The sequence below is a fragment of the Bidens hawaiensis genome, unplaced genomic scaffold (genome assembly GCF_021521415.1).
Source record: "Bidens hawaiensis isolate Kalapana, Puna unplaced genomic scaffold, B.hawaiensis_p1.1 tig00007038_1, whole genome shotgun sequence".
Taxonomy (NCBI): domain Eukaryota; kingdom Viridiplantae; phylum Streptophyta; class Magnoliopsida; order Asterales; family Asteraceae; genus Bidens; species Bidens hawaiensis.
This window is the reverse complement of record NW_027491482.1, coordinates 176,395-248,483: the sequence shown is the minus strand read 5'-3', so window position 1 is coordinate 248,483 and position 72,089 is coordinate 176,395. Positions and strand designations below refer to the sequence as shown.

General features: G+C 36.7%; 3 protein-coding genes across 3 annotated transcripts; all 3 read right to left on the bottom strand.

Moving 5' to 3' along the window:
* Window positions 1-20,102: 20,102 nt before the first annotated feature.
* On the bottom strand, window positions 20,103-26,235 carry LOC143634264 (FAM10 family protein At4g22670-like). Its single transcript, XM_077102399.1, has 12 exons — window positions 26,213-26,235; window positions 25,671-25,848; window positions 25,538-25,580; window positions 23,336-23,470; window positions 23,167-23,254; window positions 22,981-23,061; window positions 22,811-22,875; window positions 21,989-22,129; window positions 21,168-21,284; window positions 20,804-21,073; window positions 20,483-20,540; window positions 20,103-20,383 (listed from the first exon to the last, which is right to left on the bottom strand). The coding sequence occupies exons 2-12, from the start codon at window positions 25,778-25,780 to the stop codon at window positions 20,286-20,288; spliced, it is 1,206 nt and encodes a 401-aa protein (XP_076958514.1). The 5' UTR covers window positions 25,781-25,848; window positions 26,213-26,235; the 3' UTR covers window positions 20,103-20,285.
* Window positions 26,236-31,768: 5,533 nt separating this feature from the next.
* LOC143634240 (non-specific lipid transfer protein GPI-anchored 7-like) lies at window positions 31,769-50,395 on the bottom strand. Its single transcript, XM_077102381.1, has 3 exons — window positions 50,089-50,395; window positions 49,005-49,037; window positions 31,769-31,973 (listed from the first exon to the last, which is right to left on the bottom strand). The coding sequence occupies exons 1-3, from the start codon at window positions 50,378-50,380 to the stop codon at window positions 31,882-31,884; spliced, it is 417 nt and encodes a 138-aa protein (XP_076958496.1). The 5' UTR covers window positions 50,381-50,395; the 3' UTR covers window positions 31,769-31,881.
* A 12,564-nt stretch (window positions 50,396-62,959) lies between these two features.
* Window positions 62,960-66,652, bottom strand: LOC143634255 (uncharacterized). Its single transcript, XM_077102393.1, has 4 exons — window positions 66,538-66,652; window positions 66,352-66,382; window positions 65,011-65,140; window positions 62,960-63,309 (listed from the first exon to the last, which is right to left on the bottom strand). Exons 1-4 carry the CDS (start codon window positions 66,641-66,643, stop codon window positions 63,031-63,033), a joined length of 546 nt encoding a protein of 181 aa, XP_076958508.1. The 5' UTR covers window positions 66,644-66,652; the 3' UTR covers window positions 62,960-63,030.
* Between the last annotated feature and the right edge of the window lie 5,437 nt (window positions 66,653-72,089).

Sequence of the window (72,089 nt, the reverse complement as noted above, 5' to 3'; positions counted from 1 at the left end):
CTTTGAAAAAGTTTACGAAACAAAAATATATTAAGTAATGATACAAAGGATAACCAACATGTGCTTTTTACCTAATGAAGCCTAAGCTAAAGTGACTACAACACTAAAACTTCTTAAGGAAAGTTAGCTAAAAACACATCAAACTAACAAGACAAGTAACCAAAACACAATACATAGAACATTACGATTCATAAACAAGGCCTTCTAAGGCCATAACTAGCATCATACACGATAATAAGCCATTCAGGCTAAACAACGGAAATCACAAAGATTCCCATGAAAATGTTCAAACAGCCAAAAAGGCCAATCACAACCATAAAGCAGAAACCTTAAGGGTTTCATGCTGAACCTAAATTGTTTAAGATTACATAACATTGTTCAAGAGCGCTAAGAAAGCTACGAATAAATTGTTTAAACACCAGCAGCAGGCTTTGAAGTACTAGCCTCAACACCCTTACCTTTCTTCAACTTCTTCACTTTCGGGCGACCACTAGCAACGGCCGAACCTTCGAGGCTTGCCACATGAGACCCGTCGCTACCTCTAGATAAAGTTTCTTCCCTATCACCAAAACGTGAGCGCTTCTTAGACAAGGACTCAAGCACCTCTTTGGAAATTTTCTCATCAAGGACGGCTGGTTTCAAGCCCTGCAAAACGGAAAGAGGCTTACCAAAGCATGAAGAAACTTCACCCACATAAGGGTAAGTAAGCTTTTCCATTGCACGGACTGAGTCTGAGAAGAGCTTGGAAGCTTCACGGTTGAACATGGGCGATTGCTCCATTGGTTGACAGGCTTCGTGATGTTTGAAGCCAGCAACAAAGCCAAAATGCTTCCCATAGCCCAGCAGCTTCGTGTAAACATCGCCGAACACCGAGTTAAATTCAGTGGAATGAAGCAGGTAAGTCACAACCTGATGAAACTCGTGCTCAATTAGCCACCAGTTGTCGTTAGTAGTCTGCGTAACTGAAGCCTTCAAGCCTTATTTCTCCATATCAAAGGCTTTCCTCTGCACCTCAAAGGCTTCCCTGTCAGCATCCAACTTAGCTATGTCAGCTTCCACTGCTTTCTTCAATCCTGCTATCTCAACCTCGTGGCCACGGGACAACTCGTCAATCTTCTTCACATAACCTTCTTCCTTCTCTGAAAAATCGCCAACCTCTTTCTTCATGGCTGACATAAAGGCCTTCCTCTTTTTCTTCTTCTTCAAAAACTCCTCATACTTCTGCATCCCCTTTCGAAAACGAGTGACACCCTCTGCCAAAAGGGCAGAGGGTTGCAAGAACTCAGGATTAACCTCGACAGCATGGAATCACCTTCCATCTCAGAAATAGTGTTAAGAATCCCCGGAGGAGAAAAGTTAGCCAACACATCAGCATAAACTTCCGGGTCTTTAAAGCTATCTCCAACCTTAACATTCCACTCTGGCACATAAACTTCATTCCCATCCAACCCTTGAACTGTCGCCATCGCAATCTTCTTACCAGTTGATTTCTTCTTCTTGGAAACAACCAAACCCTGCTCCTTTTCTCCTTTCACACTTGGACCTTGATCTTCGGCAACTTGAACATCATCACTAACTTCAACCGGTTCGTGAGAAGATGATGGGCCAGAAGACTTCAACAAACGCCGTGTGGAACGACGAGTAGAGGCCTTAGGAGCAGCAGTCTTGGTAAACCCTTTAATTTTCGGAACCCCCCGCATACCCAGAATCTTCAAACCTACCCTCTTTCCCTCGAACCACAGCATCCTCCCCAGCAACAGCCACAACATCCGTAACCCAACATCTGAGGTATCATCACTTTTCAAGAAATCCAAAGCCGACATAACTACAAACACAAAGGAAATCTATCAACAGGCATATCAGCAAAATAAAACAAATACGAGATAAACAAACGCACACCCTTATCATCCCTCATAAGCACGGGATCGCGATTAGGCTTATACCATAATTTGCTAATTCCTAATAACACAAGAAGATGTTCGGGAAGAGGACGAAGACGCGATGGACACTTCCTAATTGACTTCAAAAACGCTTCATTCAATTCCGATTCAGCCGGCTCCGGTTCGTTTAAAACAGCCTCGGGTTGTCTCCAAACGGATTTAAAAGGAAGGATGGAGTCGGAAACAAAGAAAAAACGGTCCTTCCAAGAACCAAGGGTCGTAACCGCCGAGGAAATTAAACATGTATCAACCTGAGTATGTTCAAAAGTATACCAATCACCATTCTTCACCAAACGAAAGAAACATCGAAAACCCAAGAGCGACGGATCATATCTTAAGGCTCTACATAATACCTCAAAGTGTAAAACCCTAGCAAGCCCTAAGGGGTTAATCTGACCAAATGACACACGGTAATACTCCAATACATTCAAAACAAAAATCGAAAACGGATGCCGGGGGTTCGAGAATTCAAAATATCGACAATAAAGGGCAACGAAACCCGCCGGACAATGATCGATTGACGCGTCGGCCGGCGGAGCAATCGGTTTAAACTTTAAAACTATACCCCATTCAAGACAGAAGGATTCGACTTCTTCTTGGGTTAATCGGGAAAAACTAACCGACAGATACTTACGAGCACCCATAAAATCAAAAGAAAAGGGAAAGATTTTAACTAACCTAATGAAGGATTGAAAGAAACTTGATGAATGTTTGAGAGAATATTGTGGAACTTTAAAGAGAATATGAAGAAAGTGAACAGTTATAACCACTATTAAGAGCAGTTATTGGGAACCGCAACATGCAGTAACCATCAAATCAATTGTCTTGTCAGAAAGTCAAAAAATAACCAAAAACGTTCAAAGCCTCGAAGCCGTTAAGCAATAACAAAATGTGTGCAAAAGTCAGAAACCCTTGAGCCTACTTCTCAAACACCTCTGACTTGGGGGGCTGATGACGGGGGTAGATCAAGGAGTTAATAAAATGGTTTTCACACATTAACGCTAAAAAGGTTAGAAGGTTAAAAGCTTCGTTTCCCGCCCAATTTATGTAAACAAGTACGTGAACAGTAAGCACGTGCAACAGTACAACGTCAAATCGCTATTCACATCACTGTTCCCTCTGAACAAGGGACATGCTCAGAAAAAGTAATATTATTATAATCATGGACCAACGGTTAAATGCTTCCCGCCCATAAAAGGTCAACTCTCTAGCAAACTGGAGGTTAACTAGTTTACCCACTAGACAAAAGGCTTGCGTCACTCTCTCTATAAAAGGAGAATCCAATCATAAACAAAGGGACATCAGATCTGGAGAGTTAACACATACTCCCTGATCTTCTCCTCTTCCTTGAAAAATATGCACTTTGTTTATTTCTTTCTTACTTCGCAAATATCATAGCTTTACCAAGAACTTCATCCAAAAACCGGTCTCAAACACCTCGGTCTTGGATCTCCGGTGAACTATAACAACTAACAATAAACTAGTGAACCTCTCTATGCATTTTGCAAACGTAGAGGGACACCACGACCTGCGTTAGGTTAACCGGAACCCTTAAAGCCTGTTAGCATAACCAGTCCATTCACTATGATTGGTCTTGTAATTGTTGTAGCAACACATACTATGTTGCCACGATTGAAAATTTTATAATATGCTAGATTGAAAACTAAGTCATGATTAAATGTAGAAATGATTAGATTATTTAACTACTAAGAGTTCTACTATTAGAGTGTGGCTCGATGAGGCTAGTTAAAAATCAGAAAACTAGAGTTTAAGCTTGACTTGTTTAACTACTAAAAGTTCAAGTTTGGTTTGCTTAAATCTTAACATTTAAGGTTTGAATTCGACTAGCGAATAGTTTTACATGTTTAGTTCGGATTCAGCTCGTATATTATTATTATTATTATTATTTTATTATTATTATTATTATTAAAAGGACAACTTATGTTTACGTGACCAAATATTAATTATACATAGTTTTAGTGTGTGTATATACTCAAACATGGATCCAAATTACAACAAAGTTTTTTCACAATTTTGCGTATTTGACAACTTTAGTCACTTAGATTTAACAGTTTTGTTAAATCATTCACAAACTCTAATTAAGTATTTAATAGGATTAATTAGTTAACTTGATTTTTATTTAGATTATTACCATAACAAACTGGGCCAATACCATAGCAGAATTCCCACCATGTATCCGCCGCAACACATGGGGTTTAAACGATATCGACCGAGTTCCCGTCATGTTCGCACCATAACGCTCGGGTTGAAAGCAACTAATTATTAATTAATTGTTTTAGAAGTTTAGTTATATATAAATATAGATAACGTTATCCCTATATAATTATATATATTAAGGGGTGGGTTCACGTACAATAATTGATTAACATACATTACGTACGCGAAATACGTTCATGGTTAAAAACACTAAAACATTCAATTCAAATTTCCAACCCTAAAACGTTCAAGGTTAAACATTTAAATGTTCGGGCAAAAAACTTAAACGTTCATGCTTATATCATAATATATTCAAGGTTAAAGCTCATCATTCAAAACTAAAAATTGATCGATTAAAGCTTCAAATTGATGATTAATTGTATCTTGGCTTCAATTTCAATTCTTATCAAAAGCTAAACAAAAACATGTGAAACAAGGGGAGCGGCATTCGTGTTTTTCCGGCGAGTTGCGGGACCCTCGTTAGCGACTCCGATGATGGTGAAGGAGGTGTGTTGATGCCGAGAGTGGTGAATCGGTGGTGGTGGAGATGGATTGTTGGAGAGCGACGGGGGCAAATGAGTGTATTGTTTGATTTAGGGTTTCTGAAATCGATGTTCTATGTGCTCACGTACGTAATGTACGAAATGTACGATAAGGAATTAATGTATCGAATCTTTTATCTATATATATTAATATATACTATGTAAATATATATCAAATTATACTAAATGTAATTTTATAAATTATACAAATATAATGATGGTTTTTTCTTGAGTGCTTGATCAAACTCGGTACAAAAAGTTGGGCCTTGTTAGTTTGTTAATGGAGCTCCAATTTTAAGTTAAGGCTAGTTAATTTAAGTTTAATTCAGTCAGTCGCTTCATCAAACTCGGTATAGTGCCATAATATGCAAATTTATGTAACACGTATTAATGTTGCATAGTTATTTATATATGTTATGTAATTAGTTATATATAATGTGTAACTAGTGCATAATTTTGACGCAGTCGCGTAAACACGCAAGCCACGTGTCACATTCTACTAGCTTCGTATCTTAACATGCTCAATTGATTTGTTCAAATTCCTATCCATCCACACACACACTAGAGGATACGTAATCATGCGATGCAGCAACGGACACTACACTTAGGTGATGTTTGTTTTTGCTTCAAACATCTTCAGGAGAGTAATGTCTGCAGGCGCGCAGACAATCAGCTGTGAAGACAGTTTGTTTTTTTAAAAGAATAAGATCTGCAAACAGCTTATAACTTCTTAAAACAAAAGCTATTGAAACATGCTTCAAACGTCTTCATCCTCCACAACCGGTCGTCCAGCCCTTCCAACCCTAGCCACCGCCTCCGTCGCTCCTCCACTCGCCGGCAGCCATCGCCACCGCCTCTGCTCCTCCAGGTACACTCCTTCTCTTCCTCTCTCCCTTGGTTCCGGTCGCCATAACCACCGCCATACCGCCTCCTGCTCTCTCCCTTGGTTCGGTCGCCATACCGCCGCCATAACCACCGTTCGACCACCTCCGTCGACCCCCCGCTGCTTCATCATTAAACCGTTCAACCACCGCCGTTCGACCACCTCGTTCTGGTGGTTGTGTTTTGGGCTGATTTGGTCTGCTTATATAAATTGAAAGAGTCGAGAAGTTTTATCGTGATTCATACAATCCGTTCAGTTTCTCTCTCAAACATCAATTTTGTTCATCTTCTGTTAATTTAGGGTTTTGATTCTTGAATCCGTTTGTTTTCCAGTTTTAGTCTTTATGATTGTTGTAATCAGTAGATAGATTCTAGTGTACCAGATGTGCTATAAGTGTGTATTTTAGAGTTTGATTGTCTGGTTGTTTTTGTTTGAGAGTTGTTGAAGATTTATGAAATTGGTAGTAGTTTTCAGAGATATATGGCAAGATTGGTAGTAGTTTTCAGTTTATGCAGACAGTATCAACTTATAAAAACAAACAGTCTTATTTTTTCAGCTTACAGAGCTTCAGACCACATCTTCAGCTGCAGACATAAAAACAGATGAAATCAGCTTACAGACAGTTTATGTCTGCAAAAACAAACAGCACCTTAGATTGATGATATATTATACTGTATTTTGAAGGGAAAAGAAAATCATTAGCTAATTAACTAAAAACTCAGTTAAAACGTAATTAATTTTTAATTATTATATTAGCAAGACTATACTCATATTGAATATTTAAATAAACGTTTTTATTTTTTTTGAACGGTCAACGAATTCTCTAAATTAGCTATTGGCTAAATTCATCGCATTGGGATTCCAATCCGGGGAAAACCCTCGCATAAGACCAACGCCCGTGAACACTCAGCCGAAGGCACGAAAATGCATTGAGATAAAACTCGTTCAGTTTAAGGATACAACTAGTGAACGTCATCTACTCGTGTAGTCTCCCATCATCAACTGATGTCGCTAAAACAAAATGTTGGGATAAGAATCAAACCTGAGTCACATGGACCACCAAATCTTTTTCTTACCACTCCACCAACTCATTGGTTGGTGGGTCACATGTAATTTTTATTGATTTATTTATTTTTTTTTGCGAAAAAAACATGATGTCTTACAAATATGAGGAACTTCTATGTGCTAGCAATATTTAGCTTTGAAAGACTGTAACAACGTTTAAAAGTAATAATTAAATGAACTCTTAAAAGTATGTAAAGTTACAATTTTATCCTCCTAATATGTATTATGATATAGTATAAATGCTGTGTAAATATGTGTACACGAGTCACGACCCATGTCTTATACATGTATGTGTACTCACGTTAATTAGATAATTTTTCTACATGTGATATGTTAGAGCATTCTCAGTAGCTTCTTTATTTCAATTAAATAAATATTATATATTATCTCTTAATTTCAATTAAATAATAATTTTATACTTTTATTATTACATTTTTTCTCTCCATCACTCACAACACCTTTAAAAAAACAAAAAAAGTTATAGATAGTGAAGAGTGTTTATTCCAATTTACTCACGAACTATAACTTTTTATCTCTTCTTCACTTACAGCCACTTAGAGCATCTCCAACCATATGTTTAGTTTGTTATTTAGTCTATGTGGCAAATGAGTTGGATGAGAGAGGAGAGAGAAATAGATGAGAGAGAGTCTATGATGTTTAAAAAAGTGGATGAGTTTGGATAAGTTTGTGAGTGTGAAGTTGATAAAAAGGTAGAGAGAGGAAAGTGAAAAGTAGAGAGAGAAGAGATAAATGATATTTAGAAAAATGGATGAGTTTAGCATTGTGGATGCTCTTACGATTACTATTTACAGCATAGAAAATCCACTCATATAATTATAGAGGACCTATTGTGAATTTTATATTAGTTATTAGAACTTTAATAAATGTTTTCATCAACCATAGCGGTCCTTCATAAGTTCAATGCATAGATAAAGTTGATTTCTGACTCAAAAAACAAAATAACATCATCTCTTTCTCACTTTGTGGTACAATGATGATATGTGGTCATAAATATGAAGGAACTTTTTCTTTGAAGTTTATATAAATGTTCTCTCTCACTCTAGGGTTTTCGGTAGGAATAAAATTTCTAACACAAGACAGACATGACAAGAAATTTAACTGGTTTTGAGTTATCTGATATAAATATAATACGTTTATTTCTATCAATTTTATTCATTTCTTCCTACTGTCATTCTCACTTAAATTCAAACTAAATAGATATCAAGTTTGTTTGTTGATATGAGAAACAAAAAAAGTAAAAACAATTAAAAGACACCAGCTAAATGATTTGCTTGAGCTAAGCCCTAGTAATTTAAATATTAACTAATTCATCAAGTATTACTCATATTTGCAAATGGGCATCAAAAAGAAGATCCAAAATGTTATACGGTTTTAAGTTTGTACGTGTTATGACTGATGTTTTTCAAATGAATGCATATTCAACCCATCAACTCGAAATCCTTTGACATGCTAATCTACCAACTCGACATGAATGGCATCCCTGTTTATTAGACATAAAACAACGAGATACGCCCCTTTTGTTTATAGCCAGGATATTCCTTCTAGAAGGAACAATGATTGTAGTGGTGATTTCTGAATACCTAACGATGATAACGTAGAAAATAAGAGTGTTATAGTATAGTCTTTTAATTTTAACCAACAATGTGATTGTAGCTGTGTCGTGGTGGAGAAAGCAAAGGGGGTACATTATTACAATCGTGATATGTCAACCACTAACTTGGTTGCAGGCGTTAACTCAACATTGGTTGTTTAAAAAATTAACTAAGTTATTACGTATTACTCATATTTGCAAATGGATATAAAAAAGGTAATCCAAAATGCGATATGGTTTTAATTATGTTCGGATTATGGTTGATTTTTTCAAATGAATGCATACGCAACCCATCAACTTGAAATCCTTGCCAACTCAAAATGAATAACATCCCTTGTTATTGGACATGGCAAAATGAGATACGCCCATTTTGTTTATAACCAGTATATTCCTTCTAGAAGGAATGATGATTTTAGTAGTGTATGTATCATATGGCCTGATGATGGTAATGTAGGAAATAGGAGTGTTGGTCGTTTTATGTCAACCAACAACACGGTTGTATATGTGTCTTGATGGAGAAAGCAAAGGGGATACACTATTACAATCATGATATATTAACCACTAACTTGGTTGCAAACGTAAATTCGACAACCATATCTGCCAAATTAATGCACCTTTAGTACTTGTTATCTCTTATATTCGGGTTCCGGTTGAGAAAATTCTAGGGGTTAAAACATGATCTACAACATTGGTGTTAAATATTTTTACGAATAACTTAAAGGCGTCACTTTATTCATAAATATAATAAGATTCAAGATAAATATCAACATCAAACAAACTAATAAGATAAGAACTATCGACTACAATTAGTCTTTCATGTTGATCAGTTCTTCATGTAAGCAATATAAAATATGAATAATAATAAACCTATGAACCTGTTACAGCATGGGGAGTAGTAATCACAGCTGAGCATGATGTAGTCGACATGTTTATCATTTTGATCGAGTTTCCCTTTAGGATGTATAGTTAAGGATGGTGTTAGGGTTCTTGAGAGGAACCCGGTTTAGGAGAGAGGAGGCACACAAAATTCTTATGTGTGTTAGGTTATGATGTTAATTTATTCTCTCTATATATACACCCAAGGGGAAACCCTTATTAGTTAGTAAGGGCAATATGACTCATCAACAATTACCAAACTAATATATAATAAGGTATAATTAATATTTTGATCTATTATAATATAAATGATTATAATGGCCATATATAAATATACATAATTATATATTTAAACTTACATTCTCCCACTTGGCCGAATAATCATTTATTATGAGTATTAGATAAGTTTGATCAGGATTTAACACTCATTTTGGCTTTAAACTTAAACTGGAGCAGAGAAATGCAGCCATTGAATTGAACATCAGCTCAAGACCCCCATTAATCATACTGCAGTCTTTATTTAAAACCTAAGTAGTTATGATCAAAATTTTCAAGTAAGCCCTTCAGAACGTTTGATTTTTATATTAGTTTGTCTATATGTCATTATGCATGCAAAACATATTAAGAGACGTACAAAATCAAACTGAAAAAAAATTAATAATTAGTCATTTATAGTATGATATGCAATTATACAAGGTCATTAGTAATCCTGTCTTAATTATTAAGCGCTTAAATTAAAATTATTGGTGATAGACGTTTAGTTATTGTATCCTTAAGCATATCATGAATGTATTCGATACAAAAATTTAGATTCCTCAATTTGCTTATAAACGAATAATTAGTTTCATATCGAAATTCTAATGCAACACTTCTCAAACTGTTACTGTTTGAGAAAACATGGTAGCTGACATTATCACAGTTAGTCTTCAATATATAATTTATATGGAGTTAACATACTTATGAGTCCACTGATAAATTTTAAACTACACTTATTTACTATTGTGTTGTGATTAATCAACATGTTATGTCATCATGACTTAGGTTATTGTTATCAGCTTATTATGACTACGACTGACATTAGAATATATCCCGAAAAATTACATTATGTTATCTTTGAATACAATAAAGTTTAGAGTAATCAACCGATTTAAATTCTCACTTCTTCTTTTTAAATTATAGTCTTTCATTTCTTCTAAAGATATTTTAATACTCTTTTAGATGCTTCACATTAATCTAGACATATCTAGTGTGTTGCCATTTGAGTAATATCTAAACGAGTATATACTTGAACTTATATAAGGCTTCTACTTAATGAAGCATAAGGAAAAAATCTGTGTTCCTATTATCCTCTAAAGTAGAGCAATATTGTTTGTTACATGTGTAAGGAATATCTCTAAGATCTGTAATATCAAAGTATGTGTGAACAATGTTTTGACTTATATATGGACAAGCTTGTTTTTAGTTGCTCCCACTCATCTTGAGGTAGGTACATCAATCCACTTAATTTTTGATGAAAATAATTGTATAAATATTTCATCACATTTTGATGTTTGCATTAACACATATATGGATTTTATTGACTTATAGACTAAATGTTCTTTGAACTTCAGTTTATAACTTTTAGGTTGTTTTATGAACATATAAATATGTAAGTCGATTGTTAGGGAACGTTATTTTAATGTTCATCTAATGTAGCTCTTAACTATTATAAGCTACTAGAACAATAATGATACTTAAAGAAATCTTTTGTAATATAGGTAAGAAGATTATTTGATAATTGGTTTCTCTTTGAATATAACCTTTAACAATCAATCGTGCTTCTTAATGTCTTAACTTTTTTTTATTGGGATTTAGTTTAGTTATGAACACTCTTAGGTGATTCAACCAAATATCAAATGTTATTCTGACTTATGAAGTCAATTTTTCTAATAATAGTTGTATTCCATTCAGAAGATTGATTGATTTAATGGTTTAGTTAGAAGGGGTAGGATCATTAAATTTTCCAACATCTATTTCAACTTTAGTTAGGGAGGTTACATAATCAACCATGTCAGTAAGTTTTAAAACCTAGATGGCGTCCTAAGTTGATTATTGGGTAATTTTAAAAGTCTTAGTTTTATGGATTAGCTCTTAGATAGGTTGCTATCATTTTCAGGATTCAAAGTGTGTAAGAGTTGGTGCAGTATGGTGTACAAGAGGTGTAACTGGAGTTAAATTTGGAGTAAAATTTAATGACTCCCCCCCCCCATCTCTTGTACTTTTAACAAGTCATTATAAGGACTTGTACTGCTCCCACTGACCTTAGAAACCTTTAGAAAAATTTGCATGCTTAGGGTCAATATTTAAGACCAATAGATTCTAATAGAGAAACAAGTTAATGATGTAAGTCGTAGTAGTTTCTCTTGTGAGGATTACTTTAGTAAGAAATTGGAGTATACCCACATTTAAGAAACAATAAAACTTTTGTAAGTGTGGTAGTAAATTCTAAAGAGATAAGTTTTGATAGGATAGTATTGTGATGAAGCAGTATCTTGTACAAGATGTGTAATTAAGACAATATCAAGTTTTCACTCCCCCCACCTCTTGCAAATCTTGTAAGTTGTGATTGAGACACTTAAGGCTCCCACTGATTTTTAATATCTCTAGGAAAACTACAAAAGAAGTTTCAATGATGTACGTGATGTGGGAATCTATCATATATATGTTAGACTTGATTTGATTTCATTAACGTCCAGATGTCATAATAAACTTAGGAACACATTTAGAAGAAATCATATTAAGTGTATATGGATGGATCTCTTTAAGACCGTGGAACATAGAGGACATATTAGATACAAGTAAATAACCTTTTAAATGATAAAAGAATTATGTCTGAATATTCGTTTGAATAAGTTTCACGAATTTAAGTGAAATATAACTTCGGGTGGACCCATACGTATTCCTTAAGCCAAGTAATGTTTATGGAATTTAACACATTATTAAAATCACTAACAATGTGATTAGAAGAAAAAATCACCCTCATCAACCATGTCATGATTTCTCATGAAATTTGGTTTTAATGGATGAATTATATAGGTCTCATTTGTCTTTTGTTAGATTTTTATTTGCATGATAACAAAAGTTGTGAAAGTATATAGTATCATCTAGTTTTATTTAATAAATGTTTCAATCCAAATATTGATAACAAATAATATGAGAGTTTAATGTAAGAGTGACTTTCTGTTGGCTATGCAAACCTCATAACTGTCATAATGTAGCTTAAGTATTGATACTAAATTCTGATTAATCTCCAGAATATTTAAAGTATCATAAAGCATAATTAAAAGACAGTTAATCATGGTTCTAATAACTTTAACATGTAATTTTGTCACTGACACTCGCGTTAGTTATTTGTTGATTTCGGGTAAACATATAGAACTAGACTCAACCAATCATGTGTTGATTGGAATATTAGGATTAGCAGACTTAAATATCATTTATACAACTATCAGTTTTAGCCAGTTGTTCTTTTGAATTATGGATAGTCTTGTAATGCTTATGCATAATCTAATGACATATATTTGCAATAGACTTCTCCTTAAAGAACTTAAAGCTGGAAGTAATACTTGTATTTTTTCTATGAACCTTAGAAATATCCTCATTAAGGTTTTAGTGGTAGTGAGCAGAATATCATCTAATGTTCCACTGCCGGATTCTTTTCTTTTACATGTGTTGCGAATTAACACGCTCATTTTCCTTTGGTACTTTTGAGTATCATAATTGATTTTTAAGGCAACAAATTGTACTAGTAGAAAACTTTTGAGTGTCATAATCTACCCGTCACAAACCCTAACAAAAGATAAGGTTTGATTGTGGTTCTTTTTTTGATTTTTTTAATTACCTAAGTTGTAATTATGACCACTGTCTTTCTTACTCATGTAACATCCCGAAATTTCCAAGAATAATGTTTAATGTATTACTCGTTAATGATGGAAAAGTTTACTAGAATTAGTAGAGAATTAATAAAATAATAAAGATGAGTTAAGTAGGCTAATTAAATGGAAATAAATATGGACCAAAAAGGAAAATATGGGCCTTGGGTCCATGGGCTTAATGGAGTATAAATACCCCTTAAACCCTAATCCTTTCCATTTTTATCCGTCTCTACACCATAGCCTACACCATCAAAAACACACACAAACACATTCCTACATCCCGAACCAAGATCCGAAGGTGGAAACCCGAACCCGTTGGTGCTAGAACGTTGTGACGAACCAAACCAACATCAATACTAGATCGCGTTCGTAGATCGACTCGTTTAAGGTACGTTTATAACGAGATATTGTTTAATTAAGCTCGGATTCGTTTAGTAATCATTAGATCTGCTTGAGTATGGTAAAAACGAATCAAACGTGATGATTCCTGTTAAAATCCGTTAACATATGATAGGGCAATTGATAAAATGATGAACCGTATATAAGTATCTATAAATCGCACCATTTAAAACGAGATGTTTAAGTATTTAGACAGTTGGGGTTTGTAGGCGCTGGTTAGACGAATCCAATGATACCAAAATCATGTTGTTTCATTAATAATCAAAGGTTTATTGTAGATCTGAAATATGTTGACCAGTTTGTGTTCTTGACGATTTTGACTTTGACCCAGAGTCAAAGTCTGGATAAGAACAGACGCTAATTCGTTATGATAAACGAATCATGTCATTCGTTATGTGCCAAATTCGTTAAGATAACGAAACAAGTGATTCGCTACTCGCAAGTTCGTTATGCTAAGATAATGAATTAGATGATTCCTTACTCACCAATTCATTATGTTAAGATAACGAACCAGGTGATTCGTTATTCACCAATTCGCTATGTTCAGATAACGAATCAGGCCCTGTTCTGATAACGAATTAGGCCACAAATCAGGCTATGTTCAGATAACGAATTAGGCTTAATTTGTTATAGCGAATGAGTGGGCGAAGTAGATAATGATTTAAAAATCCTAATGGAAAATATGTTAAGACAGTTAATGAATCAGCCAAGGGCTCTGCCCCTTGGACCCCGCTAGGGGCTGCCGCCCCTAGAACCCGCTTCCATGGGCGTTTCCCTCGGACCCCCGTTCGTTAAGGGTTATAATTAAATTTGAGTTACGATATGGATAGTGATAGTAATTAATACGCGTAATTGTTATACAGTTAGCCGTACACAACTAAAGAAAGGGATAACCATTAACGGTGAACGTAACCGAGCTCAGGTGAGTTTCTAGCGCCATTTCCTTGTCATGTTTTCGGGATTTTGTGCATACTCAATGGGAACGTTAATACACTTACTGTAAATTGTAAGTGTATGCTATGATGAATAATGTAATAGTATGTATGAATGCTATGAATGAATTCATGTCGGTGCGTGAACGATCTTCAGATATTGCACGTATCATCAGGGAGTATGGTTGTTAGATGAATGATGTGAAGAACGCCTAGAGTGTTCACATGCTACGATGTAATTATCGTATATGTGAGGTATGTGTAAGCAGGTACATGAATGGTATGTGAGATCTACGTCCGGCATAGTAAGTTAGGATGGCAAATCCCTCTAAACTACTATGGGACCTAGACTCGATATGTGATAGTGTAAATAAGGATTGTGAAACTTATTAGCGTTCCTTATACAGATATTATATAATTGATCATGCGTTCCTTCTATGGAGTACCTTCTATGGAGAATGTATATGGTTCCTTTTATGGATCAGGTATAGAATTTCTTCTATGGATAAAGTATAGTGGTCCTTTTATGGAACGTATATAGGGTCCCTTCTATAGGTAACATTAAGGATCCTTCTATGGATAATATCTAGGGATCATTTTATGGATAGTTTATATAGACCCTTCTATGGGTGATTCAAGTTGTTACTTCTATGAATGATAGTAATTGTTCTTATAATAGATATTATGCAATGGTCCTCTCACGGATAATTATAAAGTGTCAAGAATGAAGTTCGGTTAAGTAAGGATATGTATCTTCGGATACGTATACGTGAATGTATGAGAATGTATTGTATGTTGCCTGATTAACTAAAACTCACTCAACGTAGCTGCATTTTAGTATGCACACAGGTAATTATGTTTAACAAGCTGGCCTGAGGATGACACATGGCATGGATTGAATGTCTGGCATCTGAAGATGGAAGAAATGATGTTTTAAATATGATGTTGTATATTATGTTTTAAATAAAATATCAAATGTTTTATATCGAATGATTTCAATATTTAAGGTGAAACAAATAGCGAATACAAAAAGACGTTAAGATTTGCATTAATTTTTGTCCTTATACTTGCAAGTTCTTCTGTCCTTCCTTTGATCTTTTTTTCTTCATGTTTGTCACAGTCCTTACTACACTATTAAATTTCAGGGCTACTTTGCAAGAAAAAAAGAACATTAAAAATGAAAAATAATTTAGTCTTCAGGATCACTGGATGTTCTAATATCATGAAAGAATTTAAGGAGAAAACAATATAAAACATTGGTGTTAAATATTTTTGTGTATTTAATTAATTAATGGATCTCTTTATATATATAAACAGAATACAATTTAAAGGTGCTTTCTCATCTAATTCATAATTTTTAAATTTAAAATTACATTAAAAATCACTATATTTTTTTATTTTTATCTTTAATTAAATAATATTTTTTTATACATTTATCATTACTTTTTTTCTCTCTATCTCTTTCACTCACAACCACTTTCAACAAATATTTAAAAATTATAGGGGGGTGAACAGTAGCTTTTCAAATATAAAGATAAATCACTGTATTTTTCTCTCATCTACTCACAACACCCTAGACCACTCCATAAATTATAAATATCTCACTCACCAAATTTGATGGTTTGAATGTGAATGCTCTTATGTCAATACAAAGTAAAAAAAATAATTAATTTCATATATACTTTACAAACATTATAAAATATCATACGTACCCAAGCAAATTTTGAAATATCATATATGCCCTTATAAAGTAACCAAAATATCATATATGCCCTTATAAAACAGTTAAAGTATCATATATACCCTTATTCATTAACAATAATTTAATAAATAACCACTCTATTATTTTTCAAAAAATTTAACTTTCACATATGCTCATTTTTAACGAATAAATCATTTCACCTCTTCCTATTACATAATGTGTTCATACCATATGTTATTATTTTAACTTTAATCGACTTTTCTCACTTTTAACAACAACCAAATCATATATCGCCACTTCTTCAAAATTGCAAACAATTCGAAGATTTATCGCATGGTATACATTATAAATCTTTTATCGCATTTAATCAAACTAGAGTAATATGGTCATTTTTTAAATTTTTTTAATGAATTGGGTATATATGATATATTAATAATTTTGCAATGACATATATGATATTTTTAGTTTTGCATGGGTACATATGATATTTTAAATATTTGTAAGGGTATATATGAAATTCCCTAAAAAAATGAAAAGTGTGAGAAGTAATATAAGTTCATTGATCTTTAATTTGAATGGTTGTGTTTAATTTGAGAATAAAAAAATGATTGAAAGAGCATATATGGAATAGTCCATATTTGTTGATTTGCTCTCTCCACATGCAATACGCATATTAATTTCCTCTTCATTTTAAAACGTTATAACTTTTTCATACGACAGTTTTTTTTAAAAACAATTTCAAATAATAACAAACATTTTTTATCTTTAATATAAGTGCCATATTGTTGTAAAAAATTTTAAAAAATAGTGGGTTTTTATACATTGTGTTATTGGTTTGTCATTGTGTTTTTTTTAATTGAGTTTTCTACATTGTGTTATAGGTTATGATCATCGTGTTTACAATCGTTACAGATATTTAAGATTAAATTGAAAATAAAAAGTACGCCATTGTGCCTTTTGCTCGTTAGCGTGTCTTTATGCTCATCATTTTATCTATTGTTCGTTATTGTGTATTCATGCTCATCATTGTGTTTTAATCATTACGTATTATAAGGTCATTGTGTATTATGCATTTATCATTTTGTTTTACGTTTCACATCATTGTGTAAATGTATTCACCTGTGTGTTTTACTTTTTATATTATTATGTAATATGCATTCATCATTGTGTTTTATGTATTGGATACGGTTGTTATTTTATAATTATATTTACATATTAAAATTTCACAACGGAGTTATTTTACTATTACAATTTTCAGATTTATCACTTTTGAAAAAAAAAACACAATAATAAGCATAAAGACGCAATGATAAATAGAGAGGCACAAAGATGAACATAAGACACAATGATGAACAGAAAGAAACAATGAAGTAATTTTTTTTTTATTTTATAGAACAAACTCATACTCATATTAAAAATAAAAAAACATTTGTTATTATAGTGAAATTTTAAAAAAATTGTTGTACGAAAAAGTTATAGACGTTTCAAAATGATGGGTAATTAACATGTACTTAGCATGTGACTAGAGAAAATATGTGTTTTTCCTTTACGCCCTTACTCTTTTGATCTACACTTGACACATGACAATCAACTTTGGATTCTCATACTTCTTATTTTTATTACCTTTTGCAAATAACTAAACCCTACAATTCAAATGCTAGATAACTATCAAAATCTTACAAATTAATAAGATATAACAAGTTTAAATTATATACACGAAGACTTTATAACTTATCTCTAAACTATGATAAAAAACAACACAAAAAAACAAAAACAAAACATAAATAAACATACAATTGAGTTAAACAGGTCGGCATGCTATGTTAAACAGATTGGCAGATCGACATGTTGAATTAAACAGGTTAGTAGGTCATCATGTTTAACTAAACAAGTTATCGAGTAAACCTATTTAAATAAATCGGCTAAAAATGTCAACTTAGTATTCCAAGCCTTAATCATCACCCCAACACATACTTTTAATGCGTAGTTTGAATGAAAGCCTTCTAGTCTCCAATGCTTACGTGTTGACATTAATTTGCCTTTTTAGATTACTCTTTCCACCCTCTATTATAATACACAGCCTTAGAATACCCACAGTTTTTTTTTTCTGGGAGAGGGGGGGGGGAGCTGTTTGCATGATGTGGATTTGGGCGGGCAATACATGCTCGTGTGGCCTAATGTTGGGCACAAGTCCTGGAAGATTGTTCGGAAACTCAAATGATGCAGCAGACGAGGTGGTGGGTCCCACGCTTAACATATATGGCGTGCAATGTGTTTTTGCGCCATAATTAAGCATGAAGTAAATAATTAAGCTTAAAGTTAACTAATAACCCATGAAGTAAATAAATTATGTACATAATTACGCAACCGATATTTAAAACTCTTTACGATTTGTACATTAAGCGTTCTTTGTACAATAACTTTCCCGCATGTGCGTATAATACTTTAATAATTAAAGTTCAAATCTAAACATGTGAAAAATTAACTAGTCAGTTACAAAACTAACACTAGGATTAAGCTTTGTCCAAATAAAACATGTCTTCCAAATAGAAGTTGGAAGTTTTACGTTGACTGACTGGTGGTTGTTGAATGTTGACCCATCCAGTCAAATATAAAGTTCCACTTTCTTTCATTTTGGTCATCTAAAAGGATTGTTCAAACGGGTGCTGACTATCTTTGATCAATCTAATTAGGACACCGCTCAATCATTTGAAATCTGTCTATAAATGAGTCTATAAGTGAGCTAAGATACGCCACTTATTTGGCTTCTTTAAACTACAATACCTTTAATTTTCAATTATACTAAATAAAATTATCATGATGTCAAAGCCGATAACTTAACTAGTTTAGAAACATAGACATTAGGCTCTTAATATAGAGTTAATGGTCATTTTCGTCCCTGTGGTTTGCTACTTTCGTCAATTCAGTCCAATATTTGTAATTTTGTCAATTTAGTCCTCATAGTTTTAAATATTAGCCAATTACGTCCCATCCGTCTAACGGCATCCAGCTATGCCATTAGTTTAAGGGTATTTTTGTCTTTCTCTTTTTAATTTTGAGTTAATGGTCATCTTAGTCCCTGTAGTTTGATATTTTTGCCAATTCAGTCCAAAGTTTGAAAATTTGTCCATTTAATGTTCAGTTTAATTCAGTTTTTTTATTTTTTATTTTTTTGTTTATAACCCTGAAGAGCATAATTCAAGCCCAAAACCATCGAGCAACCTCAAATACTGGTATGCATTTACTCTGTTGACAACAGTAATCATACCCCCCCCCCCCCCTTATATTTAGTTTCTAGACATTTCCTAAAATTTTCTTCATGGTGGAATTCAATGGTAAAGTGGTCAAGGTAATTCTCTGAAACCGAATTGTACAGAAAAAACTAAAAATCGTTTCGTTGGTTAATGTATAATAGTTGATTACGACCCAGATTTTCGTTATGATATGTTAATCTCTAAACCCCAACTATTATGCATTCATCAAAGAAACGATTTTTGGTTTTTTTCGTACAATTCGGTTTCACGAAATTGTTTTGACCACTTTACCATTGAATTCCACCATGGGAGAGAGTTTAGAAACCGTCTAGAAACTAAATACGAGCGGAGGGGGTATGATTACTGTTGTCAACAGAGTAACTTGTTTTGGGCTTGGATAATGCTCTCTAGGGTTATAGAAAAAAAAACTTTAAATTGACAAAATTACAAACTTTGGACTGAAGTGGCAAAAATATCAAATCACATGGACGAAAATGACCATTAACTCAAAATAAAAAGGAGAAAGACAAAAATACCCTTACTAACGGCATAACTGGATGCCGTTAGTCGAATGGCACATAATTGGCTAATATTTAAAACTACGAGGACTAAATTGACAAAATTACAAATTTTGAACTGAAGTGGCAAAAGTAACAAACCACAAGAACGAAAATGGCCATTAACTCCTTAATATATTTTGTTAGCATTTTCACCTGTCATTTTATGTTTAGATATGGAACCCAACATTAGGGAAAACACAATAAAAAAACCTGAAAAAAGTTACTATTTTGTTTGTGATTCAATTCTGAAAGAAAAGATAAAGATGTCGAAAACCTTAAATATACCAAATACACCGACGCAACAGTATTCACTCTTCCGTTCCAAAACACAAAACCAACAAAAACATTTGACTCACAAATCAACACTAGATTTCCACAGCATATGTTCTTCACTTGGGCCCACCAAATTTGCTCATCATTTTTGCAATGAGTGGAGCAACCTTCGGGTTCGCTTGGTGTTTCGCCAGATTCGCAGGGTTCTTCATAACTGAAAAAAAGAACAAAAAACAAATCATTTTCCCACCAATCAGAACTACACACAAGCTCAATTAATATCACATGGAGTTAGAATAAAATATGAACATACCATCTTGCAGTGCAGCCATTACTTCAGGATCTTTAAATGCTGCCATTAATTCAGGATCCTGTTGAAGAGAAAAAAAACATCAAAATGAATGACTTGAGAATAACCCCATGAATAAATAGAAGGAAACAAATACGCACACGCACAGTTATATGTATGTATGCATCTACGTATTTATGTCTATGCATCTGTGTGTATGTAGGTATCTACTTATGTATATACATGTATGATACATATGTGTATGTACGTATCTACTTATGTATATACATGTATGATAGATATGTACGGGTCACAGACACATCCATATATACAAGCCATACTCACATTTAAGATTTTGCTGTAGTCAATGCCACCTGGCATACCCCCTCCAGCACCAGCACCAGGGAATCCACCAGGCATACCACCTGCACCCGCACCAGGGAACCCGCCAGGCATACCACCTCCAGCACCAGCACCAGGGAACCCGCCAGGCATGCCACCTGGGAACCCACCTGGGAAACCGCCAGGCATTCCACCAGGGAAGCCACCTGGCATACCTCCAGATCTTTCACTTGAAGATGCTTTTTCTTCCTTTTTAGCCTTCTCATATGCAGCCTACATGCATAACATCACAATTTATTAGATTCTATAATTGAACAGGTAACGAAAACAAAATAAAGTTTTAAATGAATAAACAAATAAAACTTGCCTTCGCTTCAGCTTTGCGACGTTGCCTATCGCGTTCTGCTTTCCTGTCCTCTCGCTCTTTCCTCAGCTTATCATACTTCCTACGATGCTTGACTATTTTGTGTGCATTTGGTTCAACCTATGCGAGTATGCGACATAAATCAGTTAAGATAATTGAACAAAAAATTTGTATCAAAAATTTGTAGATTAAGACCGACTTCAATGTTCTGTAAAACATCATTTCAATATACAAGTACAAGAGAAAAAGAAAAAAGAAGCGGGCATTATCATGTATAATCCAGTATTTGATAACATCAAGATCCTTTGCAGCTAGTATTAGACAGAATGTAAAAAAAACCTTCCAAATGCATCTTTATTTTACTTTGATTTTGTAAACAGTGTTTGATTAGTTGATTGAATGAAAAATCTTACAGGTCAAGAATGGTTTGCATTAGGTATGAAGGTTATTAACAAATGACAATTAATTTATCTTTTAAAAATAGATTATCAAAAGCGCGCACTCATACACATATTTTTTATGTGTGTACGCACGTTATTGCCAATCTATTTTTGGTGATGTAAAAGATCAACTTATTGCCTGTTTATTCATAGCCTATATACGGAACGCAAAACAGTCTTAGCTAGTAAGTAGTAACCTATCTTATTCAATCAAGACTAACCTACAAAATAAAAGAATATTAAAGATGCATTGTGATAATTTTTTTACCTTTTTACTATATTTGTGTGTGCTATAGATAATCTTAAGTATTAAACAAAATCAAAAGTTGCTACTATGTATCCAAATAAAAACAGCTAGTATTGGACAAATGTGCATCTACATACCTTCTTAAGGATGGAACTTATTTCTTCATCAAAATCAATATTTGATGCTATATGAAGATCCTTTGCAGCCTCTTCCCATTGACCAAGCATTGATCGTGCAATTCCACGTGATTTATAGCCTTTAGCAGAATCTGGATTTATCTGGAAATATTTGTTGGAAATGAAGTCGGTTAGTTAATAGTTACCAAAATAATTGATAAACCAACAAAGCACATAAACTATACACAGATCACTCATTACACAAGTTCATCTCATTTGCATGTGATGCATAATTTCATCAGCATGGATGTTAATCACACCATTTACAAATATATTAAATTTATCAGCATGCTCGTAACTCGTAAGCTACCCAATTTCGAGTCAAGCCAAGCTTAAACGAGATTGAGCTAAATAGCTTTGTTTAATGAACGATCCCAAGCTTCACTCATCACGCTTGAGCTGGCTTCAAGCCTAAACAAGCCTATTATTTTATAAAACCTTTATGCAATATATTAGAGATATAAATTTACAAGAACTATTGTCATGTATATAATTATGATAAAAACTAACTGAATAATATATATTTTAGTTATCAAAACTGTTATGAAAAAATATTTAAAAAAATAATTATAAACTAAATATAAATAAAGCTGAGCTTGAGCTTTAGAGATATAGCTCAAAACGATCCAAGCTCGGGCTCAAGCTCTCTTAAACAAACTGAGCTTGAGCCTAGACGACCCCAGGATCCGCTTGGCTCGTTTACACCCCAAATAAAAACAATGATGGTCAAAATGTAAAAAGGATCATGTTTGACTTGTGAGTATTTATAAAAATGGATATAACCTTCAGAGCAGCATCAGCATCCCGAATGGCAGCATTTGGTTTCTTCATTTTGATATATACAGAAGCTATATAGTAATCAAATAAATCAAACAAAAGAACAAATTGAGATTTCATGTCTTGATGTCACAATAAAAATGTAACCTTTTGTCAAAAAATTTATTCGTGCTTACCTCTGGTTGCATACATTATAGCAGAAGTCGGGTTGAGCAATATCGCCTCGGTGAGATGCTCAATTGCTTCCTCTAGTTTACCTGTTCACCACAGCAAGTGAGTTGCTCATTAGTATAAAAAAATGATAAATTTCCAATCAAAATTATAACTAACTGACAAAATAATAAACAAAAAAGGAAAATTACCATCAGAAATTGCTTCCATGGCTTTTGCTTTTGCCTCTTGAGAAGCATCACGGTTTTCTTCAGAGACTTCCACTGAAGAATCTCCCATCTACAATATAAACAACAATTAAATAACAAATAAAAGACGATGCAATCAGAACAAATAAAACCATTATGAAAAAAGACCAACCTTTTGTGGAGGATCATTATCAGGTTCAACAGTTTCACCTTCAAATTCAATGTCAGATTCTACTATCTCATCCTCTTCTTCTTCTTCTTGAGGATGTTCAGTTTCTTCATCACTCTCTTCAACAACGTATGGCTTCTGCAAGGTCAAATTAGTCATTTATTCAAAGATGATATTAAGAACTGAAAATTTGGAATTTGAATGGAATCCTTTAAAAACTAAAGGTGTTTGACAGGTAAATTTTTTTAATGGAACTGAAATGTATAGACCATAATGACAAAAAATACCCCTTCAACTGAAACACCCCCATAAAAATCTGCAATTAACGTCAAAACCCTAACATCGTTCTTCTTTATCCCTAACTTCTTCTATGTCCGTACTTTATTTGGATACCATTCTCTGAGATGAAATTTATAGAACAAAATACGAAACCTAATCACACTTCCGATTTCCTTTTCTTGAAATTTCATTTCAAATTCTACAATTCATCAATTAATGTTGTTTTTTGTTTAGATAAAAAGAAATCACTCGTCTTTTAGTCTTCCATTTCAATGTCTGGAACCAATATGATTAAATAGAACAAAAAAACTGAAATTGATAAAAAAAATTCATAAAACAAAATATAATCACCAAAGAATTCATTTGATTAAAAAATTCATTCTAACTGTGATAGGAAACGATTAGACATGATCATGAATAATGAATTTATAGAAATCGGGTAAAGTAGTATATGGAAAAAAATATGAACAAATCTAGAAATAGGAATCGTGACTTAATTGAAATAAGAACGAAGTTTGGAATAGCCGACAGAAATGGCAAGAATTTTGAGTTTCTAGTATTTTACAAACATTCCAATGTTAAGAATTCCATCCCTTACGTGAAGGATTCTTGAAGTCCAATGAATAAGAGAATTAAATCCAAATGAAATTCAACCCATGCAAACCAAACACTTTTTCATGAAAATTAGTTCCAATTCCTATCAATCCCGCGAAAAAAACACACCCTTAAAAAGATAATAACTAGTTTTGAATTTAGGTTTGTCATCTTGAATTTAGTTCCTCTTCTTTCGATTCATTGTATCCATAATAAAAAAGACTCGCATTATCCCGTGCAAACTTTTACGTTACAACCGTGCTTTCTCAACCAAAAACCACTTAAAAGCTTATCATATTACTCAACCCATATATATATATATACATATATATATATATATATATATAGGATCAGGATCATAAGAGAACCTTTTTAAAATTGAGAACTATGAGAACCATTTTGGACCACAAAAAACCCAAAAATAAAAAAAATCATAAAATAATATAAAACACAAAAATCAAAAAAGTAAAAAAACCAAAATTCTTATTTTATCATCCCGGTTTCATTAAAAAAATAAAAAATAAAAAATAAAAAAACAACTCGGTTTAGCTAAATTATATACACATATGTATACTATATACATATATGTACATTTACATGTTTTTTTTGTACACGTGTATAATTTAAGATAAATGATGATGTACATATGTGTATATTACGTAACTAGATATTAAAGAAAATTATACATATGTGTATAATACAACGGTTTTTTTTTTATTTTTTTCTATTTTTTTTTATTTTTTTTAATGAAACCGGAATGAAATATAAGAATTTTGGTTGTTTTACTTTTTTAAAACTTTTATTATTTTTTGTTTTATGATTTTTTTAAATATTTTTTTAAAGGTGTTTTTAGTGGTCCAAAATGGTTCTCAAAGTTCTCAATTTGCAAAGGGTTCTCTTAGGATCCTTACCCTATATATATATATATATATATATATATATATATATATATATATATATATATATAATTATATATATATATGTATATATATATATATATTCATTAGTCCCTTACTCTTGCCCTTATCAACAATCATAGTTGTTAATCGCAAAGATTGTGCCCGCTATACCGTACAATACAACACTTAAGAGTGTTTTTTAGAAAAATATCAAAAAGTGATTCTTTAGGCATTTTTATCACCATTGCACACTAGAAACAATTCCACCTTACAAACTTGATTTCATGAATAAAAACCCTAATTATTTTAATAAATCCTTAGATTCTCTTGATATACAAACACATTCAACATAACTTAACCACAAGTACAACAAACTGATACTAATTTCATCAAATAATCAATCAATAAAATATCAAATAATCAATCAACTTACGGATTCAGTCTTGTAAGCAGACGCCGGGAGCTTAGCGCCGAGGCTGAAACCAAAATCAAAACATATAAGCAAGCAATTAAATTAGAATAAGAAACCCTAATTAGTGTAAACATAATAATTAAAATAAATTAACCTTTCGAGATAATCGCGGAAGAAGGAGAGTGAAGGATCAGAGAGGATTGAAGGATCGGACTCGATACGACTGATGAAGACCTTTAATTGCTCTAGTTTAGCCGCGTCCATTGATTCAACGGTGGTGGTAGAGTTTTAGGGTTTAACAGTGTGCGGTGAAGTGAAGTTGAGGTTATTATTATTATTATTATTATTATTATTATTATTAGGCTTAGTGTTGTGGGCGGGAACAAGGGGCGAAAAGGGGCGATTTTTTAGTGGAACACCGCCTCCCTGGGCTACAAAAGGGCGAAATTGGGGCGAAATGTGAAGGGGCGATAAATATTTGTTGTTGCTTTCTTGTTTCCTTTATTATTATTATATATTGTATGTGTGTGATAGATGTATATATGTATATGTATATATTATTATATTATATTGTGGGTTCATTTTGTAGTCCCTTCACCATTACACCCCAAAAACAAATTCTTACCCATTACTAACTAGACGCCACACGGCGTAAAACACCCCAATTTGTAGCCCCTCCACTACACATAGCCTTATGGAGAATATTCGAGATCGGAAAGAAAGATGATGATTTGTAGAGTAGTAGTTCTAGTAGCTTCTGATTGATATATGTGTTGTTACATAAAATGTCCCTTGACTATGTAACAATTTTTATTATTGTCGCCTATATTAATGGTATGGATATGGATCAAGAATGTTCTTTTGAAGTTTTTTCTCTTTAAATCATCATTTCATTTTTGTTTTTGTTTCTTGTTTTGATGGTGTGTGGAGGTATCCAAACAACAAAAATAGAGACATACATGACCTACAAAAAGGAATAAGGTTTGGATGGTTGAATACGTGAACTGGAAGGACTGTTTTTGAGTTACTATAGGAGTTGGGGAGACCTTTCGATTGAAATGAAGGTGCATTACCAACAGGCCGGAGGGACTCGTGTTTGGCAGACAAGCGGATAGTAAAGATAACCTAATGCCCGAAACTATGAGTAGCTCATCTTAAGAAGGAAAGGTTCATGTGAAACAAGGTGTACGGAAGATTGCAATATGATATAAAGATTTGCTGGGGTGCCACCTAACAACCTAAAGACCCGATAGTCCGTCGAATAATAAGTTTATATGCTGGAAACTGGGGGTGTAGTTCCGACATCATCATGTAGTCATTTAATGCTCACTTTTTGTATTTGCATACAAGAGAAATTATCTCGCATCTAGAGAGGATGATTTAATGAGATATAGCTATCACACCCTTTTCACAATTATTATATGTTTTGGTCAAAAATCACCTAAGCAATTTAATGGTCAGTCTTTGTAAGTGAGGTAGTGTGTTCTTCACAATATTGCAAGTGCAGCGATGTAGCGAGGAAAAACCCTTGATCCTTAGTAGGATCTCCGACAAAAAACCTCGGGATGGGAAAACTATATGCCTGCCTTAGATTCATTACTAAGTAAAATGTATTATAAGTCGAGAACTTTTGATGAACAAGAATAGAGTACATAAAAGTGTTGGTGTAGTGTGAGTTGTTATAAGTGTCCTATGTTGTTCATCATCGCCCCATTATATAGTAAAATAATTATCGTAGCAATGAAAGCTATTAATTATGTCTTGAAGAGTGTCGTTGGACTAAGTCAGCTTTGTTTCCACGCACTTGTTGATCAAGTAATGAATTACTAACCGTTGGGAGTCGTTTATGAGTGGTTTCAACTGAGATATTTTTCTCAATCGTAACCGACCGCGAGGATCCCGAACATTTAATATGTCTTCAATTCAATCATTACTCTCAGCGGTTACAATACTTGTTCCAGATGTTTGACCAAGCATTTAATGAGCTTTTAATGAAAATAAAGTCATCAATGACTACCTGCAAAATATAGTCGTTAGTGAACAATATAATAGGTTCAAGATACCAAACGTGTTTGGGATCCCTGCTAGCAAGATACTAAGACTCAGGATCCTTAAACGAGATTTTGACCCACAACACTATCAATCATTGTATCTCTACATACACTCATGTCACCAGATAATTCAATATCGTATTAGTGATACAAATATGGAGCAAAATGTATCTTCAAGATGAAGTCAGCATAGGCAACACAATACATACATTTATAACACAAATAGAGTGAGATCTTCGTTTTTTAACTCGTGATGTAAACAATGAAGAAGCCCTATGATTTATAGACTATAGTCATGTTTAAATTTATTTAAATACATTTTTGTCTTATTCAAGTGTTGATAATGTTATATATGACAAATCGATAAGAAATTACCATTCCTAAAGGATACCTTAGTGAGGATAGTTATAATGTGCGCCCAACAAAATTTTCACATATATTGTATGTAGCAAAATAAGCACTATCCTTCCATACATATTTGGATTAAAACAAAGATCTCATAGTAGCATCTAGTTTCTATAAGTGATGAAAAAGTTTAGAGATCATAAAAATCATAGATGTGGCGTTATGTAATGACCCGGAGTTTTTATAATAATCGAGTTTGACGAGTACGAATGAATATTTTGTGGTTTTAAAGCTTGGTGTGTAAGTATGAAAATAAAAGGGGGTCCTTGTGTCAATTAACCAAAGTAGCCAACTATTTAAACAACATTGGGAAGGAACCAAGTAACCAATCATTTCCACCATCTCCATCATCTTAAGAAAGAGAAAACCGTGTAAAGAGAAAGTGCAAGAATTATCAGCATCCTTGTGATCTTGGATTGATTCAAGCTAGCTTGAACGTTGGGACCCTTATGTTTTGAGATCTAAAGTTATGAGTTTTTACGTTTTTAAGAAGGTAAGGGTTTTTAATCAAAACCACATTCTTACGTACGTTTACGAATAATATTCATGAATCTAGTCGTTTGGATGTTAAACACAAATTTTGGACATAAAAGTTTGAATTTTGGGATGAAAATGGGGTTTTTTGATTTAATAATCCATCATGAAAAACTACGGTGTTCATCCTACGAAACTAGACTTTATGTGCAAAGCTTTCGCCAAGGCATACAAAACTAGGTTAGGCATGTGAAACCAAGTTTTTTACATGTAAAAGTTCCTGCGAATGTTCTAACGAGAGTTACGCAACAGTTTTGCAAAACTTCTTGAGAAAGTTCCTACGGAACTTCCTATAAAAGTTCATATGAAATGGTTGGGTTTATGCGAAACTTTCCAGTTTTCTATGAAACCAATTGGTTTTGATAATTTTTCTCATATAAACATTTATACAATATCGTGGGACATTCTTTTTCAATATACAACTTATTCTATGGGCAAACATCAATCAGGTGGGTTCTAGATCCCTTTTTAATATATATTGGGTGGGGTGGGGGGTTTGCATACGTGAATGAGATAGTGTAAAGTTTATGATATTATTTTACATTTGTTAAAGCTGGTAGTCTATTTTACAATTTAGAGTTTAGACCCTTGTATGGGTACAATTAGATATGTATGAGTACAAATGTACAAAAAGGCCCTTGTATGGCCATAGTTTTGGCAATGTCTTTGTGGCGCGTGTCAGCAATTACAATTACAGCTATTACAATTACAATTGTAAATGTGAGTGACTTCAGTTATATCACGGTTAGTAAGTTAAAATAATAAACATAATGAATTGATTGGCATTAGATACAGTTCATAGAAGTTAAGTATCATTTGTACAATTGTGTTTTGTGCTTCTGTCAAGAAGGTGTCAGTTTATGTTTAATTAAACTATTTGAGAAATATAATGAAGCTACAACTCACTCAGTTAGACTGACTTTTGTATGTACATCAGGTTGGTGATGGTCGATTATTTTGTACATATTTTAGCATGTTAATTTATTAGTTTTAATTGTTTATTGCATGAACTTCGATATTTCATACGGTGTGTATATTGTTTCAAAGGTGATTAATATAACTATTTCGGACCTGTACGAGCACGAGATGAAGACCTGGGATGATGTGTGATAGTGTATGATAAAAAATGGAGGATCTGGGTAAAGGTTGGTTTAGCATATCATTTGTTGAAATCGAAGTATCTTATGCCATGTAGAGAAGCAACGCACATCAGGAAGTTTTAAAGTATGGTTTGCTGAATTAGAGTATCATACTATAAATTTAGAGTACCATTTGTTGACTCAGAGTACCATTTGCTGAAATTAGAGTACCATATGTTGGACCAAATTAAAACTACGGGAGTCGCTAATTTTAAAACCCTATATAAGGGTAAAGTTAGGGTTTAATTAGGAACTCATTCCAGGCAATTTCTAGAGCAAAGAGAAAGCAAATCCATCATACCAGTTCACACCGAGATCACATACATGTTCCTTATCATCGTAATTGAAGATTTCGTAATGTCGAGGCTCGGCTAAATCCTTCGAATCATATCCGGGATGTAAAGTTTGTATTACTTTCAGTTTTCTCATGTATTAAGAACACATACTTTGTAACTATTGTTGATTAATCTATGAGTATTGATGTTTAGTATTGATGTGCATTCAGTTGGTTTAGGTTTACGTTGATCAGAACGATTAGTTTGTTGGTTGCTATAATTGCTCATAGGATTGCTTTGATTAGAATACAAAGAAGCATACAATTGCCCTTAGTTGAGTCACAATGGCAGGGACTGTTTGATAACCAGCGTCGTGTGTTAGCGATTGTTGATGCCTAATATTTAGCTCGTTAATCAATCTGTGTTAATCGGTAATAGTTAATCTGTTAGGTTGCATGAGGTTAATGTTTATTTGTATTCTTGAACCCCGAGTGTGATTTGCTTTTGTTAAATGCTTGAATTTGTTAAATTGCTTAATCATTATAAAAACTAAACTATTTGTTTGTGTGATCAGCACTACAATTCATTACTTCATAATCGTATAAAATCTATTACACGATACATTGACCGCATACTCCTGGTGGATGTGATACCTGACTTACCCTAGCTACTTAGGTTAATTAGGTTTTTGCATGAATCAAACGGCGGTCATCAGTTGGCACGTGTGTTGGAGCCAAAAGGCTTGAATAAGGAATGGCTAGCATTTAGACGGGTTATTCGGGTTGAAGACTGGCATCCATTTGAGTTGAACTTTTTATGTTTGAGTTTACTTTTAAGTTTTAAGACACTATATTTTGTGATTGATATGTTTGACTTTGTTTAATATTTATCTGCTACAAATATGTTATATTTAAAGTTTAATAATTATACTGCATGAGTAAACTTAAACTTTAATAATTATATTAAAGTTTAATATAACATATACTGCTACAAATATGTTATATTTAAAGTTTAATATGTTTGACTTTGTTTAATATTTATCTGCTACAAATATGTTATATTTAAAGTTTAATAATTATACTGCATGAGTAAACTTAACCTCTAATAATTATACCCTGGGCCCATGGCGTTTCACATGATGTTTAAAAAAATTAGTGAGTGTAAAAGAGTTCCTACTTTTGTATAATGATGTAAACATGAAATATCGATCATTAACGCTGGTGTATGTCTACATTGCTTCTGCAATCAAAATATGTCGTAATTAGTGTGAGACAAACTCAAGCTGTACTAGCATCTTGTTGTGCTAATTGGACGTCTATGCTGGCTATAGTTCCGATATGCAGTCTTTGTGTTTAATATGTATTAGTCGAGCATGTTACAAGACCGGAATTCAATTTTTACTGCCTTTTTTCTTTCAACATCTTTTATTAACCATTACAAACTACGTATTTTGTTTATCTTAGTGTTTATATTTTTTTAATACCACACAATATATATATGTGTGACTTTCATAAATTATTTTAAGATTGATATGTAACTCTATTTTCACATCTTAAATCATTTTTGGCATCAATTAAACTTTGGCACCGTTATTATCAGTGAAATGAACTGGTAAGATGAATGGTTCAATGACTGGTAGATTATGAAAATCGAGAGTGTTGTTTTATTTTCAAGCAATGAAATATTTTTTATCTAAAGATTTTTACCAGTAGAATGTCGTTCAAAGCATGCATCAATGCTCGTTCTAATCTATTTCATATATAGTCACAACCTAAACACTTTATTCCTTGATAGTATGTTACATCTATTTCATTTATTAGTGTCATGAAACACGTGAGAAAGGGAAAAAAAAAACAAATGAAAGAGCCTTAATTTATTACACACTGAACAATAACCAAGTAGTTTACACAAAACAATAATGATATGACAGTCTACCATAACACTGAATCATATAACTTGTCTTAAAATAACATCACACAAGTTGAAATAAATAGCAAACCAACAACCCCACTTGAAGCAATCTTTCCTGCATTGTTTCCACCAGGGGTACTTCCTGCAAAATGCAATCATGTTAGCAAAATGATCGACTCGTATGTTAGAAACAAGAAAATAATAAATTCTAATAACATGAAAAGTTGCTGATGGCCTGATACAAAGTTCAAATGAGGCCTAGACAAAAATCTAAGGATCGATAACAAACAATAAAACTGCCTTGAGCCTTATACGAGATCCCATTTGAAATTCACCTCAAAAGCTTCAACTACAATTCTTATCATTTTAATACTACCAAGTTTCTAACAACTTCAATATACATTTAATATGATCTTTAAGCATTGATAATATAGTTATGTACTCGGTTTTAATTCGGGTACATGAGCCATTTTTGCCAGCGATGACATAAATTGGGCCAAATCAAATCTTATCAGGTCAAGAAAAATAACAAAATAGTGACATAGTAACATGAAATTCTAGCGCGGTAGGAGTGTATCTCCTCTAAATGAAATTGTCTTTTCAAAAAATTTACCATGGAAAGAAACAATTAAGATGAACAAACGAGTTGTTTTAATATTTCATAAACACTTTAACTTAGTTAAACAAACAAATAAACGTAACTAAACATCAATAAACAAATTTAAACAAGAAATACTTAATTAAACATAATATAGTTAACTGAACAAAACTAAAAAACCAAGAACCAACAAAATAAACTCAACGTGGAAATTAATACGAGATTTAAGAAATATACAATTAAAATTGTGGTATTCATCCGGTATTCAATATACCAAAAAATACTTCATACCTCCAAAATATCAATTTAAATATTTGCTTAAATTGCATGTTAAATATAACATTTTATCTTTTAATGTGAATAAAAGAAAAAATAGTGACTTTTAAACCTTTTTATTTATTGATTGTGAAGAAAAGAATCATTCTTGTAACTATTTAAGAGATCGAAAGAGAAGAACATGTGTTGAAAGACAGAGTAACTTATACATGTATACAGATTAAAAACACACTACTGTTTTTCCATTATTTGATCTTTACCATGTAAAGTTGGAAACATAACCGATTAACCAGTTTGGTTAAGCCCATTTATTTTAAACTCATCAATTCAACTCAGTCATTTGACACTTAATTTCATTTCATTATTAATTTATCAATCAGTTTATAACTTTATATAAAAAATAAAATAGCTCCACACTTTTTATTAACTTTTGAATTGTTTATAATGCTCTTTTTTTTATTATTATTAATCCGTCTAAACATTCTGACTAATGAAAAAAACCGTTAAAGAAAGCTTTAACTAAAGGAATATAATTAGGGTGATTGGGGGCTGGAGAACTTTTATTTTTAAAAAAGATCAACAATCGGGAATTGTCTTGGTACTTTATACGGGGTGACTAATGACAGAAGGCCACCAGCAACTGGTCCAACCCAGCCGTACAGAACCCTTAAATGCCACTAAGTAATCTCCAGTTTCGGGAGACACCCTCCCGCCCTAAGGCCCACCGGTTAAAACTCGGACACTCTCAAGATCGAACTGAATATCACAAAAATCTCAGTCTTCCTTCACTAAGTCACTCATGCCCCCCAAAGCATTGTCAATTGGGTTTGAACTGGAGCCTATACTGAAAAACTCAGGATTTTTCAATATTCCACCACATTCGAACACCACATTGGTTGAACATATTTTGATTTGACCTTTAGCATGTAAAATAAGAACTTACAAAAAAAACTATCTTTTCTAAAAGCATGAAAAATAATCGATTAACCAGTCTGGTTGAGTCCATTTAAACCGACTCTATTTAAACTCATTAATTCAACTCAGTCATTGACAATTAATTTCATATAATTATTGATTTATCAAACAGTTTGAAGAAGCGTGTATCGACTTACTTGTATACGATCAACGTTCCTCGGGTACGAGTACGCTATATCACCGATGGTTTTCCGAGATACAAGTTCTTCCACCTACAAAACGAACAGCACCGTGAGCTTACCCCTCAGAAAGGGACAGAGGGGTCCTCTTTGGGGTAACCCTCTGATGTGAGAATCAGATATTGTAGGAGGGGATAATCAGGATGTGAAAATGAGTAATGGACTTAGAATATATTTTCTTGTCTGCCTCCAACTGTGGAGGTGGTGTGGTATTTATAGTATTAGGGTTTCCAATGATTTGGCTCAGACCCAATTGGGGCCTTTTTGGCCTCCTCCTGTTGCTTCGCGCCACGTGTACTTAGGACACCTGGTGCTTTTTCATTGATTATTCTCTGACCAAGGTCTTTCACCTGACCCATGTGCCATCACGTGGTGGCACATGGGCTTTGCTGAGTTGTCCACCCTTCATTGGCAGCTGTCAACATCAGCACATTCTTTATTCCTTAAAAGATACCTTCTGGAAGGTTGTCTGATGAGTACAATCATGGTTGTCCTTATCCTGATTTGGATTAGACTATTGTCTCATTTGTTGTGTGTCGCTTACGCGCGGCCTTTATGCGCCTATCCCGGGGATGCGCAGGGTCTTCTCTTTATTCTCACACTAAATGTGTGTGTTGTGTGCATATGTGATATGCGCCACGCCAGATGTTTCATGCGCTTGCGCATAGGTTTTGGCTTTGTGTCTTCATGACATCCATGCGCTTGCGCATAGGTTTTCAAGCCTCTTGTCTATATCTTGTGGGTTGACCCGCCCCGCTCGATGTTAAGGCGGGTGCATACCCCTTCAAGCCCCCCTAGTCTAATGTGTGTCTTGTCTCGCGCGAGCGAGGTAAGATAGATATTAGACTTAATAGTTTGCTTTTTCAATAGGGCTTGTTTTTTCTTTTTCTTTTCTTGTACGCGCGTTGCGCGAAATTCCATCCCTTTGGTTAAAACGAATCGTCAATGCACGTGGTTGGTTGGTGTTGACATGCATCAGAGATGGAGACGTTATGTGTCTGACCTTTCGTGTGCTCGAGGTGCTACAGTGGCTTTTCACGTCTCCTCATACAGTGTCAGGAACACGTGTCGCGCTTATGTTGACCTACGCCTGCGAGTGGGGGCGCGTGAGCGTAGATCTGATTATTACTTGTTTCTCTCTCTCTCTCCTGGGCCTATAAAACCAAACCTTTTGAACGGTTTTTTCTTCATCTCCATTGTCATTTTCAGAGCTTTTGCCTATCATTTATATTCCGATTAAGAGCTTTCGTCTTTGTCCCTGAATTCCGTGCTTAAAGTAACCATATTGTTCGATTCGCAATTGTATGTCTGATAACCCAGACACCACAATTTCCCATAGTAAAGGCCGTGTAAAATCAGTGGTTATGTCTACTTTGAAGAAAACCGGCAAGGGTACTTGGGTTGCCTAGGCCTCGTCGGAGGAGGGAGGGAAGAACAAGGCGGTGAAGAAATGGGATGAGATTCCCTGCAAGTTGAAACAACCTGATTTTGATAATCTCGTCGCCTCTCATGGTTTTCTCCCTGAGTATGGTTGTCTGCTCCCGGCGACCGGGCAAACGGCGGCGGATCCTCCTGCCGGCTATATCTCTTTATATTCTCACTTTTTCACCCACTGTAATCTTCGTCTTCCGATGACGAGGTTTATAGGTGCGCTCCTCCAATTTTACGGGATTCATATATCTCAAGTCCATCCCTGTGGATTAGTGCGCATGACTCATTTTGAGTTCATGTGCAAAGCTCAGCGCGAGGAGCCCACCCCTCGGCGCTTTCAATATTTTTATAAGCCGAAAATCCAAGATTCTTGGTTCTCATTCACACCGCGCAGTCAGAAGGTTAAGTGCTGCACTGTTGCCTTCAAAAGCCTTCATGACTGGGCTGAAAAATTCTTTTATATCAAGGCTGGTGTTATTCCCATTCGTATGACCGTGCGCGCGATTACTTCCGCGCCCGCGGATGAAGACGGTCTTAAGAATCCATCTGGCGAGTGGGTTAAAAAATTAACTGCTGAACCATCCCCCGCCAAGAATATTTGCGAGGAAACGTTGGTGGGGGTTGGTATGAGCAAGAGGTGGACTGACAGCGAGACTGAGCCTGTCATCCATGTTGATGGCTCAGGTGGGTTGTTTGTTCATTGCATTAATTTTGCGCGAGTATAATTCGTTTTGCTGATATCACTTGTCTTGTTTTATGCAGAAAGCAAGGAATACATCCACGCCGCTTATGACGAGCATACAGAAGGTGGCTCTGTCGCCCTGTCGCCCTGAACGCTGGGGAAGTTGCTTTCCCTGATCGCTTCGATGATATGTTCATCCCTGTCGACTTAGAATTTTGCTTTGACAGCGATGCGCCTGGTAAGCCCTTGTATTTGTGTTTAGGCCCTTAGAATACCAAATTTGGTTTTAACATTTCTGTTGCGCGTATTGTAGATGCGCTCGCTAATTATGAGTTGGAGCCTGTGGAAGAGGAAAGGGAGGAGGAAGAAGCTGAAGCGCGAAAACTCAAGCGCAAGGCTAAAGGCAAGACTGGCGCAGGGGCCAGTAAAAAACAGAAAAAAGATGATGCCTCTGTTGCCCAGAATCTTCCTCCTACTCAAGTGAAGGGACTTGAGAAAACCAAGGGTTTTACTTCCAAGTTTTCCTCATCTTATTTGCCTCAAGGTGTGGGCAATCCTCCAGTCCACACGAGGTATGGTGCTGCCACCTCATCTCTGCGCGCGGCGGACAAGGGAAGCGGTGCTGCGCCTGCTGTTTCGTCTTCTCCAACAGGTATACTTTGTTTATATTTTGTGGTTTTATGAGCGTGATTCCGATAGAGTTATTAATGAAGCTTTGTTCACTCAAATGTTTGTAGAGCCGGCAACGTTGGTGGCTCAACCTCAGGCGCAGCAAGGTGCCAAGGCTATGCCGAAGGTTGTTTTGAAGTCCTCTGTTTTGCCCTCAAAAAGGGGGAAAATGGACTTCATGGCGATGCTTAATTCGCGGACTGCGGTGCGCCAAGGTATTTATTGCGCTTTGATTGTCTGATTTTTTCCTTTAGTTCAAGTCATGAATCATTTCTCCTTGTTGGTTTTTTCATAGGAATTATAGCTGGCACACAAGCTGCTGGTGGCACTGCTAGCGCTGGCGCCGTTAGTTCTGCTCCTGCTCCAACAAGTACTGAATCTCCCCTCATTGGGATCACTAAGGAGCAGGAGACTATTTTTCGCGCTGCTCTAACAGCGTCAAGACCTCCCTCACCTCCTCCTGCGCGCAGCCCTCCTCGTGAGACTATTTTTGATTCTTCCAAGTCGCAAGAGAAGAGACCTGTTATAGAGGATGATAAGGAGGTTAATTTTGAAAATTCTGATGGTGGCCGCGTAAGCCCTATAGCGCCACGAGATTTCGTGGCGCAGCCTTTTTCTCATGGGGCAGGCAGGAGCTCATCAGCTGGCGCTAATCTTTCTGCCGGTTCTCCTCAGGTATAAGTTTATTTTGCTCCGCTGTGCAGACTTCCAAGTTAGTGTTTAGATAACTAAAACGTTTCTTTGCGTTGCTTTGTATTTGTAGGGAGCCGATCACATATACCGCCCGAGCTGGAGTATCACTGAAGAGAGCTCATTCCAATCCTGGGGCATATGTGAAGACTTTTGGGCTCACTCTGTTCCTCCAGCTGAAAGGAGGTTTCAAGAGGACCGCGCTCGCGTGGATTTGCTTAATGACCACCTTTTTGCTGGGTCTGCGTTTTTTGCTGCCTCCCAAGAGCTTCGCAATGATTATATAAAGGTACGTGATGCCCTTGCGGAGGCCAAGCAAGAGGCTAAGATTTCTGCTTGGAATCTTTCTGATGCCCGAGAGAAAGCTGAGAAACTCCAAGCAGAACTTAGCGAGAACCGGGAAAGTTCCAACGCTGCTTTTGTGAAGCGCGGGCTTGAGCTGCAAGCTGGGCGGGAGAAACTGCAAGTGGCAGAGGCAGATGCGGCCAAGTATGCGCGTCAAGCGCGTGACCAGGAGTTGGTAGTGGAGGCGCGTGACCAAACTATTGCGCAGGTTAATACTGAAAAAACTTTATTGGAGACTGAGGTTGCGCGCCTGAAGAAAGAGCTCGATGCTGCGCGAGCGGAAAAGAATGAAGCCTTGGCGGCAGCAGCGTCTGACAAAGAAGAGCAAGAACAAGTCAAGGAAACTGTTAAGTTATTAAACTCTCAAATCCCTGCTCTTGAGACGTCTGTTTCTTCCCTCGCGCAGGACCGTCAATGGCTGATTTCACAGGGTGTGACTCGTTGCGCTTATGCCATGAAATACTCAGACGAGTTTCAGACCCTTGTGATGGACTGTAATGTGGCGTCGCGCTTGGTGGGTTGGGCTAAGGGGTTTAAGGATGGTTATGAATATGGCATGCTAAAGAAGAATCCATCCGACTACCCTTATCAGCTCGACGCTGTCTGCGCTGACATGGCTGAGGTGGGGGAGAGGTACTTGAATACTCCAATTCCCATCCTTGAGCAGGTATTTTAACCTTAATGAGTTTACTTGACTTATTTTCATAATCTTTGGTACTTATACTGTTCCTTGTGAATTGCAGATAGCCGCGCTTGCTGACCAGCCCGATCTTGGCGCTTTAAAGAAATTACTTGATGAATGTGAAGGGACTGGTGGCAAAGATGATGGCGCGGGCAACGCAGCCTCTGCCAGCGGCTCTGGCGTGGCCAAAGGACCTACTCCTGACGCTATCATGACAGAAGACGACTATATTCAAGACGAACAGCTTGATTATGGTAAATTTGGAGATGACGAGGAGCGGGTTGCGCCAGATGCTGATGGAGGAAATAATGATGAGGAGGATGAAGAGGCTGATATTAACATAGAGACTTGAAAAGCCCTTCATGTTTTTTTTTTTTTTTTTTTTTTTTTTTTTTTTTTTTGTGTTTGTAGTTTCTACCTTATCATTTGTAAATTTGTAAACTTCTATGTTTCGGAATGAAATTTTGTTTTTCCCTTATTCGCATCTTGCGCATTCCCAATTCATCTCTTTATATTGCATGTGTGTGCTTGTTGAATATAAGGTATGCTTACACATTGAAACTTGGACAAGGTTATAAGGAAATTATTTTTACTTAATCCTTAACAGTTGTCATATTTCAAGTTATTTTGCGATATTCTGAATATGCTGACACGTGCCTTGGCATTTCATTATTCCTCTTTTGCGCGACGTTATCGTGCATTTATTATAGGGAATTATGAATGTGTTTTTTAGCCTTTACGTGTCAGTATGTGTTACTCTGCCTATATCCATTATAATCCCATGCGCAGCCCCGACCTGAGACCTTAACAACTATGCTTTGGCATGTGCTTTGCCTTAGTTGTGCTTAGGTATTTTTATGGTCCAGCTGCGCAATACGTAGGATGGATGCTGTGAGTAATTTGAGCTAAGGCTGATATTATTGGGCTAAGGCCCTGACATTTTAGAGTTAAAACTCGTTAACGCGTCTGAGCTTGAAGTTCGCGCATGTATGCTTTACTTCGTTTTATTTTTAGTTTGATGTCAATACAATGTTGTCATATTGCTCAAAATTAATAAAGGGAAGTGTGAAACATGTATGCAAAAGGTAATAGAACGCATATTAAGAAAAAGTAGAGCGTATCATTATTCGTAATGGCTTAAAAAGCCTTGATTACAAACTTGACAACTTTTACATGAAACATTTTCTAAGTTGTGCTGCGTTCCATGTGCGCGGGATCTTCTTTCCATTCAAATCTTTTAAAGCGTATGCGCCTTTTCCCAATTCTTCCGAGACTTGACAAGGTCCCTCCCAGTTGGGAGACATCTTTCCCGGGGGTATTGCGCGACTAGCTTCATTGTTCCGAAGGACAAAATCATTCTTCTTGAAGTGGCATTCTTTCACGCGCTGATTGTAGTATTTTTCTAGCTTTTTCTTGTATTTGGCTTCACTGATGATAGCCGCCTCTCTGCGTCCCTCAAGTAAATTGAGATCCAACCTCCTTTCTTGCTCGTTATCCGTCTTACTCATCATAAGCACTCTATAGGATGGGCATCCAATCTCTGCTAGAATCATAGCCTCTGTTCCATAGGTTAGGCTAAACGGGGACTCGCCATTGCTGGTTTTGCTTAATGTCCTGTGCGCCCACAGGACATTAGGTAACTCCTCGACCCATGCATGGGACTCTCCCTCCAACCTTTTCTTCAGCCCATTCAGCAAGCTTTGGTTCGCGCGTTCCACTTGGCCATTCCCTTGAGTGTGGTATACTGAAGTGAAGACCTGATTGATGTGCAATTCCTTGAACCAACTGGATATCTTCCTGTCAGTGAATTGTTTGTCATTGTCGCTCACTGTAACACCCCGTAACCGCAGCGGAAACGTAAACGGGATGCAACAGACACCTCTGATATCAACCACATTGTTTATAAAGAAAACTGAATACATTAATATACTTCGAATTACATTATCTCATATTTCATTGCCGTCTAGGTGATACACACATCATACAATACGATACATAATTCTATTTATTATAATGTATCCTAACATCCCGCACGCAAATCTTACACACATCAAGCACTTAGCACGTAAGCAATCACTTCATCTTAATTGTACCTGAAAAGCATGTGAGAAAACGGGTCAACTACGAATAGTTGGTGAGTTTCACAATTCGGGTAAACCATGATAAATCATTATCAAAATATAATATTATCGATGTAATTATGCTGAGCCCACAAGTAAAACCTCTGACTATCACACACAACCCCGTGGCATACTCCGCCCACGAACCTGCCCCAAACCGCTATGTCTAACATTACATAGCAAAATATATATAACACCCAAAATAGATATGTGCAACTGGCTGGGAAACATCAGCAAATCCATGCCGGACCAGTTGGGTTTGTCGGACCAATAGTACTATCCACACTCTACCGGCTTTCAGTTAATCACTCGTGTTCCGGGGCCTTAGAATGTTAGCAACTCAGACAATTACTATCTTAGTACATTCCGTACGATTCCCGTACAATAAAATATATATAAATCCACGCAAGTCCATGCGTTCAGTATTTATTTAAACATTTCAGTAATAACATGCTTCCGCCCCGAGAAACTATTTAAAAGCAATTCAGAAAAAGGGGCTCGTGAAACTCACCTTAGCACATGCAAGCAGGTAACAACAATCATTATCAATTAACACGTCCAATCTGTAATATGATCCCTACGATCGTTATTATACAATTATTGTTTATATAACCTTTTAACCGTATCAACTGGTACATCTGGGGACACTGTCCACCCAGTACTGTACCCGTTCTGGGGGCAATGTTAACCCAGAAACACTTCTCCGGACTCAGATTGTGATATAGTTTAGAGTTCCATGGTCACAATTACTATTAGTCGTTTTTCTCGTTTTGCGTGCCTAGCACGGTTATCCGTTTTTACGTTTCAAAAATGAGTTTTGTCACACACGACCCGAAAGTAGTTGTTGATTGATAATTTAATTAGAGATGTGAAATTATAGCTCGGTTTAGACGCCCCGATTGGCCGCGGGACCCGTTTCCGTCTTTAGCGCACCGGAAACTGTTAAAATAGGTTAAAATTACTCAAATCATCCGAATTATTTTCGGATGATTTATTTTTACTTGTTTAACTCAATTATATGAAAATAGTTCATTTTTAGGGTTTTTATACACCAGTCAGCACGCTTATGCGAACTTTACCACTTTTATTCCAAATAAATATCCGTTCATCCTTGGATCTTGAGATTTTGCACAAATAACATTTTGACAGTGGGAAATTTTATAAAAATATTTCCAGAATTAACTTCTATATTTAAAATTTATTTATCTATTTTTAAACACCATTTAAACACTAAATATGTCGTAAATACCAAACGATCTTAGAAAAATCCCAAATTTATCCTGGATGTCCCCTGCCATCCACATAGTCCCCTGTAATTTTTCCAAAACCAAAATCTTCTTTTACATGCCATTTTCACTAAAACCGAGCTAGAAAACCCTAGAACTCGTTTAACCGAAAAGCCTACTTAGACTTCTCCAAAGGAACTCAAATTTTGTGTGTGACTTATAAATGATATAGAAAGCTTATCTGAAATTTTCCAGAATTTTTCATGATATTTAACTATTTTTCACCATTTTTGGCCAAAACCGAGCATTAAATTCACCAAATATTCATCCTTTATCCAAAAATTACCAAAAACTCACAGAACTCATATTTTCATGTGTAGATCATCCCTGTAAAATTTCATGACCTAACTCTAAACGATCAACAATCTGTCCAAAAACTCCAAAACCGAACATAACCGAATATACCTTTCGTTTTCCGCCACTACAAGCTACAAACTCGTCTTTCCGCCTTATCTACCACTAAACACAGAGCCTACAACCAACATACCACAATACCAAGCAAGTTACACTCACGATCAAGCCTCTTACACTATAGTTTCGGTTATGATTCAAAAACAAAGATTTAAACCGTAAAAATTCGTTCTTGGTTCGTTTAACCCCTTTCTTGGACCAAGATCCCCTGTATAACCCGTATACATCACTTGATCATGCAAGAATCGGTTTTCATCTTTGAAACCTCATTTTCTTGCAAATAAACTCAAAAAACGAAGATGAACACGTGATTAACTCGGTTTTTACCTCGGTTTTTCTTGCTCCAAATATCGGTTTTTAGATTATAGAATGGAGAGAGTTGAAGATCATGGAGAATTTGTTGTAGAAAAAAGAAATGAGACCATGGGGTTAGACCCTTGGTCCGATCGGATTAATGAGGGGGGTGGGGTGGGACCCACCTCTCCATTCTAGGCCACATGTTTGGATTCTCGTAATCCGGATAATGTTTTGGATAATCTGGTTCAGTTCGTTTTTCGGTTAAATGTCTAATTCGGCTTAAAACGAGGCTAAAACGGTCGTTTTTCGGCTAAAAATGAAATTTATATAAAACCACTTTAAAAAACTTAAACCATGACTTCCATTAACTTAAAATACCATGTTATTAATAATTGCGCAACTTTTTCGGCTTGATCGATTGTCTCTTGCTCGGTTTGGTATTAAAGGTTTCGTTTAACGTACCGACGTACCATTAAATCGAAAATTCTTTTTCTGTGCCGTACTTTACTTATCCCGAAGCATTAATGCTTCATAGAATCACTAAATATTATAGATATCGTCTATAATTGAACCCTCGATTCGTTCGGGTTTCAATAACTATCAATCGATTAATCGCATATTCAATACGATGAACTATATATTCACGTACAATCAATACAGTGAACCCTGTATTCTCGTATAATTACTATGGTAAATCATGTACCCGACATTAAATATGACGAACTATTGTCTACCGGTTAGGGTATACCGGGTTTTGTCGGAGTGGTCCAAGATGTATTCCACAGATTCCTTGGCGACCACCATGCGCGGGCCAGCATGTATTCCACAGATTCCTTCGTGTATCTCTCTGATCACATAGCTTGCTTCCTCAGCGTCTAGGCATTTCATGAGTGGTCCAAGATAAGAGCGTCGATATAACGTACCATCGAGCATTTCGTAGTTCTGCGACTTGTGTCTTATCTTCCTCGCCTGTGCGCGATCGTCTGGTACCTTTCCCTCCTTCAAGAATTCCATTATTGGAGTTATCCATGATGAAGGTGTTGTATGAATTACAAGAACAGACTTCGCTCCCACTGACGGGTTGCTCATTACTTCCACCCTGACATCTTTGCCAAAATGATCGAAGCTGGTTGATGCCATCTTGCTTAGCGCGTCGACAGACTTATTTTCACTGCGCGAAATGTGTATGATTCTGAAAAAGTCAAATTGTTCGGTGAGTTTCTTCGCCTGCTCTAGATATAGAGGCATGGTGTTCTCCTTGGCATCATAAAGGCCATTGACTTGTGCTGCTACCAGGTATTAATCTACATGAGCCTCTAGCTTTTTAACTCCGAACTTGTGCGCGATGCGCAAACCAGCCAGCAGGGCTTCATATTCAGCTTCATTGTTGGTGCTCTTGAAATCCAACCTGATTGCGTAAGTATACTCATGATTTTCTGGATCCACCAGTTTGAGGCCTGCGCCGGACCCTTGGTTGTTTGAAGCTCCATCAGTGAATAATCTCCAAACGTTTTCTTCATTATTGGCTTGCGGAGGGTCTACTTCGCGCTGAGCATCTTCGACTTTTCCTTCAGGGATTTCTGCGATGAAATCAGCTAAGACTTGTCCCTTGATTGCTGGACGAGGCTTATAGGTGATCGTGTGCTCCCCTAATTCCAGCGCCCATTTTGTCAGCCTTCCTGAGAGCGCGGGACGTCGCAAGACTTGCTGGATGTTGTAATCAGTCAGGACTTCAATAGGATGACCATTGAAATATTTGTGAAGCTTGCGCGACGCATGCGTTAATGATAAAACTAACTTTTCTATGATGGTGTAGCGCGTCTCAGGATCTGTCAGCACCCGACTTACATAATAAATTGGTGTTTGGATTCTCTTGCGATCCACCAATAATACTGCGCCAATGGCGCGCTTTCCTGCTGACAGGTACAACATTAAAGTTTCACCAGGTAGTGGAGCTGTGAGCGCAGACAGATTTATCAGACATTCTTTTATCTCACTGAAAGCTTGCTTGGCCTCAGGCGTCCACTTGAATTGGCTTTTCTTTAAGCAATTTCTCAATGTGTTAATGAATGGGGTAGATTTGCTTGCATGGTTTGCTAGGAACCTGTTAATTGATACCAATCTACCATTCAAATTTTGAACTTCCTTCATGGTGGATGGTGAGGGCATGCCGAGGATTGCCTCCACCTTCTCTGGGTTCACCTTGAAACCATCCTTGTTGACCATTACGCCGAGAAATTTCCCTTTTTCCACGCCGAATGTGCATTTGCTCGGGTTGAGCTTCATGTTTACTTCCTTTAGGCGCCGAAGGGCTTCTTCGATGTCTTTGAGCATTTGTTTTTCCTCCCTGCTTTTAATCACCAAATCATCCACGTAGACTTCTAAGTTTTTTCCAATCTGCTCGTTGAAAATTGCATCCATGAGTCTTTGGTAAGTGGCTCCTGCATTCTTCAAACCAAAGGGCATTTTTGTGTAACAGAAAACACCCTTGTCAGTTCTGAAAGCAGTCTTGTCTTCATCCTGCGGTGCCATTTGAATTTGGTGATAGCCCTTATAGGCATCCAGGAAACATTTGAGCTTAAACGGCACCACAGAGTCCACCTTCATGTCAATGTTTGGGAGGGGGTAACAATCTTTTGGACACACCTTGTTGAGGTCCTTGAAATCAATGCACATTCTCCATGACCCATTGCTCTTCTATACCATCACAGGATTGGCTACCCATGTTTGATATCGTATTGGGCGAATGATATTCGCGCGCAGTAGATCTTCTACTTGCTCATTCATGGCCTTTGTCTTCTCGTCTCCCATGACTCTTTTCGTTTGAGCAATTGGCTCCACGGACTTGAATGTGTTGAAAGAGTGCTGCGCCAGGTCTCGCGGAACCCCAGTCATATTAGAATGTTGCCACGCGAAGACTGACATATACGTTGTGAGCAATCTTTTCATTCTCACTCTTGTGTCATCTGATATCGTAGCTCCGACTGTGATTGTTTGTTCTGGGAATTTTAGGTTGAGAATCCATTCATCTGGCGCATTGTTTGCCACTGGAAGCTTCATTCTCCCCTCTCGAGGTATACTTATTACTGCGCATAAATGATCTCGGTACACAAATTTTACTCCTGTTGGTGTTGGGAACCCCAACGCGCCATGCGCTGGTGACGGTATGGCGTTGAATTGGGCAATCGTTCCTCTACCCAAGATCATACTATGGCATGAAGTGGTGGGCAAGACCAGGAAGTTGACAATTTCAGCTCGCTTGTGCTTCTCATCCCCCATAGTTAGTTCGAATTGTATCTGACCTAGGGGGTGAATAATTTCGTTTGAGACACCCGAGATTGGTGCACTCACAACTTCGAGCCTTGCTTGGTTTGCTGGATCTAGCTTCCTGAAACATTGCTCATACATGATGTCTGACTCACTACCGGTGTCCACCAGGACTCTTGACACCTCATAATGAGCGATGTGTGCAGTGATGACTAGAGGACTGCTGATAGACGGGCCTCCTCTGATTCTTGGAAAGATTACTTGTTGCTCACGCCAATCCCCTTGGATTTGCGCGCTTCTCTTCCTCGATCCTTGCCCTTGCCTTCTTTCTTCAGCTACACAGATTCTTTTGAATTTTTTACTGGCTGAGGCTCCGTCTGGTTGTTCGTTCTCTGGTCTTGGATTTTTTACCAGGTGAGCCAACTTGCCTGATTTCACATCTTTTTCGATCGCATCCTTCAAATGATGGCATGCATCGGTGTTGTGCCCTGTGGATTTGTGAAACTCACAATATTTGCCACTGTTCGGTGGTCCCTTATGGAGTAATGGTCTGGGGTTTTTAAACTGGACATTCTCTGTGCTTAACACTTGCGAAGGCGTTTTGGTGAGGGGAGTCCATATTCTTGGTAGAGGTCTGTTAGGCTCTCTGCCGCCTTCCTTCTTGTCATCTTCTCCGCGATTAAGAATGTCTTTTTGGGGTTGGGGTGAACTTTGTTGCGCTTGCTTTTCTGCCGGAGAATAATTGGTTTGTTGCAACCTGGACCATACGGAGTTTTGTTTGCCCCTCATTTCATTGTTGCGTGGTGCTCCTGTTTGATGCCCTTTATCTCTTGCTCTGTCTTGGGCAATTTGTTTTTCATTTCGTGCGAAGACTCGCGATGCTTCCATAAGCTTAGCCCAAGTGGTTGGCATGCCTTCTCTGCTCACGAGAGCTCTGCGGAGTTGATCACTGCGCGCACCTTGTATAAAGGCCACTTGTATAAAGGCCACGCGCAAGAGTTGTTCAGTGATGCCTCCAATTGCAAGAGATTCCTGATTGAAACGAGTTATGTAGTCTTCAATGGTTTCATCATTCCTGCGTACGCAGTGCATGATGTCATCGGGGTCGCGCGTGTGTCTGCGCTGCTGTACAAAGTGAGCCTGGAACTTTTCCAATAGCTCTTCGAACCCATCGATTTGTCCTGTCGGCAAGCTTTCGAACCAGACACGCGCTGCACCCATGAGGCAGCGAGCAAACATGTGACACCATGTTGGCATCGTCCAGCTTTCTAAGTTTCCAGTGTTATAAAAACCTTGTAAGAAATCATCTGGATCTGTTGTACCATCGTACTTGCCTAAACCACTTGGCATCTTGGTTTTGTGTTGGATGGGAGCCTTCGCAATGCGCTCAGCGAATTTTGAATGTATTACCAAGATGGCTGGCCTATATGGTGTGGTTACGTCCACTTGCCCTTTCGCTTGTGGGTTGTATGGTGTGTATAAATCCATATCAGCTTTGGCTCCAGGTGCTATGTGCATGTGTGCGCGAAGCTGTGATCCTCCTGCATGAGTATCTCGCGTCTTCTTCATGCTGTGCACCTCTTCCTCATCACTAATATCAGCTTGTTCGGTGTGAACAGAATGACCGTCTTCCAGCGCGCGCGTCTTTTTTGTTGTTCCCTGAATGGTTTGTTTATCAAATGCGAGCCTTTGTGTTAAATCGGCTAACTTTTTGTGTTTTACCAACTCATTGTATTTGTCCATTAAACGCCGTTGTTCGTTTATGAGCCATTCTTTAGGGTCATTGGTTTCAACTTCCAGGCCCATTGGTTCTTTTTGTTTTGTACCAGTCAGATTTTGGAACGTGAGATCGTCTGGGGGAGTTTCAGTTTGATTATGAGGTGTTGTGTTGAAGGGATGGTTACTGGCGGTGCGCGCAGTGTCACGCGGCGCCCTCAGAACCTGATGTCCCTCATTAACATCCTCAAGCTCATTATCCTCCAGAACTTGATCGTTGTTTCGAACACCGGAAACCATGGTGAAGATTTTCAGAGAGAAAATTGATGAAATAGTGGTTTTGTTGCCGTTGTAACAGGTGATGGCGCCAATGAAGAAGCGTGTATCGACTTACTTGTATACGATCAACGTTCCTCGGGTACGAGTACGCTATATCACCGATGGTTTTCCGAGATACAAGTTCTTCCACCTACAAAACGAACAGCACCGTGAGCTTACCCCTCAGAAAGGGACAGAGGGGTCCTCTTTGGGGTAACCCTCCGGTGTGAGAATCAGATATTGTAGGAGGGGATAATCAGGATGTGAAAATGAGTAATGGACTTAGAATATATTTTCTTGCCTACCTCCAACTGTGGAGGTGGTGTGGTATTTATAGTATTAGGGTTTCCAATGATTTGGCTCAGACCCAATTGGGGCCTTTTTGGCCTCCTCCTGTTGCTTCGCGCCACGTGTACTTAGGACACCTGGTGCTTTTTCATTGATTATTCTCTGACCAAGGTCTTTCACCTGACCCATGTGCCGTCACGTGGTGGCACATGGGCTTTGCTGAGTTGTCCACCCTTCATTGGCAGCTGTCAACATCAGCACATTCTTTATTCCTTAAAAGATCCAGGTTGTCTGATGAGTACAATCATGGTTGTCCTTATCCTGATTTGGATTAGACTATTGTCTCATTTGTTGTGTGTCGCTTACGCGCGGCCTTTATGCGCCTATCCCGGGGATGCACAGGGTCTTCTCTTTATTCTCACACTAAATGTGTGTGTTGTGTGCATATGTGATATGCGCCACGCACAGATATTTCATGCGCTTGCGCATAGGTTTTGGCTTTGTGTCTTCATGACATCCATGCGCTTGCGCATATGTTTTCAAGCCTCTTGTCTATATCTTGTGGGTTGACCCGCCCCGCTCGATGTTAAGGCGGGTGCATACCCCTTCACAGTTCATAACTTAATAAAAAAATTAAATAGCTCTATACTTTTAATTAGCTTTTGAATTGTTTATAATCTTTTTCTTTTTTAATTATTAATCCGTCTAAACATTCTAACTAATGAAATAAAAACATTAAAGAAAGCCTTAAGGAATATGATTAGGTTGAGTGGGGGCCAGGAGAAAATTAACCAAGTTTTAGTCAAATTAAGACCTCCCAACAAATCGACTGAGTCAATATAACATTAACTAATGGTTTCAGACTTTCAAACGCTTCAAATTAAACGAATATAAAAATTTCATTAAAAATTGTAAACAGAAGATGAAGTGATCAAGACAGTACCTGGTTGAGTCGTGGATCCACTTGGTGCTTGAGCTGCATCAACATTTGATAATTCAAACTATCAATTCTCATATCCAATATTATTAATTGAAGCATAATTGTATCAATTTTTTGCAGTTTTATTACCCACACATAATCAATATTGAACAATCAAAAGCCTGTCACTTTTAACAGCAACCCGAAATCCAAACTAACTTGAACCGTAGTAATTTTGTTCGGTTATTGGGGCTAAATATGGTTTTCAAGACAACTCGAAAAAACGAAATAAAGTTTTGATTTTCAAAACATGATGTTAGGGATAGGCTATATCACTTCGCATTCCAGCTAGAAAATTACACCTACGCGTTTTTTCCTATCCAGCCTTGCAAATTCGGTTATGTTCGCATTCTATTCAATTTATGGCCCGATTGACTACAGACGATTATACTGGAAAATTTTTCATTAAATTTTATCGAATTATGTTTTAACGTTACAAATCAAGATGAATATTTCGCTTTAATTTTAACATTCATAGGTTTCTAACGTTTTCTTTTTATTGTTTTCTTAGATACTAGAAACCAACTAACCCAATTCAAATAACCCGAACCCGAAAAACCCAATGAGATTTGATTCACACTAACCCAAAAACTACCAAACAGGGCCGGCCATGGCATATGGCAGGGTAGTCGACGGGCATAGGCCCCCGACTACCCGCTAGGCCCGGAAATTTTTTTTTTAAATTATATGTAATTTATGAAAAACTATATCTGTTTAATGTTATAACACAATTGCATAATAACTAACTTGGTCTAGTGGCAAAAGGTAAGATTCTCAACCAAAATGTTGTGGGTTCTAGCCTCGTATCATTTGAGACATGTTTTAGGCTTTTAGCCTATGTTTTATACATTAGTTTTTTAAACAACCCAAATTGTAACCAAGAAAGCCAGTTTAAAAATTGAATAATTTAAACCCAACAAAACACTCTTTTTACTTTATACTTTAGGCCCCCAAAATATTTTTCGGCTTCGGTCCAAAATCTGATTCAGGAAATGAATTACCAACATCAATCAGTTTATAAGAAAGCAAAAGACAAGAACTAACTAACCATTTTTACAGACAGTGACATCGTTAGAGAGACCACACAAGCGAGGAAGACCAAGAGCCTGAGTAATATTGATTTTGAAACCGGACAAAAAGTCAGGATTATTATAGAGATTGCAGAGACACGGGAGATCGTTGGCAACCGCCTCCTTGATCGGATCACAGCAAGAGTTGGGTGGCGATGTGGTGTAGTTCAGGTACTGGGCGCAGGGGATTAGCTTCGCACCACACGTCTGGTCTTGCGCGTGTGCCGTTGATACCGCCAGCACCAGAAGTGTGATGGTAACTACAAGCATGGATGAAGAAGAAGAAGAAGAAGAAGATGAGGTTGCCATTGTTTTGGTTGATGATTGAAAATGGAGGTGACTTATTGTTATATAGGAAGTCGTTGGGTTAATAGTTAATACTTAATTTAGTTGGCGCCGTTTGCCTTGTCTATGAGAGTAATGAGACTAGGGTCAACCAGGGGTTGCAAATGAACTGAACGAACATGAATAAAATCTTGTTTATGCTTGTTTGTTAAGAAAATAATGTGTTTAAAAACGGTTCATTAAGAAAGTAAATGTGTTTATGAACGGTTCACGGACACAAATAAACTCGGCGGAGCCTAGCGATTGATATCAATGTATTCATCAATGTGAATATTAATTAGAACAAGGCATAAACAATGTAAATGAAGGTTTGTGAACACATTACCTAACGTTGATGAACACAATTGAACGAACGGGGGCTTTGTTATTGTTTCTTTGTTTATATAATCAAACGAAATTTCTAGTTCATGTTCGTTCATTTATTAAACGAATGAACATAGACGAACTTCCTATCAAATGATTCAGAAATTGTTTGTTGAACGTTTGATTGTTTATGACTCTAGTGCCAGATGGTGGTGCAAAAAATGGTGCTAAAACTAAAGAAAAAATATATATGTCTACAAACACGTTCAAAAAATGAACTTGAAACTTGAAAAACTTAGTACTGATATCTGGGATATCAATACATGATTAATGGCAGGGGCAGATCTTAAGGTGTGCCATGTGAACGCCCGACGGGGTATGTTTTTTTCATGAACACATTTTTTTAAAAAATTTCCGATGTTATATATGTAAAATACCCGAATGTTTATAATCTTCAAACACCTTTTAGACCAACTTTTCTTAGTCAATATCAAAGTTGCAAAAGTCGCTAAGCGGACCCTAGACGGCCGACTGGGGATTTGGGTGTACTCGGAGTACTCGGGGAGTACTCGGAGAGTACTCAGACATGGTAAATATAAAGAAAAATATATTTTAGATATTATATATATATGTTAAATATCATAAATTTACTAATATTTATAACGAAATAGGTAAATATCAATATAAATAAGAGAAATACATTCTTAAATAATGAATTATTCTAAAAATTGTTGGTCATTAAGTAAAAAAAATGATATTTATTATTTAATATTAAATAAATAGGAGTTTTGTTTTATTTTTTTAAGCCAAAATCGTCCAAGTACACTGACTAGATGCGATTCTGACTGAGGTTGACCATTTTTAACCAATTCTTAGTAACTAGGCGGAATTAAAGAAACTCGCATCGGCGACAAACCTTGTAGCGAGTACTCGGGGAGTACTCGGCCTTGGAAACCTACATTTACAACGTTAATTGGTCAATATAAATACTTTTAATTAGTCAATATAAATTTAATAAATAAATAAAAGAAATGAATAAGAGGGATAACAACAAAGCCGGCTTCGAACACCAACGGTCACAGTGCATCTGTAGAAAGGAGTTTTTCAAAATTATAGTTAAATGAAATCTTACTTACGATCCACAATGCCGCAAGAAAGATTTATCGGGTTGGCGATAATAGCTATCGAGAACGGAACATTTGAGAGCGTAAACTGCGAAGAGTTGATTCACCAATTTGCTATCAAGAATACTATGAATGCTTCACAAATCCTCAATTAGCCATTAGCCTATTCATTGTTATAAACTCATTCTAATAACATGATTTTACTAATTGTTATGTTTATTGCTATATCTTTAATCGGCGTATTATTTTTTTTTATTTTTTAATAATAATGAATCTATTCTATATTTATATAACACAAATGAGTTACATCTGGATAATGGGTAAGCGTGCAACAAGTTGCGCCGCTATCCCCTTTTGAATAGCAAAGCTTATTCTACTAAATATAAATCCTTGGTTCCTCGGGCTCTGCGAGTCACTGTGGACCACCTTCTGCAACCGCTCCAAGAAGCGAACCGCCTCGGGAGCTAGGGATCCAAAAGTGTCGAAGGCAAATGGAATGAACATGTGTTGATTCTCCAAACACGCTGTCTCTTGCTTAGCAACCTTCCTAGATTCCGCTCTCAAAACCGCCTGTCCCGGTACGAAGCCACTATTTTTTTTGTACGTTAAGGTTTAAGGGACATATTTTTTTCCGCACGGACAAGGCATGTGAATTATCAGAGCCGACACTGATTAGTGGGTATGAAATAAGCTTTAAAATAATTTTAAGGTATTATCATAGTTTTAAACTTGCAATGGGTTTCTGACTGACTACTTTCTAAAACAAAAGAGAAAAAAAGAACACATATTTTACCCAAAGTTTAAAACTTGTTACGGCTAATTTATTAAATTTATGTAATAACTTTACATGAAAAATATGTATAGCACCTAATTTATCGTTATACTTTCAATAATAAACTATTTTACTTCATTAAAACTTTAAATTAATAACTAGCACTTAAAATACTTTGTAAGATATTAATAACTCAAATTATATATTACTCATAAGCGATAATAACTTACACAGTTAATATGATCAATATAAAATCCAGCATTTTACTCTAACGAGAAAATAACACCGTACGTTCCCAATAAATATATTTATTCAGGCCAAAATGTTATTAATAGTTTTGAAAAATCGTAAATAAAAGTTAATTTGGATTATTAAATATTATAATTTAACAGAAAACGTAGAAGTTTAAAATATCTAATGGACCGGTAGACAAATTAATGTTTTGGAATAACGGATAGGTGTGAACCGGAGCGAGGTTGACTCTTCGTCTCGGCGAATTAATTCAATTATGGGCCCAAGTCATCATACACGGTTTCTTTCTTTTGAATCGGTCTTCTTTGGAAACTTATTATGGAGAATGTTTGGAGAGTCAACAAATTTACTTTTTTGGATTATAAATTTATTTTGTTATTATATATAATGGTTATTTCTATAATATACAGCCCAAAAATAAGATATGTAACGACTGGTTGCCGGTCAAACATTACAACACCTTGTTTTCCTACGTATTTGAATTGTCAATCACTCAATCCTTTTGAAGTGATTTAGACAAGAAAGGAAAAAATCACACACTTTTGTTGAGTTTACAACTTTACATGTAATTTGACTAGTTTCTAAGAATTTATGTTGTTACTATTAGATGTCTTTCGTTACAATAAAAAAAGGGTAGAAATATTTTTCGATCTTTACGAAAAATGCAAAGTGAACTGCTAAATAACTAATTAACTACGATTTACTGACTAAACCTGTTGGTTTTACTGATTTAGTGCTTTGGCGTTCCGTTACGATGGTTTGGTGGTTCCTTTTTAGTGGTCTATTGATTTGAACTAATTTTTTTTTCGAAACTAAATGATGTAGAGTGAGCAAAGAAAGAGCTAGGACAACAAGAATATAGAGCAAAAGCAATAGAAACCATTAAGTACTACACAGAATCTTTGTGGAGAAACCCAAAAGGTGCAAGGGTTACTGCCTTCTTCTATCTTATAGTTTATTCTACCTATACTAATAAACAAAAATAATGAGATGATGCATCCTAACCACATTCAAAAATAGCTTTAATTTTCTTCTCATTTTCTAATCTCCACTCTTCTTAATCCAAGCTATTCATAGATCATGGGTTTAATTGGGGGGGGGGGGGGGTTCCCAAATTAAGCGTTTATGAATACATTTTTCAGGTTTTAGTTGTCATTTCCAACAAATTCCCAAAATAGGTACTATAAACTAGTCGTGATGAATAGTTTATGATTACATACGAGTAGTTTGTATAGCCAATTAAAACTTGCCATATGTCCATAAACTAACCGTAACGACTAGTTTCACTAATCATATACTCGTGACGGTTAAATAAGTTTCAAGCCTCGTAATCAACGCCCACAAGTAAATAAGAAATAATTTAGTCGCGACGAGTATATTTTAAAACTTTACTTGACACGAGTAGTTTATCGAACTAACCACGACCATACTTTGTTTACCAAATACATCGAACCTAGTAGTTTTACAAAATACTAACCGGAACGGGTAGTTTAAAAGGTCGACTAGACGTTAAGAGTAAATTTTGGTCAACGACTAGTTTACATTCACCATACGAGTATTTTATTAGTAATTAACTCGTCTCGATAAATTTAGTTGGTAAACATTACGAATTCGAGTAGTTTATATATATAACTCGTCGTGACTATTTTACCTTGTTTACATTCCCGATACGAGTATTTTATTAGTAACTAACTCGTCCTAATAAGTTGACCTGATTTACATTACCCATATGAGTAGTTTATATGTAGTTAACTCTTCGTGACTAATATCATGCTATAAACTAGTCACGTCTATATATTAAGTTGTATATTACTCATTTAATTTACTATAATCCTTTACCAGTTAACTTTCCAACCAAACCATTACCATTGAAAAAAATAAACAAAGGTTTAAAATGTCTAGGTTGTCAAATGAATTGTCAGAATCACTTCGCCACCGACGTAACGACGGAATGGTTATTTGTTCTTGTGGTTCTGTTACAATGATTCACACTTCTTGGACCGAAGCAAATCCTGACAGAAGATTTTACTGCTGCACAAGTGTGAGTTTTTTTTGGTTATTCATTTTTATTAATTTTGATGTCACAATACATTGTTCGGAGGCATCTAGATGTGGTTTCGTATGTTAGATCGATACCTCATTGTGCCAAATTGCTCATGATATCATTCCAAGTCTTTTGAGATCCATCAATAAACATGAAGCCATGGCTAGAACAGACGAAATTCAAAGCAAAAGATTGAAGATGTGTTTAGTTTTGAGTTTGATGTTTTTTGTGTTGCATTTAATTTCAAATTGACCTAAGTTATAAAGGTCATCATTGTGTTTATGCTCTACTAAAAGCTATGTAAATGGACTTTGGTTGTTGTAACATTCGTTATTTTTCAAACCCGAATTTTGACCCGTTTGAATTTTTATTAACCAGACGTTTGTTTATTTATTAAAACCAATAAGTAATTAGTTTGGTTGGTCATTTATCATTTATTTAAATTACACCACTCGTATATGTGCCTTTTATTTAATAAAATATTAGAACTATCCAACTTGTACAAAAATCACCATTTTTTTCATGTTCTATCTTAACTTGTTAACCATCCAAACCCAAAGGATCATTATGAAATTATTAAAATATTATTTTTAAATTCATCTTCTTATTCCCCCCATCATCACCATCGAGCTATACCCCCCCTTTGCTTGTTCCTCAATCTTCGGCGTAATTGATCATTAGCAAATCAATGCTTGATCCTAAACGCGTTCCACCGACACCCTAATTGTGGTAAACATCAACTAATTGACAGCTAATTACTTCCTTAACAAACCGCGGATCAAACCGACTCTAAAACACTATATATACTCAGCCATAATGCAATTAAATTACACCACATACTCCTCACCATATAACAACTCTAAGCCCTAAACTAATTTCAGCAAACGAAGTCACCAAGGTCGGTTTTGATAAGGAATTTGAGCCACAAACCCTAGCTCTTCGACCTAAACCCATTCATCACCTATTACGGTAACTAAAACATGCATTTCATTCGTTTTTAGCTAAGGAACGTTAACCCTAAACAAATTTTAATCACCATCGCCGCATTGTTGATCAATTGGAGCGAAATGGATTTAGGGTTTCTCCTTTGAGCTGGGTTTTGTATTTGGCCGCCTGTTCTTATTAGTTTTCTGTTAATATCTGTAAGGCCCCGTCACCGGTGCCTCACATTTGGACGTTGGATTTACTCATTCACATAGTTCTAGTCATCAGAGTTAATAAAAACATTCGCGGAATATAAAAACTTTCATAAAACATTTCATAACAAACCATAACTTGTCTTAAAACATATCGTTTCTCAAAATAAACAAAGTATTCAACTTAAACGTCTTGAGCCTTCCGATGCCAGCCTCTTATTCAATGCCACGTGCCTCTCTCAAGTGAGCCGCCTCATCCTACTCACCTGCGTGCATACTAAAAGTCAGCTACGCTGAGTGAGTTCTAGTTAATCACTTCACATACGATACATTCATATTTACTTACATACTTACATTCGTTCTTTCATATCATTATCTCATACTTACTTACCTTCATTTCTTACATTTTAAAGAGCATTACGCCCTACTTTCCTCGAGTATTATTAGGGCTCGGTCCCTCCTTCCTCGAGTATTATTAGGGCTCGGTCCCTCCTTCCTCGAGTATTATTAGGGCTCGGTCCCTCTTACCTCGAGTATTATTAGGGCTCGGTCCCTTTTCTCGATTATTAGTAGGGTTCGATTCCCTTTTTCTTACCATACAACCATACATCATACCTCGAGTATTATTAGGGCTCGGTCCCTTTTCTCGAATATTAGTAGGGTTCGATTCCCTTTTCTTACTATACAAACATACATCCTTTACATTCATTTATATATACTACATAACATATCGTCATTTAACATAACCTTTTATCTTGGCGATACATGCAATATTCGAAGATCGTTCACGTACCGACAAGTCATCATTCGTACTATTCACATAATCACATAAGGCATACATTTATCACTTAGTATAAATGTATTAACAAACACATCGAGTATGCACGCAGCCCCGAAAACATAACAAGGAAATGGGGCTAGAAACTCACCTGGATTCGATTGCGTTCGCCGTTTATTGTAATTCCTTTCTTTAACTGAGCACGGCTAACTGTTAAATATATATTTTTATTAATTAACCGCATTATTACTTAAGTGGTTATTTAATTAACCCAACAATTATCTAAATGTGCTTGGTTTTGCTTAGATTCCTACCTAGATTGGGTTTACTAATCTTAACAGATGGGCCCAACAAGTCAAACCCAAGTTCCAGCAGAGAACCCATGCTTGGCCGAGAACCCATAAGGTGGCCGAGATCCATCTTTGGCCTAGGACTCCTTGGCCGAAATCAAGGGTGGGCCGAGAACCCCATAAGGCCAAATTCCTCTTAGCCGAAAACCCTTGGCAGAGAACTCCTTAGGCAGAGGACTCCTTGGCAGAGAACTCCTAGGCAGAGAACTCCTTAAGTAGAGATCATGGTGGCCGAGAACCACTCAGCTCATCAAATTTTCATGGCTAAGTTTCAATTTGTTTGCCCAGATTGATTTATAACTCAAAATCATGAACTTTTAATACTTTATGATCATTGCTTATACCCGTTTCTCATCCATTATTCTCATGGCTTCAAGATCTATCCTGTTTTAAGCATAAAGCTTGGATCTTTACTCATTTAATATGTTCTAGGCTAGATTTAAGGTTTATATACAAACCGTATACTATTATAAGCATGTTAAGTCCGTTTTAACCATCAAGTTTGAAACTTTATGAACTAATTAGCCCCGATCTACTCTAGGTTTAAGTTTCATAGCAAACCGTTCATAAAAACATAACCTTTAAGGTTAAAGAACATACCTTTGGGCGTATTTAGGCTTCGGTTTGGCTTGGATACGGACTAGGACCTTGTATTTATCTTGTATATGAAAATCTATTGATAAAAGGTTGGATCTTGATCTTGTTTCTCTTGGGATTTGGGGGCGGCCGAAAAGGGTAGGGAGGGTTGGGTGTTTGGGTGTTTAGAGAGAATAAGATGGAAATGGAAAGGATTAGGGTTTAAGAGGTATTTATACTCCCTTAAGCCCATGGACCTAAGGTCCATCTTTCTATTTTAGTCCATAATTAATCTCTATTTACTTGGACTACTTATTTTACCTTCTTTACTATTATTTATTTACGGACACGGGTAAGTTTTCTCTCGTACAATATAATATTCTAAAATATTATTATTGAAATGTTGGGATGTTACAATATCTTTCAGAGGTGACACCCCAGCACAGCTGGTCTGGGGTGTGGGTGTTAAAACAGTTAGAACCGGTCCAGGCGCAGGTTAATTCGAACCCCTTGGACCCGGTTTTGAGTTTTTATTTTTATTTTTCTTTTTATTAATATTATTTGATAATATTATAATTAGATATCACTAAATAGACACTATCTTGTTAAATCGAACCTCCCGTTTCGTGTAATTTTGTACTTTTGAACTTTTGATTCGTAATTAATCTATATATATATATATATATATATTATACAAAATCTATATTATTCATTTAAGTATCTAACGTAAATAATAATAATAATAGTATTAATAACAATAACAATAATAATCATAAAAATGGCAAGAATGTAAACTATAAAAGACTCCAAAATTCTTTTAAACGGATTTGTAACCGTTATGTTGTGTCTTATTATTTCTTTTTAACTATTTCTACCCTCTAGTTATATTATTTACAAATTTGTGAAGATTGTATTTAAACCCTATCAAAGCCCTTAACCGTCATATGCCTTGTTATTGTTTCTTTAATCCTAATTAATTGTATTAATAACTAGGAATTTTGTCAACGTATTTCGAGGACTCTATCTTATCTTCTTACCGCCATCTCATCATTTATTTCCACTCGTTAAGGTGAGTTTACATATCCCTTTTTTTCATCTTTTATATTTGGGGTAGCATGTATACCTTATTCAATCTTTTTATTGTTTTATTCTACATCTACACAATTCGTTATATGTTTATGTGTGATGATTGCAATATCTATGACTATGCTCTATGTGTTTAAGTGTTTATTTTATGTTTGGTGATTGGTATCTCATCCTCATCTAGTATGATCATACATTTACCCAAGTACTTTGATTTCGTATCAATAAGAACGGGTCAACATCTATTTAGTTGTTTACATTTTCATAAGAATTGTAATACTCATCATTTACATATGAATTGTGGTTTTTATCTATATATATATCTCAACTAAAACTTATGTATTCTCACCAACATTCGTGTTGACAAACTCTATTTTTATACATGCTACAGGTACAAGTAATTTACATTAATCAAGATTGAAGATATTGGTTTTTACCTTAGGATATATATTCAAACAATAAATATGATGTATTTGTTTTGATTATTATGTTTGTGTACTTGTTTAATGTTAATGAAGTTAATTAATTATTAACGCTTTAATAAGTGTCTTTTGAGCTACTGTCCAATCACTACGTTACGCCCCGGCATGTTCCGCCTTTGGTCGGGTGTGACAGATTGGTATCAGAGCCGAATGCTATAAGATAGGTGGTTAGATTTAACTGCCTAGTAGAATGCTTAGGGTCCCTATACGTGATATGCCTTTACGTGTTTGCACCCTGAATTATACTATTGATTGCAGTAGTTTAAATACTATTTAATGATTTAATATTATTCTTGTACACAAAAGCACACACTTAATCCGAGGCAATGTCTCACTCTCAAAGTTGTTTTTAAAACTCTAGGACGATTTTTAATCGGGAAATTCCTTAAGAAATCCCACCTTTTTGCTCCCCTCTCCTTGAGAATGATTCGTGGGATGGATAGGTAGTAATTGTAAGAGGGACACACTTGTTTACCGAATCCTTGACACCAAGGCTTGCGAGCCTAAGGAAGTGCAATGCGCATAAATCTCAACCAACCGCGAGACCCGGTTGCCTTCCTGGAGTGTTCGGTAAGGGTGTGGAACTTATTAGGCTAAAACATATCACACCAAACGTACCCGAATCTACTACCCTAATTTTATCAAACGTGGTCATGTGACGATCACACTCTTAAATCAATGATGAGATTTTTCCCTAAATTTTTTTTTATTTTGTTAAGAATGCATATTTTCTCAAATTATCAATTTCATCAATACTCTAAGTTAAGGTTATTAAAATTTTATTTTGTATTCTCATGAATTTTCACAAAACTTGAAATTTCACATAGTTATACAATTTTTTTTTCCAAGACATAATAAATTTTTCACGTGTCGTCATTGTAGCATGTCTTCTTCCTGCCTTATCAACCGTAACCGTCGCACCGGCAACTCAGGCCGTAACCACGATTGGGACCTGGAAGCCACAAAGGCATATGCGGAGACATCCTCGTCCGAGAAAATTCCTAAGTCTCCACAACGCATAGGGAAGGAAGCCAACCTTCACTGGAGGTCCCTAAAATGCGGTCCTCCACACACAACAATATCTTCAATTGCCCCCCGCAGGCCCGCATCAAACATGGACACAACCTCTTTGACATGTTCAGGCTGACAGGTCCAGAGCCCCAACACTAACTTAGCAACCCCCATGCACGAGCGCAACAAAGGAGCTCACTTTGGGGGTCTCTCAGGTCCGGCAGGCGTTTCATAAGTTCAACCGCTCTCAAAGCTCTTTTAGTTGCTAAAGACCGAATAAACCCTACATCCCGACTAACCGCTCCCCCAGGAGTTTAACTCCCGTCACAGGCCTGCTAATCTCGCCAGGGAATAAACCCGAAATAATCTATCCATGCAGGCAACATCCGATCTTAAAACTAAACTTTTGAAGATAAGGATGCTTAGTCATCACTAAGGTTTTTAGAGGTTTCAAACTTGTTTTTGTATAATCAGTTTCAAACCGATTTGATTCCTTTGATCGGCTGAGTACCCTAGAGGTGCACAAAAAACCCGAACCCGGAACCGGACCCGAAATAAATACCCGGAACCGGTTTTTCTAATACCCGGGTTTTTAATACCCGAACCCGAACCCGACCCTACCCGTAGGGTACGAATAGGGTATGCATTTTGGCACTAAAACCTGAACCCGAACCGGACCTGATTTGTACCCTGTAATACCCGAAAACCCGATTTATACCCGGTAATACCCGAACCCGGAACCAAGGTTTTCCAATACCCGAAACCGGGTATTTCAAGAACCCGATGTATACCCGAAAAATACCTTAAAAATACCCGAATAATACCCCTAAAAAGTGTAAACTTTTAAAAAATCCAATATATATAAAAAATACCGGAAAAAAACCCGAAAAAACCCGTAAATAGAGTTTTTTCAATACCCGATAATAGGGTATTGAAATACCCGGTTCTATACCCGACCCGAACCCGATGCATAGGGTATGGTTTTTAGAGACAATACCCAACCCGAACCCGACCCGATTATTACCAATACCCGGTCATACCCGTACCCGGTCATACCCGAACCCGGTTCAATACCCGAACTTGGGTATTTAGAAAACCCGATTTGTGCACCTCTACCCTGTTACACACTTACCACAAAGGATGGGCTGCTACCCTAGCCTGGTCTTTTATTGGCCCGGTTGTTTTCGTACAAATCTTTCATGTTTGAAATCGACTACCCGTAATTGGCCCAGCCCGTTGTTTCTGGGCCCTTTATGATTTCCGTACTTGATAAAATATTAAACAGCTTCCATCACTTACTCCGATCCGAACATGGTGAATTTAAAATTTATATCGGACGAATATCAAAAGGTACCTTTAATCAATTCTGTTAATTTATTCAAATAGTTTTATCAAAAAGTACAAATAATCCATGTTTGCTAACCTGTACATAGGCTGATAGACAAAAAATCTAATAGACTTAAATGCATTATTATGTTTTATGCGATATATAGCTATAATAATATAAAAAATAATTTTAAAACTATTAATAACAATAATATTAAACCCATAGATTTTCAATTCATTAATTTTATACTAAATGAAAATGATAGTATGCATTTTCTTTAACAATCATAAACTAGAATTTTTCCTGATGTGATATACCCTATAGCATTTTGATGTTAGTACGCAACTTCCTTCGTTTGATGAAGTATAAAGTTAACTGAAAGCGTAATTAATATTGAAACGAGACTAACCATTTTTCGCGCACAAGATATTATAAATACTTGGAGCCATGACACGCTATAATTCGTCCTCTCACATGCTAACTATTAGAGTGACCTAAAATGTTAAGCATTTGGGTGACCTACCTAAACTTATAGGACACATTTCATGAAAGTTGTATTCCACAAGAATGATAAATCAGGGGCCTTGATCATGGTAGGTTCGCATGTTGAAAGTTAATGCATGGTTAGATCGGTTGAAGGGTTCTGGGTTGAATAGATAAATTCGAACTTGACCTATATATTTATTCATGTCAAAGACATCTACCTAACTTATACACGCATAACTCATGTAATGATGTGCATGGCCGACCGATTCAATGTTCATTTTAGAATATGAGTAATACTTCGTACGTTATAACAATTCATACAGCGGATGTTTAAATGATCTTTTCTTTATTTCTTTTATATTTTCCTTTTGTAATTAGTGCATTTTTAATTGTTTTTGTCTCTTATCTCGTTCCCAGTTAACAAATATAAATTTATATATTTAGATCAACATTATAGAAATCAAATTGAAAAGATTGGAGAATGGGAAATTAATCATTTATTTAAGAATGGCATAATAATACCTCCTTTGTATGATATGAATCTATCAACTTTTCTTTTTAGAATGGTCAATTAATCCTTTTTATTCTTTTGCAGGATTTGCATAGTTACTACTTACTAGTTGCTACTTTTACTAATTTGTCACTCTTAATCTATCATTTTTTGCACATATTGCTTTATATCTATAAAAATTAAAAGAAAATACCTTGATTAAGGAAGATAATCGTATATCAGACGATTATTAAAACTAGATAAACTCGAAATTGTATTTACATGTCCCAACAAGGCTAACGTACAAAGGAAGACAAAAATAACAAGAAAACATCAAAAAACAATAATACTCTATAAAAACCTACAACCAGCTCCGCCATGAACCACCAGCAGCACAAATCCTACTTTGTACATCTTCAAACTCGGATAACCGGCACGGTACATGAATCCCACCGCAGTGATCATGTCCATAAACCTTCTCAGCTTCTCTCAACAATTCACCAAAAAGCGGATGATTAAAATAAATCACCGGCACCAAAACCCTACAAACATTACCCTCTTCTTCACCAATATACACCGCTAAATGCCCTTTCGGCACCGATTTTTTTCGTGAATTAGGTGGGTTAGCAAAAAAAAAGTGCTTTTAGGTATTGGATTTGAATTTAAGTGCTTTTAGGTAATCCTCCATCTGAGATGGAGGATTACAGGTACACGTAAGCAACTTCTCCACCTGTGTATCCAAGTCGGATGGCTAATCCAACGTGGAATCCTCTATCTGAGATAGAGGATTACGTAATCCAACGTGGAATCCTCTATCTGAGATAGAGGATTACGTACACTCAATTTACCATCTTTCACCGTGGACTTACCACCCTATGTAATTTCATTTTTTTAACTCTTGACACTTGTCTTCGTATTCGTCTGATTCAACGTCAAATGGCACTTGTTAGTTCCATTTCAACAAACTAGTTGTATAGATCTTCTACGAGGCTTTTCAGTACCTTATGAAGCTGAAGGATTTCAACCCTCAGCACAACAATCTAATACAATACAGTCTCCTATGCTAGAGCTTGCATCATCATTATACCATTTAGAAGCCTTCTCATCTCAAACAAGTATTGAACAACAACCTTCTTATAATGATGAGAATGTTGATGATGATGAAAATGATGGCTTTTATGACTCTGAAGGTATTAATATTATTATTGTTGTTGTCACTTTTATATATATGTTAAATATTGTCACTACTAGAAAACGGGCTTTCAATGACACGCATTGCGTGTCATTAATGGGTACTTATGACACGCAAATGCGCGTGCCCAGTCATAAATTAAACATGACACGCTTTTGCATGTCATATTTATTGACACGCATTAATGACACTCATTTGTGACACGCCTTTTTGACATGCATTTATAACGCGCTTTCAAAACTGATGTTTACGACACCCGTTAACGACATGCATATATGCGTGTCATAGTATAACTTTTTTTTAAAAAAAATTGTTTTTTATAATTACTAATATTTACATTAATTACTAAAAATATAGAAACAAAACTACGCATTACATTTCTAAATTAAACATGCTAAATCAAAATATTACATATATTCCCCAAGTTAACAAAAGTATCGGTTAATATTTAATATCATACATATCACTAATATCACTAACGAAATATAAACTTCGTCGTATAAGCAGATCATTCTTCTCGAACCGCATCGAAATCCACATGCGTGTATTCGTATTTGCCTCCCCCAACCTAAGATGAAAATAAACAAAGATACCAGACTTATAATTACGGTTATTGGTTATTTAAAACCGAAACCAACCCATTGATTTTGTTTTGGTTTTTTGTCATATGCTATAACTAATTAATGCCACTTGATATCAGACTTATATTTTTAGTCACATAGCCAAACTAATATGAACAGATAAAACAAACTACATGGGCAGCTTGGTCAGTTTTCGTAAGTCATTTAGAACACCATGGGCAGCTTGGTCGGTTTTCATAATATAATTGCCATAAAGTATACATTAAACTGATTGTTATCAGCTGATTATAATAATTATAGTCGTATGGTTGGACTAATATGAGTTGATGAAAAAGAAGAAAGTTTAGGGGTAATTTTGGAATTTTATATATATACTTTGTATATAGTTTAAATTGAAAAATATAACCAGAATCAGTCTTTACCTTAGTTTCACGTTGGTTATAACAGTGCGGTAGTCACATTCATAGAAATCCTTTTTGACTCTGCTATCTACTCTCCTTTGCTTGAAGTACTTGCGTTCGTCTTAAAGGCTTTATTGGCATACAGGTTATAGGAGCTTGCGTAGTACCATAAACGACCCAAAGCTCGGCTCGAGCTCAGTAGTTAATACACATGGCTCGTAAAGCCTCAACGAGCTTCCCATTGAGCTCGGGCTCGACAAGTAAAATAGCTTTATTTGAAGCTCGTTGTCAGCTCGTCTTGATTTTTTGTATCAATTATATAAAAAACTTTAAACAATTATGTAAGTCAGTTCAGATTATGTTTAGGGTTCAGTTCAAAGCTCGGCTCGAGCTCAGTTCAATTATGTTCACATTAAATAACAGATTATTATTATTAGTATTATATAACAATTCAATTATGTTTCAATTATATAACACCCCATTATACCCTAGACAATTAAAAGTAGAGCAAGGTAAAATTGAAGGCATATACCTCCAAGAAGTTGAAATCATTCAAAAAAAAAAAAAAAATCCTTTAGTAAGCACACCGGGTTCCATCCCGCTCTTTGGGTTCATTCTCCTCTTCGAACACAATCGGGTCGGGTCTCTGGCCACTGGTGGAAGCCAACAACGACACGTCACCTCCCATCGATATCCCTTTTAGTCTTGCCTCCATTTCCTTCCCCTAAACCCTGCCGGAGCTCGAAATTTTGCTCCCGTTCCGTTTGTACGGCCACCAAAACCTCTCCGACACGGACGTTAATAAGTCCAATTCCTGTTATTTGCTCTTCTGTAGCTGCTGTTGTGGCGTCATCATTGCTGCTCCGATGGTGGTGGTGGTGTCGGAATGTCACAGTGTTTATGGCCTGTGGTGGTGTCGGCGTCCGTGGTGGTTTTGGGTTTTGAGAGAAGGGTCTTGGTGTTATGTTTTGAGAGAGAGAGAGAGATGTGGGTTTTAAATTTTAATAATTAGGTCAAATATATGACCATATTTTTTGGAATTATATATTTTTTATTTTGAATAAAAGATGACTCGCATGCGTGACACGCATACCTTTTTTTTATTTATGACACTGGTTCAATGACACACAAAAATGAGTGTCGTAAATCATCTAATTTTCAAATATTATGACTTCATTTTAATGACTTGCACAATTGCGTGTCATAAATCGACGCGTGTCATTGTACGCATGTCAAGGAAGGCCTTTTTTCTAGTAGTGTGTTGTCATTACATTAAAGGTTACATTACTGATAACACCGAAGAAAGTGAATTCCAACCATCAGATGTTGAATCAGACGAATACGAAGACAAGTGTCAAGAGTTAAAAAAATGAAATTACATAGGGTGGTAAGTTCACGGTGAAAGATGGTAAATTGAGTGTACGTAATCCTCTATCTCAGATAGAGGATTCCACGTTGGATTAGCCATCCTACTTGGATACACAGGTGGAGAAGTTGCTTACGTGTACCTGTAATCCTCCATCTCAGATGGAGGATTACCTAAAAGCACTTAAATTCAAATCTAATACCTAAAAGCACTTTTTCTTTTCTAACCCACCTAATTCACGAAAAAAATCTTCGGCACCTGACTTTTCCCATTGATCCGAGTATAACCCGAACCCCCCGGTTTAATAAAAAAGAGCTCTTTTAGGTACTCTTGAACACCCTTGTTGTCATGGCTTTGTCCGTACAACTTGGCCATTTGATGAGTTTAACAAGCTTTAGGCGGATTCGGAAGCCTCGAACATGTTTGATGGCCATGAAGTTTAACTTGTGTGATTTGAAATTGGAAGTGTTGATGAAGGTTTTAAGGGGAAGTTAATAATATAAAGTGATGATTTGAGTGAGGTCAAAAGGTTTGTGATTGAGTCAGAAAGATGTTAATACACGTCAGTGATAAAGGGCTAGTGTACGTTTATTATATAAAGGTGGTGTGACGAGATTCGTTTTTGTAATTTATAATTTATAATTTATAAATGTGGTGGTGGTGGTGCATAAAGAAGAAGCTGGATGTCGGCACACGGTTCAGGTGGCTCATGTGGGCATGCACAATTGCAAATCAAAGGTCACCAAATGGATAAAGTAGTTATAAAAAAGTATCTTTCTTTTAAATGGATAATTTAACACATAAAACGACATTATAAACATACCTAGAGATGATAATAATTTGTGTTTTGGTGATTAAATTCTTATATATCCTATATCATACAATCATAACATAAATTTGGGCCTCAGGCCCTCGGCATAAGTTATAGGGTATCACTTATTAATACCGAACAATGTACCAAACTCGAAAAAAGGTTTATAATCCTATGCATAGTACCATACCTGAAAACGATCCCAAATGTAGGTTTCGTATCTTTAAAATGTTTAATAGTTTTAGTTTTCTTGAATTACTGGTATGCATTTTTATAGAAGTATTTTGCATGTGCATGAAATCGGTAATTAATTTCTAAAAAGAACGAGAATGGATTCAATGTGAAATCGAAGTTTTAGCTCGTATGTTTAACATACCAAATGAATTTTTTTATATAGAAGTTCAACCACGGTAATGTTTTTGTCGAAATGTTGAAACCCTTTGTAAAATGACATGACGATTTGTGAGATCTCATTAGAAACTACATAAATAGTGACCACTAATTTGTAATTAGTATTGAATATTGTTACTACCAAAAATAAACTGACTACGGATTATATTAAGATAGCACTAAGAATTAAAGATAATGCCATTTTCTCTTGCAACTTCTTACATATCATGAAATGTTGTTCCTTATAACCTTAGAGGGTTTTTAATTACTGTCTGAAAATCCGAAATCATTGTAGTATTTGAACGAATATGTACTCCACACATTCTAACATTTATTGATGTTTGTTATGATATTCATTTTATTTTGTAGGTCCAAGTTGTCCTATAAAGATATTATGTCACCAAATTCACCAGCACCAAATGCTTTCAGGTTTCCTATCAAGTTTAAGTTTTTCATATGATCCGCATAATTAAAATGTTGATTGTAGGAATACATGTGAAAGTGGTGTAACGTACTAAACTAGCACCATCAATGTGTAAAGGAGTGTTCATCCTTAAGTTGTTGAGAGTTCTAGTCATTTTGTGAACGATATTACATATTTAGGAGCATGTTTAGTATGATTTGACCGTTCAAAATAACGCTAAAATTAAAATAAATTACGTACCTTTAAAATATTACGTTCATTAAAATCACCATAAATGACGATAATGATATAAAATGATTATAAAAGTATGAAGAATAATTTAGTAAATTTATTAGTACAAAAATACAAAAGTGAAGAAACACTATGTGACCCCGGCAGATTACGGATAATCTGGGGGTTAAGTAGATGTTTCCCACGAGGGTTAGGTCCGGCAAAGATGGTTATTCTTCTAATGACCTGCAAAACAGACACCGTGAGCTCGTCACTGAGAAGGGGGGGTTCCTCCTTGTGACCACCCTCCGGCGTGAGAATCAGACTAGATTGCTCTGAATATAAGTGTATATATTGAGAGAGATTGCTAGAGAAGATAAGATGATGATACCGTTCCAAGGTGTTGGAGTATTTATAGCCGAAGGTAGGTTTCCAAGCAGGTACAGCCAGCTGTATAATATTCCTTTTCTACCAACTGTGGGCTACGCACGTGCCATGCTGATGGTTGGTGGGTAGGCAGCGGCTGATAGTGACATGGCCGGCTGTGTACTATTCCTTTTCCACCAACTGCAGGCTATGTGCGTGCCACGACAAGGGTTGGTGAGTAGGCAGCGGCTAATAGTGACATTTTGTACTAGAGTGTGCTCCTCCTCGTACTGTTGTCGGTGAGCTGTCACCCTGTGATTGGTTCATGGGCTGCTTTGGTCAGATCTTGTCTATTTTGTCCATACCTTGGCAGGTATAGTACAAAAGATCTTCCAGAAGCGTACGGACTGGCTCATTTGGGCGGGAGTATTCCCGCCTTGCTCATTCCTTCAGGTGACTACTGAATTATTGAGAGTTAGTGCCTTGTGCGTGTAGCCTTGCTGTTAGTGCGGGTAGCCTTCCCTGATGGCTTGTATCCGCAGCTGCGGGAACAGGCGGGGTACTTCACCATTGGGAGGCTTTTCCTGCGGGAACAGCTGGCGTACTGCGCGTAAGGTTTTCATTTCTGAGCATGGTGGGTCCTGCGGAACTAGTTGGTCCTTGCGCAGACGTCCCTCTTCAAGGTGAGTCTTGCGGGTCCAACTGGGCTCTGCTGGGACCTACCTCTTCAAGTCCCCCCAGTCCAATGTTCTTCTCATGAATCGTTAATAAGTGAGGTGAACTTTTGGACTTAAGCAAGGGGTTTTGAAAAGGGTTTTTGTTTTAAGATTTTCCGTGGGGATTCTTCCCGCGGTTTTCCTAATGTCACACAGAAATTCCCGATTTTTCTGCTTGATCTTTGGTTGTGATGCGGGTAGGTGTTTGACCCCTTCGCACATCGGGAACGTTGAGTTTCACTTGCATAGATTCTTCACGAGGTTTTGGTAGTTTCGGACATAGTGATCAGTTATGTTAAACCACCAATTCCGCCTTGAAGTTTCAAACAAGCTAGTTCTCAACGTTTCCGCTATGCGGAGGTGCTATTTCCCTTTCCGCAAGCACGGTCCAGAAGATCCTTCTTGGTTTCAATTCCCTGCAAGTGCTAAGTATGTGAAGGGTTTCGCCTTGACACTGTACCCACACTCGTCTTATAGTTTCTTTACTTCCAAGGTATTCTTGGCTTCAATTCCCTGCAGGTGCTAGGTATGTGAAGGGTTTCCCCTTGACACTGTACCCGCACTTGTCTTACGGTTTCTTGGGTACCAAGGTAAGGGGGTATATTCCCTCTTATTTTTGAATCTTTGAATCTTTTTTGAATATTTTTGAAATTCGAAGAGTTGGTGAAAGGATAAGAACAGTCCAAACTGTTGAAGGGACGTTAGTGTAGTCCGACGGTTTCTTCTGACAGTTTCAGGATGTGCAGGAAGTTATGGCGACGTGACAGTATATGGTCATTCCAGACGCTTTTTCAGGCGCGTGGGCGCGAGTTTTTGGGCGCGTGGGTGCGAACTTTACGGCGCGCGTCCTGTCAACAGCTGTTGCCAGCTTGCTTTTGCCACGTGTCATAGTTTCATTGCACCTTCGTTTTCCTCTCTCTTCCGCATTAAATTCATCGCATTCATTGCGATGAGTATATAAAGGGGGAGAGGGTGCATCTTAATCCACACCTTCACTTCTTCTTCTAAACGATTTCCGGCGAATACTCTAACCTTTGTCGAGCATTCTCCTGAAATCGTTCCTTCTTTACATCTAAAACATGTCTTCTGCTCATGATCTTGAAGCTACCGCCGAGGAGTCTGACGTGTACGCCGAGAACCCGACGTCCACGTCTGATAAGGACGATCAGAGCACTGCTGGCGAATGCCAGTGTGTTCTTCCCATCGAGCTTTATCAGTACATCGTCAGGAAGTTCATGCTCGAGCCGTTCGAGCCTGAGTTTCCTGAGCCTCACCAGACAGTGTACGATGCCCCCAAGGGCAAGATAGGGGTATATGCTGCATTCTTCGTCTACGGGAATCTCAGGTTCCCATTGACGAAGTTTGTATACCGTGTTTTGGAAAGACACGGTGTGCACCTGACGGAGGTACACCCAATGGCGATCGCCAAGATCCGCCATTTTGAATGGGTGTGCCTCATTCTTGGCGTGGAGCCCCATGTCGACTGCCTGATGACCTTCTACTCCTGGAGGTGCATCCAAGGCTGGTACACCTTGGTCACCCGGATCAAGGGTTTGAAGATCTGTGCTACCGAGCGCAGTCTTCGGTCTTGGAAGCGGGAGTTCTTCTACATCTCTGCCCGTGTCGTCCCCATAGCGATGACATTCAAGAACGGGAGAGCACTCCCCAGCCTTCACGCCTCCAACTACCAGGAGGCGGAATGGTTCTCCAAGATTTCCCGGATCTAGACTCCGGTTTACCGCTTTGCGGAGTCCGGGATGGTGATGCTCGGTATAAGCCGGGTATGGAAGGATGCTGGGGCAAAGGCGCCACAGATTCCCATCGTCCTCGAATACGGTTTGAACTCTATCCCTTACGGTATGCTTCATACTATTTGCTAATTTAGGGTTTTTGTTCTAACCATTTCTTTCTTTTTATTTTCAAAGGGAAACAACTTGCAGTCTCTTCTGCAGCCGCGGGAGAGCGGTGGTCCCGCTCGGTTGGGTACTCGTGCTCTTGACGAGAACGAGTTGCCCATCCTTGAGCAGACGGCGGATCGGTTTGTGGAGGCCTACCCTCCAGGCCACGAGATACTGAGCGCCACGCGGCCAGGTAAAAGATTATTTAACCCTCGCCCTCTCAATGCTCAAACCTCTGCTGGAATTCCTCTAATTTTGTCATCTTCTGATGAGGAATCCGCAGATGGTCCTTTCTTCGCGAGGAAGAAGAAGGCTGCTGGCGGGAAAGGCAAGGCGAAGGTTGCCTCCACTGCCGATCAGGGGAACCGGTCTGAGTCGGAGACCGAAAGTGAAGAGGCGGCGGGGAACCCTGGTGGTGGTGAGACCACTGTTCCGGAGGTTGAGACAGCTGTCACCTCCGGGCAGCCCAGTACAACGACGGTGACCGGCGTGAAGAGGCCGGCTCCATCGGGTTCGTCCCCGCCTGTCCGATCCTTCAAGCTCAAGAAGACTCGTAAGTCTAAACTTCATTTACTTTTAACTGCATATCTTTCCGCCATTATATTTAAATATGTTGTCTTCATGCAGGCGTGGATGCAACCGCATTCCAGAGTGGAGCGGGAAGGAGCAGCTCTGGACCCATGACGGTAGGTTTGGTCAACCTACCCGAGGCGATGACCCAGGCGGCTACGCCTGTTTGCAGTATTGGTTCAGTTGCTCATCCCGTTGAGGCAACTGTTCCAACTGTAACATCATCCCCGCCGGCTGTTAGTGCCATCTTCACGGAATCCTTCACTGAGCCGGCGGTGATTTCTTCTGCGGGTTCTTCCGCAGCGACGGCCACGGTTGTGAGTTCACCTCCGGTGAGTTCACCTCCGTTGGTATCCACCGCGGCGGCCTCCACCATGCCTTCTCCGGCGCCGGCGACTACGGCCGGTTCTTCAGGTACGTTCGGGGTTGGGGCGTCTAGCCAATCCTTGCCTCCTTCCCGTCTCCCTGACCTTTTGGATGGATATCCCTTAGGTT

Coding starts and splice junctions, on each gene's coding strand:
- LOC143634264 (XM_077102399.1), bottom strand. CDS start 25,780: ATGGACGCGGCTAAACTAGAGCAATTAAAGGTCTTCATCAGTCGTATC. Junction 25,581..25,670: donor TTCCGCGATTATCTCGAAAG/GTTAATTTATTT, acceptor TTTTGGTTTCAG/CCTCGGCGCTAAGCTCCCGG. Junction 21,074..21,167: donor GTCGCAAAGCTGAAGCGAAG/GCAAGTTTTATT, acceptor TTATGCATGTAG/GCTGCATATGAGAAGGCTAA.
- LOC143634240 (XM_077102381.1), bottom strand. CDS start 50,380: ATGCTTGTAGTTACCATCACACTTCTGGTGCTGGCGGTATCAACGGCA. Junction 49,038..50,088: donor TGTCACTGTCTGTAAAAATG/GTTAGTTAGTTC, acceptor ATGTTGATGCAG/CTCAAGCACCAAGTGGATCC. Junction 31,974..49,004: donor TGGATCCACGACTCAACCAG/GTACTGTCTTGA, acceptor TGCATTTTGCAG/GAAGTACCCCTGGTGGAAAC.
- LOC143634255 (XM_077102393.1), bottom strand. CDS start 66,643: ATGGCCATCAAACATGTTCGAGGCTTCCGAATCCGCCTAAAGCTTGTT. Junction 66,383..66,537: donor GACAACAAGGGTGTTCAAGA/GTACCTAAAAGA, acceptor AAGTGCTTTTAG/GTAATCCTCCATCTGAGATG. Junction 65,141..66,351: donor TCTGAGATGGAGGATTACAG/GTACACGTAAGC, acceptor CAAAAAATCAAG/ACGAGCTGACAACGAGCTTC.